At 38.8% G+C, this 72,089-nt stretch overlaps 3 non-coding genes across 3 annotated transcripts; 1 reads left to right on the top strand and 2 right to left on the bottom strand.

The window, feature by feature from the left end:
* Positions 1-10,582: 10,582 nt before the first annotated feature.
* LOC130950807 (small nucleolar RNA R71) lies at positions 10,583-10,686 on the bottom strand. Its single transcript, XR_009073744.1, has one exon. It is a non-coding gene; the product is annotated as a small nucleolar RNA R71 (small nucleolar RNA).
* A 35,237-nt stretch (positions 10,687-45,923) lies between these two features.
* Positions 45,924-46,031, top strand: LOC130953308 (small nucleolar RNA R71). Its single transcript, XR_009075483.1, has one exon. It is a non-coding gene; the product is annotated as a small nucleolar RNA R71 (small nucleolar RNA).
* A 23,114-nt stretch (positions 46,032-69,145) lies between these two features.
* Positions 69,146-69,253, bottom strand: LOC130955669 (small nucleolar RNA R71). The gene has a single exon (XR_009076840.1). It is a non-coding gene; the product is annotated as a small nucleolar RNA R71 (small nucleolar RNA).
* Between the last annotated feature and the right edge of the window lie 2,836 nt (positions 69,254-72,089).

Genomic DNA, 72,089 nt, shown 5'->3' with positions numbered 1-72,089 from the left:
TCCTGAAGCTCTACGTATCCATATGGTGATACACTTGTAATTACATATGGACCTCTCCACCGGGATTTTAATTTCCCAGGGAATAATTTGAGCCTAGAATTAAATAGCAGAACCTTCTGCCCCGGCTCAAAGACTCTGGATGACAATTTCTTATCATGCCATCTTTTTGCTTTTTCTTTGTAAATTTTTGCATTCTCGAAAGCATTGAGTCTAAATTCCTCTAGCTCATTTAACTGAAGCAATCGTTTTTCTCCAGCTAACTTGGCATCAAGGTTTAGGAATCTGGTTGCCCAGTAGGCCTTATGTTCCAGTTCCACTGGCAAGTGACATGCCTTTCCATACACAAGCTGGTATGGAGAGGTCCCTATAGGGGTCTTGAATGCTGTTCTGTATGCCCACAGAGCATCATCCAAGCTTCTTGCCCAATCCCTTCTACGGTTAATTACAGTCCGTTCCAGGATTCTTTTGAGTTCTCTATTTGAGACTTCAGCTTGCCCATTAGTCTGTGGATGATATGGAGTGGCCACCCTGTGGCTAACTCCATAACGAACCAAAGCAGAGTAAAGCTGTTTATTGCAAAAATGAGTGCCCCCATCACTAATTAATACTCTAGGGGTACCAAATCTGCTGAAGATGTATTTCTGGAGGAATTTTAACACTGTTTTAGTGTCATTAGTGGGGGTTGCAATAGCTTCCACCCATTTGGATACATAATCCACTGCCACCAGAATATAAGTGTTTAAGTATGATGGTGGGAAAGGTCCCATGAAGTCAATTCCCCATACATCAAACAACTTAACCTCCAAGATCCCTTGTTGAGGCATGGCATAACTGTGAGGTAGATTGCTAGATCTTTCGCAACTGTCACAATTAAGCACAAACACTCGGGAATCTTTATAGAGAGTAGGCCAGTAGAAGCCACTTTGGAGGATTGTTGTGGCTGTTCGCTCACTTCCAAAATGTCCTCCATACTGTGATCCATGGCAATGCCAAAGGATCTTCTGCGCTTCTTCTTTAGGCACACATCTACGGATTACTCCGTCTGCACATCTCTTAAAGAGATACGGCTCATCCCAAAGATAGTACTTTGCATCTGTGATCAATTTCTTTGTTTGTTGCCTACTGTACTCTTTGGGTATGAATCTTACTGCCTTGTAGTTTGCAATGTCTGCAAACCATGGTACTTCCTGGATGGCAAAGAGTTGCTCATCAGGAAAGGTTTCAGAGATCTCAGTGAGGGGGGACGCCCCTTCTACTGGTTCTATTCGGGACAGGTGGTCTGCTACCTGATTCTCTGTCCCTTTTCTGTCTCTTATTTCTATATCAAACTCTTGCAGAAGCAACACCCATCTTATAAGTCTGGGTTTTGAATCCTGCTTTGTGAGTAGATATTTAAGAGCAGCATGATCAGTATACACAATCACTTTTGATCCTACTAAGTAGGATCTAAACTTGTCAATGGCGTAAACCACTGCAAGTAGCTCTTTTTCCGTGGTTGTGTAGTTCTTCTGGGCGTCATTTAGAACACGACTGACATAGTAAATGACGTGCAGAAGCTTGTCATGCCTTTGTCCCAACACTGCACCAATGGCATAGTCACTGGCATCACACATTAGTTCAAATGGCAATGCCCAGTTTGGTGCAGAGATGATTGGTGCTGAGATAAATTTAGCTTTCAGAGTCTCAAATGCCTGCAGACACTCTTTATCAAAGATAAATGGCGTGTCAGCAGCTAGCAGGTTGCTTAGAGGTTTGGCGATTTTTGAAAAATCCTTTATAAACCTCCTATAGAATCCTGCATGCCCCAGAAAGCTTCTGATTGCCTTAACATTGGTTGGTGGTGGTAATTTTTCAATTACCTCTACCTTAGCTTGATCCACCTCTATTCCCTTGTTCGAGATTTTGTGCCCAAGGACAATTCCTTCAGTCACCATAAAGTGACACTTCTCCCAGTTTAAACCAGGTTAGTCTCTTGGCATCTCTTTAGAACAAGTGCTAGATGGTTAAGGCAGGAGCTGAATGAGTCTCCAAACACTGAAAAGTCATCCATGAAGACTTCCAGAAATTTTTCCACCATATCAGAGAAAATTGAGAGCATGCACCTCTGAAAGGTTGTAGGTGCATTGCACAGGCCAAATGGCATCCTTCTGTATGCAAATACTCCAGATGGACATGTGAATGCCGTTTTCTCTTGATCCTGGGGATCTACTGCAATTTGATTATAACCTGAATATCCATCCAGGAAGCAGTAGTATTCATGACCTGCTAGTCTTTCTTGCATCTGGTCTATGAATGGTAAAGGAAAGTGATCCTTTCTGGTGGCTGTATTGAGCCTTCTGTAATCAATACACATACGCCACCCTGTAACTGTTCTTGTAGGAACCAGTTCATTTTTTTCATTATGAACCACTGTCATGCCACCTTTCTTAGGGACGACTTGGACAGGGCTTACCCAGGGGCTATCAGAAATAGGATAAATAATCCCAGCCTCTAGTAACTTAGTGACCTCTTTCTGCACCACCTCCTTCATGGCTGGATTCAGCCACCTTTGTGGTTGGACCACTGGCTTGGCGTCACCATCCAATAGGATCTTGTGCATGCATCTGGCTGGGCTAATGCCCTTAAGATCACTGATGGACCACCCAAGAGCTGTCTTGTGTGTCCTTAGCACTTTAATTAGTGCTTCCTCTTCCTGTGGCTCTAAGGTAGAGCTTATGATTACAGGAAAGGTATCATCTTCTCCCAGAAATGCATATTTCAAGGATGGTGGTAATGGTTTGAGCTCAGGTTTGGGAGGTTTCTCCTCTTCCTGAGGGATTTTCAGAGGTTCTATTATTCTCTCTGACTCCTCCAGATCAGGCTGAACATCTTTAAAAATGTCCTCTAGCTCTGATTCGAGACTCTCAGCCATATTGACCTCTCTTACCAGAGAGCCAATAATATCAACACTCATGCAGTCATTTGGGGTGTCTGGATGTTGCCTGGCTTTGACAACATTCAACTTGAACTCCTCCTCATTGACTCTCAAGGTTACTTCCCCTTTTTGGACATCAATGAGGGTTCGGCCAGTTGCTAGGAAAGGTCTTCATAGAATGAGAGTTGCACTCTTGTGCTCCTCCATTTCCAGCACCACAAAGTCAGTAGGAAAGGCGAATGGCCCAACCTTGACAATCATGTCTTCAATCACGCCTGATGGGTATTTAATGGAGCCATCAGCAAGTTGAAGACATATCCTGGTTGGTTTGATTTCTTCAGTTAAACCAAGCTTTCTGATAGTAGATGCAGGTATTAGGTTGATACTTGCCCCAAGATCACATAAAGCTTGCTTGGTACAAGTACCCTCTAATGTGCATGGTATCATAAAGCTCCCAGGATCTTTAAGCTTCTCAGGTAAGCTTTTCAGAATGACTGCACTGCATTCTTCAGTGAGGTAAACTTTTTCAGTTTCCCTCCAATCCTTCTTATGACTTAAGATCTCTTTCATGAACTTAGCATAAGAGGGTATTTGCTCAAGTGCTTCTGCAAACGGAATCTTTATTTCAAGAGTCCTGAGATAGTCTGCAAAGCGGGCAAATTGCTTATCCTGTTCCGCTTGGCGGAGTTTTTGAGGATAAGGCATTTTGGCTTTGTATTCCTCAACCTTAGTTGCTGCAGGTTTATTACCTACAGAGGAGGGTTGGGAAGCCTTTTTAGAAGGGTTTTTATCAGCACTTGTATGTGACTGATTTCCCACTGGCGTTTGAGTGCCAGGGGTGGAAGCTGGAGTGGTGTTAGACGCCACCTCCTTATTTGTTACTGGCATCTGAACGCCAGAACTATGCTCCCTTTGGGCGTTCAACGTTGGATTCATGCTTGTTTCTGGCGTTGAACGCCAGGAATGAGCATGGTCTGGGCGTTCAGCGCCAGCATTATTCCTCTCTGGGCTCTGATTGTCCTCAGAGGGATTTTGAGTAGCCATTTGTTCATTTCTTGGCTTCCTGCTGCTTTGAAGTGAGGTATTTAATGTTTTCCCACTTCTTAATTGAACTGCTTGGCATTCTTCTGCTATTTGTTTTGACAGTTGCTTTTCTGTTTGCTTTAACTGTACTTCCATATTCCTGTTTGCCATTCTTGTTTCCTGTAGTATTTCCTTGAATTCGGCTAGCTGCTGAGTTAGAAAGTCTAATTGCTGATTGAATTCATTAGCCTGATCTACAGGATTGAGTTCAGCAGTTACTGTTTTAGCTTCTTCTTTCATGGAAGATTCACTGCTTAGGTACAGATGCTGATTTCTAGCAACTGTATCAATAAGCTCTTGAGCTTCTTCAATTATTTTTCTCATATGTATAGATCTGCCAGCTGAGTGGTCTAGAGAAATCTGAGCTTTTTCTGTAAGCCCATAGTAGAAGATGTCTAATTGCACCCACTTTGAAAACATTTCAGAGGGGCATTTTCTTAGCATCTCTCTGTATCTCTCCCAGGCATCATAAAGGGATTCATTATCTCCTTGTTTGAAGCCTTGGATGCTTAGCCTTAGCCGTGTCATCCGTTTTGGAGGGAAATAGTGATTCAGGAATTTTTCTGACAGTTGTTTCCATGTTTTTATGCTGTTCTTAGGTTGGTTATTTAACCACCTCTTAGCTTGATCTTTTACAGCAAATGGAAACAGTAATAATCTGTAGACATCCTGATCTACTTTCTTATCATGTACTGTGTCAGCAATTTGTAAAAATTGTGCCAGAAACTCTGTAGGTTCTTCATGTGGAAGACCGGAATACTGGTAGCTTTGCTGCACCATGATAATGAGCTGAGGATTCAACTCAAAGCTACTAACTCCAATAGAGGGTATACAGATACTACTCCCATATGAAGCAGTAGTGGGGCTAGCATATGACCCCAAAGTCCTCTTGGACTGTTCATTTCTGCTTATGTCCATGTTGGAGTAAAGGGGTAATGTGGATTTAAATTTTTAGTTTATAAATAAATAAAAATAAAAAAAATTTGAAATAAAATAAAAACCAAAATAAAAATAAGATAAAATAAGAAAATTAAAATAAAAAAAAATTAATAAGAATTTGAAAATATTTTATGAAGATTTTTGAAAAAGATAAATTTATTTATCTATTTATTTATTTATTATTTTTTTTAAACTTAAAAAGATAAGAATTGAAAAACTTTAAAATTGAAATCTGAATTTTTATAAAAAAAATTTTCGAAAAAAATAGTTCAAAATTAGTTAGAAAAGATATTTTTTTTTTGAATTTTGAATTTTATGATGAAAGAGAAAAACACATAAAAGACACAAGACTTAAAATTTTTAGATCTAATGCTCCTTATTTTCGAAAATTTTGGAGGAAAAACACCAAGAAACACTAAACTTAAAAATTTAAGATCAAGACACAAGAAAAAAACTCAAGAACACCTTGAAGATTCACAAGAACACCAAGAACAAAAGGAAGAACACCAAACTTAAAATTTTTAGAAAACTTTAATAAAATTTTCGAAAATTATGAAAAGATTAACAAGATAACACCAAACTTAAAGTTTGGCACAAGATTAAATCAAGAAAAATTATTTTTGAAAAAGGATTTAAAAAGAAGGTGCCCAATTGCTAAGAACATAAACCCACGCTATAACCAACTGAGCTAAACATGTAACGTATTTTAAAGATGTATTATTTTTATGGATAAAAGTATAATTTTTGAAAGTTAATGTTTTGAAAAAGCACAAGAAAAACAAGAAAAGACACAAAACAAGAAAAACTCAAGATCAAACAAGAAAAATAAACAAGAACAACTTGAAGATCAATGAAGAACAAAGAGCACAAGTTCGAAAATTCAAAGAAAAGTATAAAAGATGCAATTGACACCAAACTTAGAACAAGACACTAGACTCACGAAAAATTAACAATTAATAAAGAAAAATAATATAAAATTTTTTTTTTTGAAAAGAAATTTTTTTGAAAAGAAACTATCCTATCAGAATTTAATGACTCTATAACAATAAAAATAAATTATTCCTAATCTAAGAAATAGAATAAACCTTTAGTTGTTCAAACTCGAATAATCCCCGGCAACGGCGCCAAAAACTTGGTGCACGAATTTGTGATCCGCACAACTAACCAGCAAGTGCACTGGGTCGTCCAAGTAATACCTTACGTGAGTAAGGGTCGATCCCACGGAGATTATTGGTTTGAATCAAGCTATGTTTATCTTATTATTCTTAGTCAGGATATTATTAAAATTATCAGTTGGAATTATTAGATTGGAAAAATAAAAGAGAATAAAAGCGTTACTTGTTGTGCAGTAATGAGAAATATGTTGGAGTTTTGGAGATGCTTTGTCCTCTGAACTTCAACTCTTCCTTGAAATCCTTTTCCACACGCAAAGTCCCTTCCATGGCAAGCTCTATGTAGGGTGTCACCGTTGTCAATGGCTACTTCCCATCCTCTCAGTGAAAACATTCCTATGCTCTGTCACAGCACGGCTAATCATCTGTCGGTTCTCAATCAGGTTGGAATAGAATCCATTGATTCTTTTGCGTTTGTCACTAATGCCCAGCCTTCAGGAGTTTGAAGCTCGTCACAGTCATTCAATCCCAGAATCCTACTCAGAATACCACAGACAAGGTTTAGACTTTCCGGATTCTCATGAATGCCGCCATCAATCCGGCTTATACCACGAAGATTCTGAGTAATGAATCTAAGAGATACTCATTCAATCTGATGTAGAACGGAGGTGGTTGTCAGGCACACGTTCATGGATGATGAGTTTCACGGATCATCACCTTCTCCATAATTAAGTGCGAATGAACATCTTAGATAAGAACAAGCGTGTTTGAATGGAAAATAAAGGAATTGTATTAATTCATCGAGACGCTGCAGAGCTCCTCACCCCCAACAATGGAGTTTAGAGACTCATGCCGTCAAAAAGTATGTAATTCAGATCTGAAAAATGTCATGAGATACAAAATAATTCTCTAAAAGTTGTTTAAATAGTAAACTAGTAACCTAGGTTTACAGAATATGAGTAAACTAAGATAATTGGTGCAGAAATCCACTTCTGGGGCCCACTTGGTGTGTGCTGGGGCTGAGACTAAAGCTATCCACGAGCTGAGGCTTTTCTTGGAGTTGAACTCCAAGTTATAACGTGTTTTGGGCGTTCAACTCCGGATCATGACGTGTTTCTGGCGTTTAACTCCAGACAGCAGCATGTACTTAGCGTTCAACGCCAAGTTACGTCGTCTATCTTTGCGCAAAGTATAGACTATTATATATTGCTGGAAAGCCCTGGATGTCTACTTTCCAACGCCGTTGAGAGCGCGCCAATGGGACTCCTGTAGCTCCAGAAAATTCATTTCGATTGCAGGGAGGTCATGATCCAACAACATCAGCAGTCCTTTTTCAGCCTAACTCAGATTTTTGCTCAGCTCCCTCAATTTCAGTCAGAAAATACCTGAAATCACAGAAAAACACACAAACACATAGTAAAGTCCAGAAATATGATTTTTGCCTAAAAACTAATAATATTCTACTAAAAACTAATTAAAACATGCTAAAATCTACATGAAATTACCCCCAAAAAGCGTATAAAATATCCGCTCATTAATTACCGGGGATTATTTGAGTTGTGAAAAGTATTGATCATAATTTCGTGCATCACAAACGCAAAAGAATCAAGGGATTCTATTCTAACATGATCGAGAACCGACAGATGATTAGCCATGCTGTGACAGAGCATTTGGACCTTTTTCACTAAGAGGATGGGATGTAGCCATTGACAACGGTGATGCCCTACATACAGCTTGCCATGGAAAGGAATAAGAAGGATTGAAGGAAGGCAGTAGGAAAGTAGAGATCCAACAGGGACAAGCATCTCCAGACACTTATCTGAAATTCACACCATTGAATTACATGAGTAACTCTATCTTTATTTTCTGCTTATTTATTTATTATTCGAAAACTCCATAACATTTACTATCCGCCTAACTGAGATTTACAAGATAACTATAGCTTGCTTCATACCAACAATCTCTGTGGGATCCACCCTTACTCACGTAAGGTATTACTTGGACGACCCTGTGCACTTGCTGGTTAGTTGTGCGAAGTTGTGACTAAGTGTGATTCACATTTGAGAGGGCTACCAAGTTATTGGGGCCATTGTTGATGATCACAATTTCGTGCACCAAGTTTTTGGCGCCGTTGCCGGGGATTGTTCGAGTGTGGACAACTGACGGTTCATCTTGTTGCTCAGATTAGGTAATTTTCTTTTTATTTTCTTTTCAAAAAGTTTTCAAAAATATTTTTCAAAATTTTTCCCTTTGTTTTCGAAAATTATTCCAAAATTTTTAAGAATGAATTCTAGAGTTTCATAGTAACATGTTGAAGCCTGACTGGCTACAAAGCCATATCCAAATCCTTTTGGATTGAGGCTTCCACTTGTCAACATAACGGGTATGTATATGGAGTTGGATGAAATATCAGCTGTTGCATGCCTGATTTATATCTTCTAAAGCTGGCTGGCTATTAAGCCATGCCCAACCCTTGGATTGGAGCTTTAAGACTAACATTGAAAGATTCCTGGAATTCTTATTAAAAATTTTGAATCTCTTAATTTCTTTTCCTATATGTTTTTTCGAAAAAAAAAATAAAAGGAAATACAAAAAATTCATAAAATCATAAAAACCAAAAATATTTTGTGTTCTTGTTTGAGTCTTGGGTCATGTTTTAAGTTTGGTGTCAATTGCATGCTTTAAAAATATTTCTTGCATTTTTCGAAAATTCATGCATTCATAGTGTTCTTCATGATCTTGAAGTTGTTCTTGGTAAGTCTTCTTGTTTGATCTTGATGTTTTCTTGTTTTGTGTCTTTTATTGTTTTTCATGTGCATCTTTGCATTCATATTGTCTAAGCATTAAAGATTTCTAAGTTTGGTGTCTTGCATGTTTTCTTTGCATCAAAATTTTTTTCAAAAATATGTTCTTGATGTTCATCATGATCTTCAAGGTGTTCTTGGTGTTCATCTTGACATTCATAGTGTTCTTGCATGCATCATTGGTTTTGATCCAAAATTTTCATGTTTTGGGTCATATTTGTGTTTTTCTCTCTCATCATTAAAAATTAAAAAAAAATATCTTTTCCTTATTTCTCTCAAAAATTCAAAATTTTGGGTTGACTTGGTCAAAAAATTTTAAAATAAGTTGTTTTCTTGTTAGTCAAGTCAAAATTTCAATTTTAAAAATCTTATATTTTCAAAACTTTTTCAAAACTCAAATCTTTTTCATTTTTTATATATATTTTTGAAAATTTCTTTTAAATTGATTTTCAAAATCTTTTTTTTTATCTTTATTTCATAATTTTCGAAATTATGCTAACAATTAATATGATTGATTCAAAAATTTGAAGTTTGTTACTTTCTTGTTAAGAAAGGTTCAATCTTTAAATTCTAGAATCATATCTTTTAGTTTCTTGTTAGTTAAGTAATTAATTTTAATTTTAAAAATTAAATCTTTTTCAACCATATCTTTTTTATCATATCTTTTTATCATATCTTTTATATATCATATCTTTTTCAAAATTTTATCTTCTTCAAAAAAATTTGATTTCAAAATATCTTATCTTATCTTCTTATCTTCTTATCTTTTCAAATTTGATTTTCAAATCTTTTTCAACTAACTATTTGACTTTTTGTTTGTTTCTTATCTTTTTCAAAACAACTTAACTACTTCTCCCTCTCTAATTTTCGAAAATATCTCCCCCTTTTTCAAAATTATTCTTAAATTAATTAATTGTTTGAATTTTTAATTTTAATTTTATTTCTTATCTTAATTCTCGAAAATTATTAACTCCTTTTCAAAAATTATTTTCGAAATTTTTTCCCTCTCCTCTTCTTCTATTTATTTATTTATTTACTAACACTTCTCTTCACCTCTCTTCATCTCAAATCACTACCCCTATCCTCACCCTTGTGTTTGGATTCTCCTTTCTTTATTCCCTTCTTCTTCTACTAATAATAAGGAACCTCTTTACTGTGACATAGAGGATTCCTCTTCTTTTTCTGTTCTTTTCTCTTTCATATGAGCAGGAACAAGGAAAAAGACATTCTTGTTGAAGCTGACCCAGAACCTAAAAGGACTCTGAAGAGAAAACAAAGAGAACCTAAATTATAACAATCCAGCGACAACCTTGCTGAAATTTTCGAACAAGAAAAGAAGATGTCCTAACAACAATAATGCAAGAAGGATGCTTGGTGATTATACCACACCTACGTCCAAGTTTGATGGAAGAAGCATCTCAATTCCTACCATAGGAGCAAACAATTTGGAGCTGAAACCTCAACTAGTTGCTCTAATGCAACAAAACTGTAAGTTTCATGGACTTCCATCAAAAGATCCCTATCAGTTTTTAACTGAGTTCTTGCAGATCTGTGAGACTGTAAAGACGAATGGAGTAGATCCTGAAGTCTACAGGCTCATGCTTTTTCCTTTTGCTGTAAGAGACAGAGCTAGAGCATGGTTGGACTCTCAACCTAAAGATAGCCTGGACTCCTGGGATAAGCTGGTCACAGCCTTCTTGGCTAAGTTCTTTCCTCCTTAAAAGCTGAGCAAGCTTAGAGTGGATGTTCAGACCTTCAAACAAAAAGATGGTGAATCCCTCTATGAAGCTTGGGAAAGATACAAACAGATGACCAAAAGATGTCCTTCTGACATGTTTTCAGAATGGACCATGATAGATATATTATATTATGGTCTGTCTGAGTTCTCTAAGATGTCACTGAACCATTCTGCAGGTGGATCCATTCACCTAAAGAAAACGCCTGCAGAAGTGATGCTTCGATTTTAGGAAATTGCACGATCGGCAAAAATTCCTTCCGGCAAGTGCACCGGTTATCGTCAAGTAAAAACTCACAATAGAGTGAGGTCGAATCCCACAGGGATTGGTTGAGTGAGCAATTCGGATTAGAAGTGAGTTCTAGTTGAGCGGAATCAAGATTTAGATGAGAATTGCGGAATGTAAAATTGGCGGGAAACGTAAATGGCAAGAAATTGAAATTGCGGAATCTTAAATTGCATGAATTAAAGAGCGAGAAGCTAAATTGCTGAAATTAAAAAGGGATCGGGGTGATTGCATGAATTTAATTGCAGAATGTAAAGAGAAAGTGGTAGATCAGAAATGGGGAATTCATTGGGTTTCAGGAGATATTGAGATCTCCGAATCAAAACATTTTTATCCCTTCCTCAACCAATGCGTTCATTGAATTTTGCTTGGCAATCTTATATGATTGGATCCCAATCCCTTGGCTCACCAATTCTCTCTAAAAACAAACAAATTCCCAATCCCTTGGTTTAAATGTTCATAAGAAGAGATGACGCTCGATCACTGATTATACCACACAGTTTCATGAACCACAATTTGGTAGGATTACATGTCACAATATCCATCCAAACCCCAATCCAATTCACTGTGAGAAAGCTTCTCTAGCATGAATCCTCCATTCCTTTCCCAAGGTTCCGAAGGATTCCAATTATGGATAGTTTCTTTCCCAAGACAACTAACCAATGGAATTAGATCGAGAAGCTTTCTAACAAAATTCAAGAGAAAAGATTGAAGAAGAAGATAAAAACTATTATTGATTCATTGAATTACAATAGAGCTCCCTAACCCAATGAAAGGGGGTTTAGTGAGTCATAGCTCTGAATTCAATTACAAAAAGTATGAAAACTAGAAAAATGATCCAAAAGTTGCTCCAACTAACTTAAATTCTATCCTATTTATACACTTTCTAAATTGAGCTTCTGTTGTGTTTCTTGGGATTTGAGGCCTTTCCCTGATTTCCTTTTGCTTTGGGTTTATGATCCATAATCCTGATAAGGCTGCTGATCCAACTCTGTAACATTCATTGAGCCAACTTAGTGATAATTAAGTAATGACACATGACTCAACAAATTGGAATTCCAGACTCATCAATTCTTCAGGCCCAATCCCATAAACCATGATATTCAATTGGGTTTCATACCAGAGTATGTTTAAGTTAATGTTTGTGCTCAAATGCTAACTTAAACTGCAATATCTTTGGCCCAGAAACCTTTTCAAATAGTGGCGTTTAAGTTGCAGTTTAAGCTTAAACTGCAACTTAAACGTTGGACACTCCTGGAGGTGGTATAATTCAAGCACGTTTAAGCTTCAGTTTAAGGTTAAACTGAAGCTTAAACGTGGAAATGGAAGAAAGCAACCCTGGAGGGTAAAGTAGTCGAACACGTTTAAGCTTCAGTTTAAGGTTAAACTGAAGCTTAAACGTGGAAATGAAGAAAGCAACCCTGGAGGAGAATTTTGGTCGAACACATTTAAGCTTCAGTTTAAGGTTAAACTGAAGCTTAAACGTGGAAAAAACGTGGAAATGAAGAAAGCAACCCTGGAGGAGAATGGTCGAACACGTTTAAGCTCCAGTTTAAGCTTAAACTGGAGCTTAAACGTGGAAATGAGGAAAGCAACCCTGGAGTGTGGTTTTTGGTCGAACACGTTTAAGCTTCAGTTTAAGGTTAAACTGAAGCTTAAACGTGGAAATGGCTCCCTGGTGCATTTCTCATTTCTGGCATTTAACTTCCAGTTTAAGGTTAAACTGGAGGTTAAACGCCACTTTCAGCTTTCCTCAGCTTTCATGATTTTGGCGTTTAAGCTCCAGTTTAAGCTTAAACTGGAGCTTAAACGCCACTGATAGTTCCCAGCATTATATGGCTTGGCAATTTAAGTTCCAGTTTAAGCTTAAACTGGAACTTAAACTCCACATGTGATATTCAAGCTTCCTCTATTGATTTTGTTGCTTCCTTGCCTAGCCTCTTCTTCCCTGAAATCATCCAAACAACTGCATCAAAGTCTTGCAAAATTTCATGAGAAATCTTCCATTCATAGCATTCAAGTAATATAACTAAAAACTCATGGAATTTGCATCAAAATCATACTGTTTGGATGGTTCATTGCTTTGTTATTCATTTAACCATTCTTGGTTACTTTAAGCTCAAGAAAATGCATAAAGCAACTAAAACTAATAGAAAAATGCTAGTGAAACTAGCCTAAGATGCCTTGGCATCAAGAAGCTCAAGAACTTATTGACATGGTTGCAAATAACCAGTTCATGTACACTTCTGAGAGGAATTCCGTGAATAATGGGACGCCTCAAAGGAAGAGAGTTTTTGAAATTGATGCTCTGAATGCCATATTGGATCAGAACAAAATGTTGACTCAGCAAGTCAACATGATTTCTCAAAATCTGAATGGATGGCAAAATGCATCCAACAGTACTAAAGAGGCATCTTCTGAAGAAGAAGCTTATGATCCTGAAAACCCTGCAATTGCAGAGGTAAATTACATGGGTAAACCTTATGAAAACACCTATAATTCATCATGGAGAAATCATCCGAATTTCTCATGGAAGGATCAACAAAAGCCTCAACAAGGCTTTAATAATGGTGGAAGAAATAGGCTCAGCAATATCAAGCCTTATCCATCATCTTCTCAGCAATAGACAGAGAATTATGAGCAGAATACCTCTAACTTAGCATATTTAGTCTCTGATCTGTCTAAGGCCACTTTAAGTTTCATGAATGAAACAAGGTCCTCCATCAGAAATCTGGAGGCACAAGTGGGCCAGCTGAGTAAGAAAATCATTGAAACCCCTCCTAGTACTCTCCCAAGCAATACGGAAGAGAATCCAAAAAGAGAGTGCAAGGCCATTGATATAATCAACATGGCCGAACCTAGAGAGGAAGGAGAGGACGTGAATCCCAATGAGGAAGACCTTATAGGACGTCTCTCAAGCAAGAAGGAGTTCCCTATTGAGGACCCACGGGAATCTGAGGCCCATATAGAGACCATAGAAATTCCATTAAACCTCCTTCTGCCATTTTTGAGCTCTGAAAACTATTCTTCCTCTGAAGAGGATGAAGATGTAACTGGAGAGCAAGTTGCTTAATATCTAGGAGCTATCATAAAACTGAATAACAAGTTATTTGGTAATAAGACTTGGGAAGGTGAACCTCTCTTGCTCATTAGTGAACTAGATACCTGGGTTCAGCAAACTTTACCTCAAAAGAGACAAGATCCTGGCAAATTCGTAATACCCTGTACCATAGGCACCATGACTTTTGAGAAAGCTCTGTGTGTCCTAGGGTCAGGCATAAATCTTATGCCACTTTCTGCAATGGAGAAACTGGGGATCATTGAGGTACAGCCTGCCATATTCTCATTACAAATGGCAGACAAGTCAGTAAGACAAGCTTATGGATTGGTAGAGGACGTGTTGGTAAAGGTTGAAGGCCTTTACATCCCTGCTAATTTCATAATCTTAGACACTAGGAAGGAGGAGGATGAATGCATCATCCTTGGAAGACCTTTCCTAGCCACAGCAGGAGCTGTGATAGATGTTAACAGAGGAGAATTAGTCCTTCAATTGAATGGGGACTACCTTGTGTTTAAGGCTCAAGGATCTTCTTCTTTAATAATGGATAGAAAGCATGAAAAGCTTCTCTCAGTATAGAGTCAAACAGAGCACCCACAGTCAAATTCTAAGTTTGGTGTTGGGAGGCCACAACCAAACTCTAAGTTTGGTGTTGAATCCCCACAACCAAACTCTAAGTTTGGTGTTGGGACTATACAATATTGACCTGATCACCTGTGAGTAGGGGTGTAATCGGTTCGGTTTGGTTCGGTTTTGGACCGAAAACCAACCGAACCGACCTGATCGGTTTTACAATAATACCAACCATTCGGTTGGCTGCTGTTTGAACAACCGAACCGAACCGAACCGAACCAACAGCGGTTTGGTTCGGTCGGTTTTTTCGGTTTTTTTACACCTAATAATCAGCATTTAAATTACCATAAAATGAAGTTTAAAATCATCAATAAACTAGAATAACAAAAGTATATTACATCCAAATTCAATACAAATTCAACTTAATTAAACATAAAATAAAGACAATTAAAAATTTCTAGCAAAACAACATAAATAAACATACTTTAAACCGAAATAATCACTTTAAAACAAATAAAAACCAATCTAAATCCACACCAGACTCGTCATCATCCTTTCCAGTTGGTGCAATTTCTACAAAAAAAAAAAAACAAAAAAATCAATATAGATTATAAACATAAACATAATATAGATTATAAATTATAAATATATAAATCAGCATCCAAACTCATCAACTTCACTAAAAGTATTGTTTCCAGCAACAAATTCAACATTAATACTTGTTTAAAAATATTGTTTTCAACATTTAAAGCTTATATATGTGTAGCTTTGAGAGTAATAGTTAAAATTTATAAATTAGAACAGTGTGTGTGAGAGAGAATTATGTGCAGAGTAGAGAATTATTAATTATAATGCAGTAGTTGAAGCACTGCATAAAAGATAAACTTGTGGCTAACCAAAATATCCCAAAAGATAAATTTGTGGCTAACCAAAATATCCCAAATCCATAACTTATAGAAAAAAGAACACCAAAAATTAAATTACGAAGATACTTAGACAGAAAAAGGTATCCAGCTCCCTCAGGTTCATAGTTATTAGTTAATTACAATTCATTATTCATCTACAATATATTTATCTATCTATCAATCTATCAATATATGCACAGAGAGAGTAAGCAAGTAAATGATAAGAAGAACCAAAGCAGAATTCATTTCATTAACAGCTCATAAGCAGAACCAAAGCAGCTCATAAGCAGCTCATAAACAGAATCATAATTAATTCATTTTTAAAGCCAATCAACAGAATTTAAATGACTATAAACAATCAGAGACAGCAACATAAAATTAATGAAATGAGGGACATGTATGTTCTATATATAAATTGAAAATTTCTCAATGATGATGATGATGATGATGATGACCTTTAATTCCAATGTGAGTTGTAACTTTTCCCAATATTTTTAGATTTACAATTACATACACACATTCATTCAAAACAAGAGCAAAAAGATACCAAGATAAATTACATAATATTCAAAGTCATCCAACAAGATTAGCAAGTAGCAAGCCAGGACCTTTAAATGTATATTCTGGATTCAAACAGCTACACTTACATGATTATATATACTGAACAATAAAGGACTTATGGAAAACTGATCTTTTGATTGAAATTGGATACATTTTTCAAATTGAAGATTGCTGGGACATCTTAAACCATGATCTTGTGTTCTGAGTATAAATAATAATAATAATACTCAAACAATTAACTAGTTCCATTATAATGTGATTGCCTGATTAGACACAAAGGCTATATTATTATTGGAGGTACAAAATGAAAGGGCAGCATAATTCAGGTTAAATCAAGTACAAATATTACTAAAAATCCTACTAAAGTTATATATTCTGTTGAAAAAATATTGCAGACTATGAAAATGTGGGTCTTAATTAAGCTTGTTTTCACCATTTGGAAATTGGAATTAAAGATTTTTTAAGGCAATAATATATTTTAACGTCCCCAGGTTAGGACATGAAAATTGATCGAAAAAGATTCTTCTCTGTGTTTCATTGGTGAGTTTATTGACAATATATACATTAATTACTGTAAAAAAATTATAACGAAGGAGAAATTCTAACCTCCGAAGAAGATATTGTTCAGTTGCTTTTTGCAGGAGAGGGCTCGGCGAATGGACTGCTGCTCGGCGACCAGAGTGCTGCTCTGCTTAGGGTTTGTTGCCACGGCTTATGACTGGACGGCGGCTTCGAGCGATGGTGGAGGGCGCGAACTGGATGATGCTTCTGGGCTTCTGGCTACACGATGGCGCTGCTCTTTGCTATGCATGCGAGTCTGCGTCGGAGATGAATTGATGACTTGCGACAACTTTGAGCGACGATGGAGGGCTTCCTTGATGGTGGATGATGCTCTCTGGATCTCTGGCTCTCTCAACCTCTCATTCTCTCAGTCATGGCCGCATGGAGGAGGAAGAATAGAAGATGGGTTGGGAAGTGGGTGTCTGTGTGAATGAGGGCTGCGCGAGTGAAAGGGGAAGAGGGTGAACGGGTTTCAGATTTAGGCTTTTATACCTAGGTTAAACTAAGGGTAAACTAGTAAAAACAATCACTAAAGAGCATCTGCCTCGGTTCGGTTCGGTTCGGTTCGGTTTTACTAAACCAACCGAAAACCGAACCGAACCGATCGGTTTAATTCGAAAAAAACCAAAAAAACCGGTTTTTTCGGTTTTTCATTCGGTTGTTGTAATTTTCGGTTTGGTTTTGCGGTATTTTTCGGTCCGGTTCGGTAACTTACACCCCTACCTGTGAGGCTCCATGAGAGTCCACTATCAAGCTATTGACATTAAAGAAGCGCTTATTGGGAGGCAACCCAATTTTTATTTATCTTATTTTATTTTATTTTCATTGTTCTTTTATGTTTTATTAGGTTCATGATCATGTGGAGTCATGAAAAAAAATATTAAAATTAAAAATAGAAACAAAAATAGCAGAAGAAAAATCACACCCTGGAGGAAGGACTTACTGGCGTTTAAACGCCAGTAAGGAGCATCTGGCTGGCGTTCAACGCCAGAACAGAGCATGGATTTGGCGTTAAACGCCAGAAACAAGCAACATCCTGGCGTTCAAACGCCAAGAATGCACCCTGAGGAGAGCTGGCGCTGAACGCCAGAAACAAGCATGGAATTGGCGTTCAACGCCAGAAACATACTACACATGGGCGTTGAATGCCCAGAACATGCATCACTTCGGCGTTTAAATGCCAGAATTACATGCAAAGGCATTTTACATGCCTAATTGGTGCAAGGATGTAAATCCTTGACACCTTAGGATCTGTGGACCCCACAGGATCCCCACCTACCATATTCTTCCCTCTTCTCAACATTCATCCTCTCTTTCCAATAAACACTCTTCCCCAAAACCCTTCACCAATCACCTCAATCTCTCTTCCCAATTACCCCCTTCACCACTTACATCCATCCACTCTTCCCCATAAACCCCACCTACCTTCAAAATTCAAATTTCTTTCCCACCCTAAATGGCCGAACCTACTCCCTCTCCTCTCCCTATATAAACCCCTCCATTCTCCTTAATTTTCACACAACACAACCCCCTCTTCTGCACCTTGGACGAATACACCTCCCCTACTCTCCTCCATATTTTCTCTTTTTCTTCTTCTTTTCTTTCTTCTCTTGCTCAAGGGTGAGCAATATTTTAAGCTTGGTGTGGTAAAAGCATAAGCTTTTTGTTTTTCCATTACCATTGATGGCACCTAAGGCCGGAGAAACCTTTAAAAAAGGGAAAGGGAAGACAAAAGCTTCCACCTTCGAGTCATGGGAGATGGAAAGATTTATCTCCAAAGCCCATCAAGACCACTTCTATGATGTTGTGGCCAAGAAGAAGGTGATCCCCGAGGTCCCTTTCAAGCTCAAGAAAAATGAGTATCCGGAGATCCGACATGAGATCCAAAGAAGAGGTTAGGAAGTTCTAACCAACCCCATCCAACAAGTTGGAATCTTAATGGTTTAAGAGTTCTATGCCAATGCATGGATCACTAGAAACCATGATCAAAGTAAGAACCCGAACCCAAAGAATTATCTTACAATGGTTCGGGGGAAATACTTAGATTTTAGTCCGGAAAATGTGAGGTTGGCGTTCAACTTGCCCATGATGCAAGGAGATGCATGCCCCTACACTAGAAGGGTCAACTTTAATCAAAGGTTGGACCAAGTCCTTGTGTTGATTTTCGGGGATTTTATCATCGTTTCTCACATTTATCCAATGAAATAGCATGGTTTTTATTATTCTCTTTTATTTGTGCTTAAGTGAAAAAATATGCTTTTTAGGCCCTTAAATTGGTGATTCTAAATCACCTTAATTCCAGTCGATGCCTTGATGTGTTTGTTGAATGATCTCAGGTTCATGAGGCAAGTATTGAATGGAAGAAGTGAAGAGAAAAGCATGCATAGTGGAGAGTCCATGAAGAAACAAGGATTTAGGATGCTAAGATCGATGTGCACGCGCAGCAGACGCACACGCGTGGAAATTGAAGTCGCATGGCGACGCGAACGTGTGACAGACGCGTACACGTGGATAAAAAATGCCATCGACGCGTACGTGTGACCCACTTAAAGTGAATCCGCTGGGGGCGATTTCTGGGCTTCCCAGGCCCAGATCCAACTCATTTCTGAGCATATTACATGCAAAATTCAAAGGGGGATCAACATACATTAGCAAATAGTTTAGTTTTGATGATGCTTTAGTTAGTTTTTAGAGAGAGAAGATCTCTCTTTTCTCTAGATTAGGATTCTTAGTTTTAGATCTAGATCTACTTCCTCTTTTGTTTCAATTTTCCTTTTCTTTCATCTTTAATTGTTCCCTTGTAGTTGTAACATTCTACTTCTCTTGTAATCCCTTTGTATTGTTAGTTGCAGTTATGAATTCTTTTATAGATCTCCTTTCCCTTTCAATGCAATTTATGATTTCTTTGTTGTTTCATAATTGTTTTGGTTTTCTATTGTTGATCTCTTGCCTTTGTATTTATAGCCTCCTTTAATTCTTGCAATTTATGATGTTTACTTTTATTGCCTTTTATGTGTTTGATGAAATGTTTCTTTTAGCTATGAGTTAGATTTCTCTCCTCTTGGCTTTTGTTGAGTAATTAGTAACTCTTGAGTTATCAAACTCTCTTGTTGATTGATAATTGGAAGTTGCTAATCAATTTGAATGTCACTAAAGCTAGTCTTTTATTATGATTTGACTAAGACTTGTGATCTCAAGTTGATTATCTCTACTTGACTTTCCTTCATAGTTAGAGGTTAACTAAGTGGAGCAATGGACAATTTTTGTCACAATTGATGATGATAATGAGGATAGGACTTCTAGTTCTCATACCTTGCCAAGAGCTTTCTTAGTTGTTATTTTATTTCCTTTTGCCATTTACATTTCTTGCCTCTTTATTCAAAACTCCAAAATATACAACCCATAACCAATAACATGAATACTTTCCTGCAATTCCTTGAGAGACGACCTGAGGTTTAAATACTTCGGTTTAGAATTATACTTGCAACAAGAATTTATTTGTGAAATTCTTTACTGACACACAATTTCCGTTCATCAGTTATGTGGGTGAGTGTATTGAGATGGTGTATAAGGAGGTGATGGTTCATATGGTTGGTGGCAAGGTATATAAACATCTTGATTCCATGGAGGTGGATGGTTTAGTACTTGAAGGTTTGGTGGTTGAGTGTTGTGTAAAGGGTACCATTCATATTTTTGGGTTTGGTATGGACATAGGTGAGGGTTTGGCTCCTTATACCATGGGGGAGGTGGTTGCCATGAGTGTTGCTTATACGCATATGGTTCCTCCCTCAATTGATTCTCCCACTCCATGATGCAATCCCAATTTGAATTCATCATACCCTAAAATACAATCACAACCAAGCTCCAAGCAGCAAGGGTGATAACTCATAAAGAAAGTAGAAAACAAAAGCAAAAGACATCAATAAACAAGAAAAACAAGAACCTAAATATTAAAAAAATAACCAAATAACCAGAAAGTAAGATATATACACTATTGACACATTCATAACAACAAAATATATAACACCAATTTTATTCCATAGCAACGACGCAAAAAACTTGAAGGAGAGGATTACGACAGTTAAGAAATTTAGCAAAACAGTTCCTTTGTCGGTAGCATAGTCCAAACGGACAAGTAACCCTCCCTATCAAAGTTTAATTTTCCAAATACAAATATAATCGAGAGTAATTAAACCTTGGGTCGTCTCCCTAGGAATGCAATTAAGATGTCACACTTTCGGTTGTGAGGAAAAGGAGGTTTTGGAGTATAGAACGAAAGATTAAAAGAACTAAGAAATAAAAGAACTAAAAAATGATTAAAAAAGGGAATTAATGTAATTAAAAGGGAAATAAGGTCAACACTAGTGAAAATTCTATAAATGCATAAAAGAGCCTTGACTTGGGGATGAGAATTAAGGAATTCTATCATCGTCATAACCGCAACTATGGCAACGATGATGAGTCAATCTCGCTTCGTCAACCCCTTACATCGAGGAGTAAGTCAAGCAAGCATAATTGACCTTAATCTATAAGTCCTAGCTAACTTACTAATTAACTTGGTAAAAAGCTTACGTCAATGGAAACAAGAGTCAACTAACTACCCAAGAGTCGCCACTAATTGTCAGACATTATGGCTCTAGTATCCTACGAACTTATTTCCCAAGCCAAGGTGTGAAAATCTACTCAAAATCTCCAAGTGGAATTTTCACAAACACTTGGTGGGAAAAAAAGCAAAACATAGGAAATTGCAAAAAAAAAACTATAACAAAAATATTCACAATATTAACAATGGAAACTCAATCAAGCATATATAAATCATAAAAGACCAAATTCATAGACAAAAGACTCAAGAAATCAAAATTTCATATATTAACAAAGTAGCTTGAACAAAAGAAAAATATAGTAAGAGTATTGAAATTAAAGAGCAAATTAAAGAGTACTTACAATGAGATAAGCAAAATCCAAGATCAAACTTTAAACTATAAAATGCTATAATGAAATTGAAGTAAACCCTACGAGAGAATTTTCTACTCTACACTACTCCTACTCTTAATAATGCTTTCTACCCTAAAAGAGAGCTCCCTGAGCTAATCTAAACTAATAAAACCTAATGCCTTGGTATGTGATGTTGTCCCATTTATATAGCACTCAATTTCAGCTTTATCACATCCAAAATTGGGCCAAGAGGCCCCCAAAATCGCGAGCCACATGCTTTATTAATGAAGTCACGCGCAGGGACCTGTGCATACGCACAGACCTATGTACGCATTCTTGCTGGTTTTTGCACTTGTGCATATGCACAGAAGGTTGTGTGTACGCACACTTGGCCACGTGCTTTTCCTTAATTTTCTTCATGTGTTCACCCTTCTTGAATGCTTCCTTCCACTTTTGCCTAGCCATTCTTGCCTCTAGGACCTGAAATCATTCACACAACATACCACGGCATCAAATTGCATAAAAGTGGAGTTAAAATAATCAATTTAAGCACAAAATGCATGTTTTTCGCATTTAGGTTCAATTTAGGGAGAAATCACAAAAGTATGCTATTTTGGTGATTAAGTGTGAATTTATATGATGAAATCTATCTAATTCAATCCAAAATGTATCATCAAATATGGACTCATCGGTCACTCTAGTGCAACAGAATTGCCAGTTTCATGGACTCCGGCAGGAGGACCCTAACAAGTTCATATCTGATTTCCTATAGATCTGTGATACTGTCAAGACTAATGGAGTTAACGCAAAGGTTTAAAATCTCATGCTCTTTCTCTTTGTTGTAAGAGATAGAGCAAGGCTATGGCTGGCCTTTCAGCCTAAGGAGAGCCTGGATACATGGGAGAAAGTGGCCAATGGATTTTTGACCAAGCTCTCTCTACCTCAGAAGCTGAGTAAGCTTAGAGTGAAAGTCCAGACTGTCAGACAAAAAGAGGGAGAATCCCTCTATGAAGCCTGGGAGAGGTACAAACAGCTGATCAGGAGATGCCCTCCTAACATGATCTCAGAGTGGACCATGTTGGAGATCTTCTATGATGGCCTCTCCAAGATGTCCAAGATGTCACTGGATCAGTTTGTCGGTGGCTCATTCCACATGAAGAAGATGCCTGAGAAGGCACAGGACCTTATAGAGATGGTTGCCAACAACCAATATATGTACACTTCTAAGAGAAACCCAGTGAACGCTGGGATTAATCAGAAGAGATGAGTCATGAAGGTGGACACTTTGGACGCCATTTTGGCTCAAAACAAGCTTATGCCCCCAACAGATCAACATGATCTCCCAGCACTTGAGTGGGGTGTAGAGCTCAGTTGCCAATTCTCAAGAGACGATGATGAGCGTATATTTTATACGCTTTTTGGCATCATTTTCATATAGTTTTTGTTATGTTTTGTTTATGTTTTATTATATTTTCATAGGTTTTAGTGCAAAATTCACAATTTTGGATTCTACTTTGAGTTTGTGTATTTTATGATGATTTCAGGTATTTTCTGGCTGAAATTGAGGAGTTTTCGTAAAGTCTGATTCAAAGACAAAGAAAGGACCGTAGATGCTATCAGATTCTGATCTCCATGCACTTGAAAGAGCATTTTTGGAGCTACAGAAGTCCAAATGGTGGCTCTCAACGGCCATAGAAAGCTAACATCCAGGGCTTTCCAGAAATATATAATAGTCTATACTTTGCTTTGGAAATGAAGGCCCAAAAGTGGCATTCAACGCCAGCCACCAACCCCATTCCTGGTGTCCAACGCCCAGAAGGGAGCAACTGGCGTCCAATGCCCAAAAGGAGTCCAAAGCTGGCGTTCAATGCCCAATAAGGGTACTAGCTCTTGGAGTCACCCTTATCTCAGCCCAAACACTCTCCAAGTGGGCCTTAGAAGTGGATTTTCACACTATTAACCTAGTTTATCCTATTTCTGTAATCCTTAGTTATTAGATTAGTATATATAGGAGAAGATCACTGACGAACGGATTCTTGCGCGGTCTAGAATTTTTGCAAATAAATCCTCGTTGAAAGTATAGCTTCTAAACCAACAAGAATCCTTTCGTACAAAAACTTGTTTGTTACTAAAGCAAACCCAATAAAAATTAATAACCGAAGTATTTAAACCTAAGGTCATCTCTCAAGGAATTGTAGGGAGGTGTGTTATTATTGGTTATGAGAAAAGTATCTTTTTGGGTTTTTGAAAGGTTTGAACAAGGAATCTAAATGACAAGGAAGTAAACTAATTATCATGAAAACCCTTGCAAGGTATAAGAATTGGACGTCCTATCCTAGTTATCCTTATCAATTGTGATGAGAATTGGCGTTTGCTCCCACTTGGTCAACCTCTAACCATGAATGTATGTTAAGTGGATAAATCAATTTGATTCCTCAAGTCCTAGTCAATTCCTAAGAAAAGACTATAGTTAGGGGAATTCAAATCAATCAGCAAAGATTCCAATTTTCAATCCACAAGGAGTTTGATAACTCAAGTATCTCCATTTACTCAACACAAGCTAAGAATGTAAAAAGCTAAATTAAAATCATATATATGAAATACCTCAAATTGTATTAAATAAAGAAATCAAATCTAACATGGAGTTCATAAACAAATAAATGAGAAACTAAATTAAAAGAACATTGAACCTGGAATTGAGAAGAAGAAAAAATCCTAATCCTAAAACCTAAGAAAGAGGAGAGAGCCTCTCTCTCTAGAATCTACATCTAAAACCTAAAATTGTGTGTATAAAAATTGAATGATTGAATGAATGGATTCCCCCACTTTGTAGCCTCTGATCTGTGTTTTCTGGGCCAAAAACTAGGTCAAAAATAGCTCAGAAATCGCCCTGATACATACAGGTCACGGCTCATGCGCGCGTACGCGTCATGTGTGCGTACGCGCCGATGGAAATTTCGTAGATGTGCGTGTGTGCATGTGCGTCCCTGAATGCCAGATAAACTATAGCAAATTATATATTGTTGCAAAGCCCCGAACGTTAGCTTTCCAACGCAACTAAAACCGTCTCATTTGGACTTCTGTAGCTCAAGTTATGATCGATTGAGTGTGGAGAGGTCAGGGCTGACAGCTTTGCAGTTCCTTCAGCTTCGTGTATTCCTTCCACTTTTGCATGCTTCCTTTCCATCCTCTAAGCCATTCCTGCCCTGTAATCTCTGAAAATACTTAACACACATATCAAGGCATCGAATGGTAATAAGAGAGGATTAAACATAATGAATTAAAGGCCAAAGAAGCATGCTTTCAATCATAGCACAAAATCAGGAAGGAAAATGTAAAACATACAATTTACATGAATAAGTGTGAGAATAGTGGATGAAATCCACTCAATTAAGCACAAGATGTACCACAAAATAGTGGTGCATCAATCACCCATATTTAGGATATTCTACCCCGACTCTTGCCTATTCTACACGTTTTACATTACTTTTTTGTAAGCAATGAGTCACTAACCTCTTAGGTTAAGGTTAGGAGCTCTGCTGATTCTTATGAATTAATAATATCACTATTTTACTTCAATTTATGCTTGATTCTATTTTAAGATGTATCTTCGTTCTTCATCCTAATGAATTCGGAGTGTAACTTGACCATCATACCTATTCACATGGGTTCTTGCGAGTCATTGACGGGATAGTATTGAACCACAAGCTTGGTTATACATCTCTTAGACGGCTAATCCACTGCTTCGTTGGGTACTTGGAGACATCAGTGCAGCTGAGGTGCTGGGCGATTAGGGCCTTTGTGGTATAGGCTAGAACCAAAGGAGCAACGTTCTCTAATCTAGAAGATCTGACCTTGTCTGTGGCGTTTTGAGTAGGATCACCAAGGGAAAGGATTACTAGAGCTTCACCCCCGTTCAGATTGGATGACCGTTGACCCGGCATTTGATCTGAAGTAGAGGAGATTAATGACCACTGACCCAGCGTTAATTATTTATAGCTTGCTGACAAGAAGAACTATTGCATGGTTTGGAATCAATCAAAATATAAGCATCAATTCGTTGGTAGCATAGTCCAAACCAACAATGAATTCTCTTAATTAAATGTTTAGAATTTCTAATTAAAATCGAGAGTAGTTCAACCTCGGGTCGTTCTTCCCTAGGATGCAATTGAAGTGTTACTTCCTTGGTTGTTAAGGCAAAATGGAGTTTTCAAGTAAGAAATGAAAGATTAAAAGAACTTAAAAAATAAAAGAACTAAGAGATGATCAAAAATTGTAATTAATGCAATCAAAGAGAAAGCAAGATCAAAACTAATGAAAATGCTATAAATGCAACAAAAGAGCCTTGACTTGGGAATGAGGGTCCAAGGAATCCTATTATCGCCATAACCACAACTATGGTAAATATGATGAGTCAATCTCTCCTAGTCAACCCCAACCATCGAGGAGTAAGTCAAGCAAGCATAATTGACCTTAATCCACACGTCCTAAATAACTTACCAAACTAGTTGATAAAAAGCTAGCGTCAATAGAAACAAGAGTCAACTAACTCCCCAAGAATTAACACTAAATGTCGGATATTATGACTCTAGTATCTTAGGAACTCAAACCACAAGTCAAGGTGTGAAAATCTACTCAAAATCTAAGGTTGGCATTTTCACAAACACCTTGTGTGCATAAAACCCAAACATGGAAATTTTCAAGGAAAATTAAAGAACTATAACCAACTATCAACAAGACCAAATATAAACAAGCAATCAAGCATAAAGAAAGCATGAAACGTTAAATTCATTGATCAAAACTTCAAGAAACACAAAATTGCAAATATAAACAAGTAACTTGAACCAAAAGGAAACGAAAGTAAAAACAATGTAATGAAAGAGGAAATTAAGAGTACTTACAATTAAAGATTATCAAAATCCAAAATTAAGCTTGCTATAAAATGCTACATGAGAATGAAAAATGAAACTACATAAACCCTAGGAGAGCTCTCTATTCTACACTACTCCTACTCCTAATACTATATGAAACTCTAGAAAATTAATCTAAGTCCTAATGTCTTCAAATGTGTTGAATTCCTTTCATATAGCATCCAAATTCAGCCTTCAAGCCTTCCAAAATGGGCCAAAAGAACTCCAAATTTGCGCAGCACATTGTTCATTAATGAAATCACGTGCAGGGACCTGTGCAGACTCACAGATGTGTGCGTCCACACACTCGGCTGAAAACTAACCTGTGCGTACGCACAGGTGCTTGAGCGCACACACACATGGAAATTCTCACTTGTACGTACACACGAAAGGCTGTGCACACGCACACTTCGCTGTGTGTGCTTTTCCTTGTTTTCTTCATGTTTTCTCCTTTGCACATGCTTTCTTCCACTTTTGGCTATCAATTCTTGCCTTTAAGGCCTGAAATCACTCACAAACTATATCACGGTATCGAATGAAATAAAAGTGGAATTAAATCGCTCTATCAAAGCACAAAATTGCATGTTTTCACATTTAGGATCAAATTAGGGATCAAACACAAAAGTATGCTATTTGGGTGCTAAAGTGTGAGTTCATATGCTAGAATCCATTCAAATCATGGCAAAATATATCGAAAAATATGGACTCATCAATTCCCCCACACTTAAACAATATCATGTCCTCATGCTAAACCAACAAGGAAAATGATCAAAAGGGGGCAACTAACTTATTGAATACAACTATCTATATGCATCCAAGTATATATATGCTATATATCTAGCTATCTATAATGTCCTATTAATTTGGTGAAACAAGCAAGCAATCCAATTCCAAGCAAGTATAAACATGATAGGGCTAAGCAAAGAATTAATTCAATGCAAATAAGGTCTAGAGAATTGATTCACTTATCAAAATTAAGCAACTTACATGAATGCATGTTAAAGAGAAGTGGAAGCATAGAGTTGAGTAACTGAACCCTCACTAGGTGTGTATACACTCTAATCACTCGGTGTTTAGGGTCAATTCACTCAAATCTCCTTCCAATCATGCTTTCAAGGATTTGCTTTTCATCTAACAATCAACAACAAGTGATGCATGGATGCAATTATCATGAGGACTTCATATAGTTGTAATGGGGTTAGGGTAAGGTGGGATAGATATGGCCAAGTGGACTAATGCAATTGTATCCTCGATTAGTTTAAGTCTTTACATCAACCTATATTGACCAAATCAAAACAAAGAAGTTCAATCCTAACCTTCCATCATTTCTTGTTTACTAACACTCATGTATGCTTTTCTCAAACATCACATATGCAATTCCTTTATTTGTTTCTTTACTCTTCAGGGTGACTTTGTGCCCTTTTTATGATGAAGAGTTTTTTTTATTAGAATTGCATATGGTTTAAGTAGTTCATACATAAATGTTTCCATTTTCCAAAATTTTCAATAAAATACACAATTTAAACATTGTCACTCACTACCAATATTTTCCAAAATTCCCCTACACTTAAACGTAACACACTCCTTCAACCTAAGCTAATCAAGGACACAATCCAAGGTACTTCATGGTTTTCCACTTAGGGTTGTGATGTGCTAAAATCAAGAACAATTGGGTAATTAAGGCTCAAGGGGGGTTAACAATGGTGAATGCCAAGGGTAGGCTATATGGGAAAAGTAAGCTTTTAAACAAAGATGGCCTCAATCATGCTCAATGCGATTCAAAACATCAACCATTGGAAAAAAAACAAGCAAAACCAAGATTACAATCATAGAAGAGATATAACACACAATGAAGAAAATTAGTGGTTAAAATGTGTAACCACTCTTTAAAGCTCAAAAACTCACAAGGTATTTTGTTCCTTACTCTTCTATGTTCCATAAAAATTGTTCAAGCAAGTTTGAAAATGGTGCACGAAATTGCAATCACACTTGCAATTCCGCACAACTAACCAGCAAGTGCACTGGGTCGTCCAAGTAATACCTTACGTGAGTAAGGGTCGATCCCACGGAGATTGTCGGCTTGAAGCAAGCTATGGTTACCTTATAACTCTTAGTCAGGAGATTAATAATGAAAAGGGTTTTTGTTTGCAATATAATAAAAGAACATGAAATAAAAAGTACTTGTGATTCAATAATGGAGAATAGGTTGGAGTTTTGGAGATGTTATGTCTCTGAATCTCTGCTTTCTTACTGTCTTCTTCTTCACACATGCAAGATTCTTTCCATGGCAAACTGTATGTAGGGTGTCACCGTTGTCAATGGCTACTTCCCATCGACTTAGTGAAAATGGTCTATGTGCATTGTCACCGCACGTCTAATCATCTGTCGGTTCTCGATCATGTTGGAATAGAATCCAGTGATCCTTTTGCATCTGTCACTACGCCCAACACTCGCGAGTTTGAAGCTTGTCACAATCATCCCTTCCCAGATCCTACTCGGAATACCACAGACAAGGTTTAGACTTTCCGGATCTCAGGAATGGCTGCCAATAATTCTAGCTTATACCAAAAAAACTCTGGATGCAAGAATTCGAACACTCTGTTGTTAGGAAAGGTACTCAAATTCGTGAACCAGGAACGCAAAAGATACACATTCAATCGAAGATAGAATGGAGGTGGTTATCAGGCACGTGTTCATAGGTTGAGAATGGTGATGAGTGTCACAGATCATCACATTCGTCACGTTTAAGTGTGAATGAATATCTTAGAATGGAAACAAGCGTGATTGAATAGAAAACAGTGGTAGTTGTATTAATCCATCGAGACACAGCAGAGCTCCTCACCCCCAACAATGGAGTTTAGAGACTTATGCCGTAGAGATACAACGTAAAATGTGAAAATGTCATGAGGTACAAAATAAATCTCTAAAAGTAGTTTATACTCAATTAGTAACCTAGGTTTACAGAAAATGAGTAAACTAAGATAGGTGGTGCAGAAATCTACTTCTGGGGCTCACTTAGTGTGTGCTGGGGCTGAGCATTGGAGCTTTCACGTGCATAGGCTATTCTTGGAGTTAAACGCCAGCTTTGGTGCCATTTTACGTCATCAAAACTCTCGCAAAGTATAGACTATTATATATTGCTGGAAAGCCCTGGATGTTTACCTTCCAACGCAATTAAGAGCGCACCATTTGGCGTTCTGTAACTCTAGAAAATCTACTTCGAGTGCAGGGAGGTCAGAATCCAACAGCATCCGTAGTCCTTTTTCAGCCTCTGAATCAGATTTTTGCTCAGGTCCCTCAATTTCAGCCAGAAAATTCCTGAAATCATAGAAAAACACACAAACTCATAGTAAAGTCCAGAAATATAATTTTTGCACAAAAACTAATGAAAATATACTGAAAAGTGGCTAAATCCTACTAAAAACTATATGAAAATACCCCCAAAAAGCGTATAAAATATCTGCTCATCATAACACCAAACTTAAACTGTTGCTTGTCCTCAATCAACTAGATGAATGAAATAGGCAAAAAAAAGAAAATCAAGAGGCAATAGCATCTCAGAGTGTACATGAAGCTCAAATTCTAATCAGATGAGCGGGACTAGTAGCTTTTTGCTTCTGAATAGTTTTGGCATCTCCATTTATCCTATGAAGTTCTGAATGACTGGCATCTATAGGCACTCAGAATTCAAATAGTGTTATTGATTCTCCTAGTTCAGCATGTTGATTCTTAAACACAGCTACTTGATGAGTCTTGGCCGTGGCCCTAAGCATTATGTTTTCCAGTATTACCAGCAGATACATAAATGCCACAAACACATAACTGAGTGAACCTTTTCAGATTGTGACTCAGCTTTGCTAAAGTTCCCAGTTAGAGGTGTCCAGAGTTCTTAAGCACACTCCTTTTTGCGTTGGATCACGACTTTAACCACTCAGTCTCAAGTTTTTCACTTGGACCTGCAAGCCACAAGCACATGGTTAGGGGCAGCTTGATTCAGCCGCTTAGGCCAGGATTTTATGCCTGTAGGCCCTCCTATCTATTGATGCTCAAAGTCTTGGATCCTCTTCACCCTTGTCTTTTGGTTTAAAGGGCTATTGGCTTTTTCTGTTTGCTTTCTTCTTTTTTTTCTTTTTTTTTGATTTGTTCTTCACTGCTTTCTCTTGCTTCAAGAATCAATTCTATGATTTTTCAGATTATCAACAACATTTCTCTTTTTTTTATTCTTTAAAGAGCAATAATTTTTTTCATTTTAAAATAAAGGTTGATGCATGATTATGGATGTGAAAAGGAGATTTTGGGTAGCTAAGATGAATGTTAAAATTATATAGAGTATATGTATGTTAAGTGAGAGCTTAGGTTAATTAAAGATTCAATGTATAAGCTCACTTAGCCATATGTGTACCCTCACCCTTACCTTAGCCCCATTACAACCATGAAAAGACCTCATGATGTTTGCATTGGCATTTTAAAATTGTTGATTGATTAGGTGAAAAACAAAATTTTTGAAAGCATGTTTAGAGAAGGATAGAGTGATTATCCCATATATTGGAGATGATTAGAGTGCACACGCATCAACAGTAAGGGTTCAATGCTCAGTCCTGTATTCCCTGCTTTCACGAGCTATCTTCTTACAAATTTATCTGCTTTTATAATATGAATTGAATTAGTGAAATCTACCCCATGTTTTGTCTTAGAGAACTTATCTATTTTTAATCATGTAGACAAAATCATATAGTTGCATTCATATGTATATAGGTTTCATTGCATGAGTCTTACATGTTCCTATTCATTCATATTTATCTCCTTCAACTTAGCATGAGGATATGCTAATGTTTAAGTGTGGGGAGGTTGATAAACCACTATTTTATAATTCATATTGTGTTTAATTGTGTGGTTTTATCAAGTCTTCACCCGCTTATTCATATGATTTGCATGTATTTACAATTCCTTCCTAAAAATATTCTATGATTGATAACTTGCTTCCTAAAGACCTTTTAGTTGTATATTTTTATCTTCCTTCGTACCATTCGATGCCGTGATCTATGTGTTAAGTGTTTCAGGCTTCACAGGGTAAGGATGGTGTAAGGAATGAAGAGGAAGCGTGCAAAAATGGAAGGAACACAAGGAATTGAGGAGATGACCAGCGAGAAGTCACGTGGTCGCATGGCTCACGCAACCGCGCGAAATGGAAGAAATCAGAGTGACGCGCTCGCGTGCCTGACGCGACTGCGCGGATTGGAAGCTACACGAACGATGCGAATGCGTGGACGACATGCACGCGTGGTACAAGAAACGTTGAGTGACGGGAACGCGTGGACGACGCGGCCGCGTGACGTGCACGATCTGCAAAATTACAGAAGTCGCTGGCACAGAGTCTGGGCCGCATTTCAACCCAGTTTTTGGCCTAGAAATACAGATTAGAGCCAGGGAACATGCAGAGACAAGAACAACAATTCATTCCGCATAATTTCAAGTTTTTAGATCTAAATTTACTCCTCGCCTAGGTTTCTCACTTGAACATTCATAAATTAGGATTTTGAAGAATTTTGGCTTTAGCTTTTGAGAAGAGTCTACCTCCGGTACTAGTCAATATAGCTTGTTATTTTACTTTTCATTTACTCTTCCATATTCCTAATTTATCTAGAGTTTACATTGGATTATTTTTCATAGTTTATTAATACAAGACTATTTTTACTTTTAATTAATCTCTTTTATTATTATTTATTATGTCTTCTCCTATTTCTTCTATTGATTTTGTGAAGTCTACAATTATGATGATGGAGTAATTCCCCAACTTGATTGGGAGATGATTAAAAGGAGAACCTTGAGTTAGAATACTCAAGAGTTCAATTGTAATTGGTTCATTGTTGGTTGGCTTGTTAGTCACTAACTCTAATCCTTCCCAAGGGAGAGGATTAGGACTTGTGAATAGAAGTTGACTTTTAATTTGACTTTCCTTCATTCGTTGAGGGTTAACTAAATGTAAACAATGACTAATTATTAATTGCTCTTGATAAAATTCTAACAAGGATAAAACTTCCAATTAATCTTCTCCCGGTCAAGATTTTATTTAAATCATATAAATTCTCTAATTTAATTTTCTGGTCATCGAATTTAAAACCCCTTTTGAAAACCTCTGATTGATAAAATAGTACATCTTCCTGCAACTCGTTGGGAGACGACCTAGGACTCATACTCCCAGTATTTTATTTCTAAAATTTGTGACAACCCTTTTCTAAATTGATGAGTGGATTTTTGCCGGTTAAGAACTGTACTCACAACGCCATTTCTCTAATTAATTCTTAATCTGCCAATTTTCGCTCACGTCAATTTTTAGCACCGTTGCCGGGGAGTTACAATAGTGTGCTAATTTATTGATTGGAATTTATTTAATTGCATTTTTCTTTTTTATTTTTGTTACTATGAGCTGCACATTTTTTTCATTAAATGACGCGTTCACTTCCTGATCCAAGCTTGCCAGTATTTGACCCTGAGATTCAAAGAACTATTTCACGTATAAGGCAAGCTCGGCGTCGGCTATGCCTCTCCGAGGACGAATCTGAAACGTCATCTAAGGGAGAAACAAGCTCCCCCTCTACTGATCCAGTTGATTCACGTGCAGGTGACATGGCAGCACCTAGGAGAGTCACTATCCAGGAGGCTGCAGCCCCTGATTTTACACTACAACCATTCTAGGCACGCCACCCAGCAGTGGCTGTGGATTTTGAAATAAAGACTGCACTACTCAACTTGATGCCCAAGTTTCATGGCTTACCTGCTCAAGAGCCTATCAAGCACCTTAGGGATTTCCAGACAGCTTGTTCTACTATTAAGCGTGATGGTACTGACGAAACTTCTATTCTGCTAAAGGCTTTCCCATTCTCTCTTGAGGGGAAGGCAAAAGAGTGGTATTACACTCAACCCGGAGCAACTGTTTCTAACTGGGATACGCTTTGAAGAGAATTTTTGGAGAAATTATTTCCGGATGAGGTTGCCAATAAACTGAGAAAAGACATTTCCATGATCGTTTAGGACGAATCTGAGACTCTCCACGAATATTGGGAGCGCTTCAATAATCTTCTGGAAGCATGTCCCCACCATATGATTGACAAGGTAGTGTTGCTCGGCTACTTTACATAGGGCATGAAATCTCAAGATAAGACCACAATGGAAGGTGATAGCAATGGGTCTATGAAGTAGTACAAGACTACGAAAGAGGCATGGCAATTGATCAGCGACTTAGCTGAATATACTAGGAATCACAGGCAGAAACAAAGTTGGTCAAAAGCTGTTGTAGAGTTATCCTCTAGCAAGGAGACTGCTGCTATAACTCAGAGCTTATGTGAAATGACCAACTTACTGAAGCAGATGCAACTAAGTCAATAACAAGGTCAGCAAGTTCAGCCTTCTCCACCACAGCACGGCCAACAGTTGGTTCCACAAAGAGTATACGGGATCTATGCCGATTACAGTCACTATACTGATGAGTGTTCACAACTCCAACCGGAAGATCACACTGTGGCACTGATGAGCGGATAATTTATACACTTTTTGGCACTGTTTTTAGTATGTTTTTAGTACATTTTAGTTAGTTTTTAGTATGTTTTTATGAGTTTTTATTTAAAATTCACTTTTTTGGGCTTTACTATGAGTTTGTGTATTTTTCTGTGATTTCAGGTAATTTCTGGCTGAAATTGAGGGACCTGAGCAAAAATCTGATTTAGAGGCTGAAAAAGGGCTGCAGATGCTATTGGATTCTGACCTCCCTGCACTCGAAGTGGATTTTCTGGAGCTACAAAAGCCCAAGTGGCGCGCTCTCAATTGCGTTGGAAATTAGACATCCTGGGCTTTCCAGCAATGTATAATAGTCCATACTTTGCCCGAGATTTGATGGCCCAAACTGGCGTTGCAAATCAGCTTTAGAATTCCCGGCGTTTAACGCCGGAACTGGCACAAAAGTTGGAGTTAAACGCCCAAACTGGCACAAAAGCTGGCGTTTAACTCCAGGAAAAGTCTCTACACATGAAAGCTTCAATGCTCAGCCCAAGCACACACCAAGTGGACCCCGGAAGTTGACTTTTACGTCATTTACTCATTTCTGTATATCCTAGGTTACTAGTTCACTATAAATAGGATCTTTTGACATTGTATCTTGACCTCATGACACTTTACACGTTTCATATTGTACCTTCTACGGCATGAGTCTCTAAACCCCATGGTTGGGGGTGAGGAGCTCTGCTGTGTCTTGATGGATTAATGCAATTACTACTATTTTTCATTCAAACACGCTTGTTTCCATTCTAAGATATCACTTGCTCCTCAACTTGATGAATGTGATGATCCGTGACACTGATCATCATTCTCACCTATGAACGTGTGCCTGACAACCACCTCCGTTCTACTTTAGATTGAGTGGATATCTCTTGGATTCTTTAGCCAGAATCTTCGTGGTATAAGCTAGAATATATTGGCGTCCATTCTTGAGGATCCGGAAGGTCTAAACCTTGTCTGTGGTATTCTGAGTAGGATTCAGGGATTGAATGACTGTGACAAGCTTCAAACAATAACTGGATTCTATTCCGACATGATCGAGAACCGACAGATGAATAGCCGTGCTGTGACAGAGCGCGTTGAACATTTTCACTGAGAGGATGGGAGGTAGCCATTGACAACGGTGAAACCCTACATACAGCTTGCCATGGAAGGAGCCTTGCGTGTATGAAGAAGAAGACAGTAGGAAAGCAGAGATTCAGAAGATAGAGCATCTCCAAAACCTCAACTTGTTCTCCATTACTGCAAAACAAGTATTTATTTCATGTTCTTCTACTTTTCACAATTAAACCTGAGAATTATTGATCTCCTGACTAAGAGTTACAAGATAACCATAGCTTGCTTCATGCCGACAATCTCCGTGAGATCGACCCTTACTCACGTAAGGTATTACTTGGACGACCCAGTGCACTTGCTGGTTAGTTGTACGGAATTGCAAAAGTGTGATTGCAATTTCGTGCACCAGGCAGCCACCCACAACTTCTATGACCGCCCCAATCAAGGGTACAATCAAGGAGGCAGCTACAACCATGGATGGTAGGATAACCCCAACCAAGGTTGGAGGGATAATTCCAACCAGGGTTGGATGGACAATCATAACAGAGGAGGCAGAATTAACAATGGAAATTAGAGGTGGATTAACAATAACAACTTCAGGCAGTAGAATCAGAATCAGACCTACAGAGCACCTCATCTAAGGCAGCCTCAAGCATCTCAGCAGACCCCTCAGATCACTTACCCCTCTTCATCTCCTAATGATGAGTTGCTACAATCTATTGATCGAAGATAGCAGGCCATGGAAAACAACCTTACTTCTACTCTAAATGTTCTGAACTCTACCTTACAAGCCCTTGTCTCACAGATTGGATCACTGAATAATTCTAACAACCAGTCCTCAAGCTCTAGTGGACTCCCCTCTCAATCTAGATGAAGCTATGAAGCATCCTCCGGAAGATCACTCAATATTCCAATGTGACATCATTGATGAAATTATAGCTGCAACTCACCAAAAAGAAATGGAAGAGAGTCACATGGAGCAAGATCCAAGTGTGGGGACACCCTCTGAACATACTGAAGATTCATCACCATTTTCACCAGCCCCAGAGAATCCAGAACCAAACCATGAGCAGAAAATGGAATTAAAGCCCCTTCCTCCACACCTCAAGTATGCATACCTTGAGGACAAGCATATGTTTCCAGTTATATTGCAAGGGAGCTCACTTCCCAACAAGAAGAACAACTGCTTAGTGTATTGAGGACACATAAGAAAGCAATTGGATGGAGCTTGGTGGATATAGTAGGCATCAGCCCTCAAGTTTGTGAACATAGAATATTCTTAGAAGAAGGAGCAAAGCATGTCCGTCAACCTCAGAGAAGATTGAATCCCACCATCTTAGAAGTTGTCAAGAAGGAAGTTACCAGACTACTTGAAGCAGATATCATTTACCCCATTTCAGATAGCGAATGGGTCAGCCCAGTACAAGTGGTGCCCAAGAAGTCTGGAGTCACAACAATTAGGAATGAGAAAGGAGAACTTCTGACAACCAGAGTGCAGAACGCATGGAGAGTTTGCATTGACTACAGGCGTCTCAAGCAAGCCACTCGCAAGGATCATTATCCCTTGCCATTCATTGACCATATGCTTGATCGCCTGTCAGGTAAATCTCACTACTGCTTTCTAGATGGTTATACAGGTTATTTTCAAATCCATATAGCTCCTGAAGATAAAAAGACTACTTTTACATGTCCTTTTGGGACTTATGCTTATAAAAGAATGCCCTTTGACTTGTGCAATGCACTAGCTACTTTCCAAAGGTGTATGATGAGTCTTTTCTCTGATCTCATTGAGACTTGTATGGAAGTTTTTATGGATGACTTTAGCGTTTATGGTGATTCATTTAACCTTTGCTTGGATAGTTTATCTAAAGTATTGGATAGGTGTGTTAGTTCAAACCTTGTTTTAAATTTTGAAAAGTGTCATTTTATGGTAAAACAAGGTATTGTTCTAGGACATGTTGTTTCTGATACTAGTATCTCTGTAGACCCAGCAAAGGTGGATGTTATTTCTAGTTTACCTTACCCCTCCTCTGTGAGGGAAGTCCGTTTGTTCCTTGGCCATGCAGGTTTTTACAGGAGATTCATTAAAGACTTTAGTAAGGTAGCCCTACCCTTATCCAGACTACTGCAGAAAGACATTGAGTTCGAGTTCAGTGAGGATTGCAAACAAGCGATTGATAAGCTAAAGACCGCCTTGACTCAAGCTCCGATTGTGAGGGGACCAGACTGGAGTCAACCATTTGAAATCATGTGTGACGCCTCCAATCATGCAGTAGGAGCAGCACTGGCTCAACATGAAGGTAACGACCCTTTTGTAATTGCTTATGCATCTAAGACTTTAGATACTGCTCAATCTAATTACACTACTACTGAAAAAGAGCTTCTAGCTATTGTTTTTGCTCTGGATAAATTCCGAGCCTATTTACTTGGTACTAAGGTAGTAGTGTACTCAGATCATGTATCTCTAAAATATTTATTAGCTAAAAAGGAGTCTAAACCAAGGCTAATACGTTAGATGCTACTGCTACAAGAATTTGATCTAGAAATTAAAGATAGGAGTGGTAACCAGAATTTAGTGGCTGACCACTTGAGTCGCCTTGAGCATATTAAAGATTACTCCATTCCTATCAATAATAATTTCCCATTTGATAGCTTACAGGCAGTATCTGATGTAGCCCCTTGGTATGCACCTGTAGCTAATTATCTAGTTAGCCATACTTTTCCTCCTGATTTCACTAAGCATCAGAGAGACAAGATGAAAAGCGAGTCCAAATACTATGTATGGGATGACCCATATCTATGGAGGTGTAGTGCTGACCAGGTAATTAGATGGTATGTACCTCAATCAGAATTCCAGTCCATTTTAGAGGCCTGCCACTCATCTGAGAGTGGAGGACATTTTGGCCCTCAACAAACTGCTAGAAAAGTTTTAGACTATGGATTCTGGTGGCCTACTCTTTTTAAAGATGCTGCTGATCTTTGTAAATCTTGTTCTCCATGCCAAAGGTTTGGTAATATATCCCAGAGGGATGAAATGCCTCAACAAATTATGCTTTTCTATGAAATTTTTTATGTTTGGGGCATTGACTTCATGGGTCCATTTCCAAATTCTAATGGCGACCTTTATATAATGTTAGCTGTAGATTATGTTTCTAAATGGGTGGAAGCAATTCCTACCCGTATTGATGATGCTAACACCGTTGTTTCCTTTGTTAGAAATCATATTATTTGTCGCTTTGGATCACCACGAACAATCGTGAGCGATCAAGGCACTCACTTTTGTAACAAGAGACTAATAGGTTTATTGAAGAGGCACGGGATCATTCATAAAGTATCAACTGCCTATCACCCCCAGACTAATGGGCAAGCAGATGTGTCTAACAGAGAGATAAAGCGCATACTGCAAAAGGTAGTCAAGCCTTATAGGAAGGACTGGAGCACCAGACTCCAAGACGCGCTTTGGGCATATCGGACAGCATACAAGACACCGATTGGGATGAGTCCTTTCCGCTTGGTTTATGGAAAGGCCTGTCATCTTCTAGTTGAGTTAGAACACAAGGCCTTCTGGGCGGTAAAGGAATGCAACATGGACTATGAGAGAGCCGGAGCTGAACGGAAGTTGCAATTGCAAGAATTAGAGAGCCTTCGCCTTGAAGCCTATGAAAACTCCAGGCTGTATAAAGAGAAAGTGAAGGCTGTGCATGACAAGAGCATTAAGAGAAGAGAATTCCAACCAGGGGACTTAGTCCTACTTTACAACTCCAGAATGCAACTCATGCCAGGCAAGCTGAGATCCAGATGGGATGGTCCGTATCGAGAAGAGAAGGTGGAACCATACGGAGTCTTTCACTTGAGCCATCCTTCAAGCTCTGAACTTATCAAGGTCAATGGACATCGCTTGAAGTTATTCCATGGTGAAAAGATGGCAAAAAACCAGGAACTAGAGATCTTCCTCTTGGAAGATCCACCCACAGCAGAAGACTGAGCTAGTGGAGCGTCCAACTTAAGGATGTTAAAGCAAAATGTTGGGTGGGAGACAACCCACCATGGTATGATCGTTCCTTCTCCTCTCCTTATCTTCCCTCATCAATAACTCTTCTCAGTACTAATGCCTATCTTTTGCATCTCATCCGCATACTGCATATTGCATATTTTTACTTAAAAAAATGGTTTACGGCACGCGACGCGCCAGCGTCGCTGACGCGCTCGCATCGTTGTGCCTTCGCATCATTAAAGAAAAGATACAGAGAGTTGCGCAGGTATGTGGCTGGAGGCGTACCCCTGGCACCATTTGGTCCACGCGTCCACGTGAATGACGCAATCGCATCATTCGTAACAAGGCCTCCCCACGCGTCCGCGTCAACCACGCGAACGCGTGGCTCTGCAATTCAACGTAAAAGGGTGTATGGTAGTGAGTTGCGCTGGAGCTGGGCTGCACTTGTGCTAGTCGCACAAGCCCTGCCACGCGAACATGTGCCCCACGCGTCCGCGTCATTTTCTCAATCTGGCCATCTACGCGATCGCGTCACCCTAAATTTTGGCAAAACATAATTTGAACAGAGAGTTGTGCGAGCGCGAAGCTGCCCTCGCGCCACTAGCACAAATCATGTCACGCGTCCGCGTGACAGACGCGTCCGCGTCATTTCATTTAAGGGCTTTCCACGCGACCGCGTGCCTGGTCGGCGAAATTGTGAACTATACTTTTTCACAACTCTCATAATCCCTGGTAATGGCTCCAAAAACTTGGTGCGCTCAATACCATGGCATTACACAACTTCGCACAACTAACCAGCAAGTGCACTGGGTCGTCCAAGTAATAAACCTTACGTGAGTAAGGGTCGATCCCACGGAGATTGTTAGTATTGAAGCAAGCTATGGTCATCTTGTAAATCTTAGTCAGGCAAACTCAAATGTATATGATGATGATGAACGAAAATAACATAAAAGATAAAGATAGTGATACTTATGTATATCATTGGTGTAAGAGCTTCAGACAAGTGTATGAAGATGCCTTCCCTTCCGTCTCTCTGCTTTCCTACAGCCTTCATCCAATCCTTCTTACTCCTTTCCATGGCAAGCTCGTGTAGGGTCTCACTGTTGTCAGCAGCTACCTCCCATCCTCTCAGCGAAAGCGATTGCATATGTCCTGTCACGGCATAGCGGAATTCATCTGTCGGTTCTCAATCAGGCGCGGAATAGAATCCAGTGATTCTTTTGCGTTATCACTAACGCCCCCGCCCTCAGGGTTTGAAGCACGTCACAGTCATTCAGTCATTGAATCTTACTCAGAACACCACAGACAAGGTTAGACCTTCCGGATTCTCTTGAATGCTGCCATCAGGTCCTGCCTATACCACGAAGACTCCGAAGAATCCAAGAGATATTCACTAAGCCTCGAATGCTTGTAGAACAAGAATGGTTGTCAGTCACCTTGTTCATAGGTGAGAGTGGTGATGGGCGTCAATCATCACCATCATCATGTTGAAGAACAAGTGATATCTTGGTAAAAGAACAAGCGGAATTGAATGGAAGAACAATAGTAATTGCATTAATACTCGAGGTACAGCAGAGCTTCACACCCTTAATCTATGGTGTGTAGAAACTCCACCGTTGAAAATACATAAGCATAAGGTCCAGGCATGGCCGAATGGCCAGCCTCCCAAAGATCTAAGATAGCATAAAAGTGAAGATAGCTACCAAAGTCTACTAATACAATAGTAAAAGGTCCTATTAATAGTAAACTAGTAACCTAAGGTGTACAGAAATGAGTAAATGACATAAAAATCCACTTCCGGGCCCACTTGGTGTGTGCTTGGGCTGAGCAATCAAGGAAATTCGTGTAGAGACCTTTCCTGGAGTTAAACGCCAGCTCCCATGCCAGTTTGGGCGTTTAACTCCAACTTTTATTCCTGTTCCGGCGTTTAACGCTGGAATTCCTGAGGCCGGATTGCTTCGCGGGTTTGGGCCATCAAATCTTGGACAAAGTATGGACTATTATATATTGCTGGAAAGCCCTGGATGTCTACTTTCCACACCGTTGAGAGCGCGCCAATTGGGCTTCTGTAGCTCCAGAAAATCCACTTCGAGTGCAGGGAGGTCAGAATCCAACAGCATCTGCAGTCCTTTTTGGTCTCTGAATCAGATTTTTGCTCAGGTCCCTCAATTTCAGCCAGAAAATACCTGAAATCACAGAAAAACACACAAACTCATAGTAAAGTCCAGAAAAGTGAATTTTAAATAAAAACTAATAAAAATGTACTAAAATCTAACTAAAAGATATCAAAACATACTAAAAACAATGCCAAAAAGTATACAAATTATCCGCTCATCACAACACCAAACTTAAATTGTTGCTTGTCCTCAAGCAACTGAAAATCAAATAAGATCAAAAGAAGAGAATATGCAATGAATTCCAAAAACATCTGTGAAGATCAGTATTAATTAGATGAGCGGGGCTTTTAACCTTCTGTCTCTGAACAGTTTTGGCATCTCAATCTATCCCTTGAAATTCAGAATGGTTGGCTTCTTTAGGAACTCAGAGTCCAGATAGTGTTAATGATTCTCCTAGTAAAGTATGATGATTCTTGAACATAGCTATTTATTGAGTCTTGGCTGTGGCCCAAAGCACTCTGTCTTCCAGTATTACCACCGGATACATACATGCCACAGACACATAATTGGGTGAACCTTTTCAGATTGTGACTCAGCTTTGCTAAAGTCCCCAATTAGAGGTGTCCAGGGTTCTTAAGCACACTCTTATTTGCCTTGGATCACAACTTTATTTCTTTTCTTTTTCTTTCTTTTCTTTTTTTTTTTTCGATTTTTTTTTTTTCGGTTTTTTTCTCTTTTTTTTTTTTTTTTTTTTGAATAGCTTTTTCTTGCTTCAAGAATCATTTTATTGATTTTTCAGATCCTCAGTAACATGTCTCCTTTTTCATCATTCTTTCAAGAGCCAACATTCATGAACCACAAATTCAAGATACATATGCACTGTTTACACATACATTCAGAGAACAAAAATATTGCCACCACATCAAAATAATTAAACTATTATAAAATTCAAAATTCATGCAATTCTTCCTTTTTCAATTAAGCACATTTTTATTCAAGAAAGGTGATGGATTCATAGGACATTCATAACTTTAAGGCATAGACACTAAGACACTAATGATCATAAGACACAAACATGGATAACATAAAGCATAAAAATTCGAAAAACAGAAGGATAGAGAACAAGGAAATTAAGGAACGGGTCCACCTTAGTGATGGCGGCTCTTCCTTGCTTTTGAAGGTCCTATGGAGTGCTTGAGCTCCTCAATGTCTCTTCCTTGCCTTTGTTGCTCCTCCCTCATGATTCTTTGATCTTCTCTAATCTCATGAAGGATGATGGAGTGTTCTTGGTGCTCCACCCTTAGTTGTCCCATGTTGGAACTCAACTCTCCTAGGGAGGTATTCAGTTGCTCCCAATAGTTTTGTGGAGGAAAACTCATTCCTTGAGGAATCTCAGGGATCTCATGATGAGTAGGGTCCCTTGTGTATTCCATCCTTTTCTTGGTGATGGGCTTGTCCTCATCAATGGGGATATCTCCTTCTATGTCAACTCCAACTGAATAACAGAGGTGACAAATGAGGTGAGGAAAGGCTAATCTTGCCAAAGTGGAGGTCTTGTCCGCCACCTTGTAGAGTTCTTGGGCTATAACCTCATGAACTTCTATTTCTTCTCTAATCATGATGCTATGGATCATGATGGCCCGGTCTATGGTAACTTCAGACCGGTTGCTAGTGGGAATGATTGAGCGTTGTATGAACTCTAACCATCCTCTAGCCACGGGCTTGAGGTCATGCCTTCTCAATTGGACCGGCTTTCCTCTTGAGTCTTGCCTCCATTGTGCGCCCTCTTCACATATGACTGTGAGGGCTTGGTCCAACCTTTGATCAAAGTTGACCCTTCTAGTGTAAGGATGCTCATCTCCTTGCATCATAGGCAAGTTGAACGCCACCCTCACACTCTCCGGACTAAAATCCAAGTATTTCCCCCGAACCATAGTAAGATAATTCTTTGGATTCGGGTTCACACTTTGGTCATGGTTCTTTGTGATCCATGCATTGGCATAGAACTCTTGAACCATCAAGATTCCAACTTGTTGAATGGGGTTGGTGAGAACTTCCCAACCTCTTCTTTGGATCTCATGGCGGATCTCCGGATATTCACCCTTTTTGAGTAAAAAGGGGACTTCGGGGATCACCTTCTTCAAGGCCACAACTTCATAGAAGTGGTCTTGATGCACCTTTGAGAGGAATCTATCCATCTCCCATGACTCGGAGGTGGAAGCTTTTGCTTTCCCTTTCCTCTTTTTAGAGGTTTCTCCGGCCTTTGGTGCCATAATGGTTATGGAAAAACGAAAAAGCAACGCTTTTACCACACCAAACTTAAAATGTTTGCTCGTCCTCGAGCAAAAGAAGAAAGAAAGGAGTAGAAGAAGAAGAAATGAGGAAGAGGGGGAGGGTAGTGTGTTCGGCCAAAGGGGGAAGAAGTGGTCTTTAGGTTGTGTGAAAATGAAGGGTTGAAGAAGGGTATTTATAGGAGAGAGGGGGGTAAAGGTTCGGCCATTTGAGGGTGGGTTTGGGAGGGAAAGTGGTTTGAATTTGAAGGGTGAGGTTGGTGGGGTTTTATGAAGGATGGATGTGAGTGGTGAAGAGAAAGATGGGATTTGATAGGTGAGGGGTTTTTGGGGAAGAGGTATTGAGGTGATTGGTGAATGGGGGAAGAAGAGAGAGAGTGATGGTAGGGTCCTGTGGGGTCCACAGATCCTGTAGTGTCAAGGAAAAGTCATCCTTGCACCAAATGGCATCAAAATCCACGTTTTGACCCATTTCTGGCGTTAAACGCCGGGCTGGTGCCCATTCCTGGCGTTTAACGCCAGGTTGTTGCCCTTTACTGGCGTTTAACGCCAGTCTGGTGCCCTTTTCTGGCGTTAAACGCCCAGAAAGGTGCCAGACTGGGCGTTAAACGCCCAACTGCTAGGCTGACTGGCGTTTGAACGCCAGCAGCATCTTCCTCCAGGGTGTGCTGTTTTTCTTCCTGTTTTTCATTTTGTTTTTGCTTTTTTCATTGTTTTTGTGACTTCTTATGATCATCAACCTACAAAAAAGATAAAATAACAAAAGAAAATAATTAATTATAAAACATTGGGTTACCTCCCAACAAGCGCTTCTTTAGTGTCATTAGCTTGACAGAGGACTCCCATGGAGCCTCAGAAACACTCAGAACCTTGTTGAAACCTCCCAACACCAAACTTAGAGTTTGAATGTGGGGTTTCAACACCAAACTTAGAGTTTGGTTGTGGCCTCCCAACACCAAACTTAGAGTTTGACTGTGGGGGCTCTGTTTGGCTCTGTTTTGAGAGAAGCTCTTCATGCTTCCTCTCCATGATGATAGAGGGATATCCTTGGGCCTTAAACACCATGGATTCTTCATTCACTTGAATGATCAACTCTCCTCTATCAACATCAATCACAGCCTTTGCTGTGGCTAGGAATGGTCTGCCAAGGATGATGGATTCATCCATGCACTTCCCAGTCTCTAGGACTATGAAATCAGTAGGAATGTAATGGTTTTCAACCTTAACCAGAACATCCTCTACAAGTCCATGGGCTTGTTTTCTTGAGTTGTCTGCCATTTCTAGTGAGATTTTTGCAGCTTGCACCTCAAAGATCCCTAATTTCTCCATTACAGAGAGGGGCATGAGGTTTACACTTGACCCTAAGTCACACAAGGCCTTCTTGAAGGTCATGGTGCCTATGGTACAAGGTATAGAAAACTTCCCAGGATCCTGCCTCTTTTGAGGCAGTTTCTGCCTAGACAAGTCATCCAGTTCTTTGGTGAGCAAAGGAGGTTCATCCTCCCAAGTCTCATTTCCAAATAACTTGTCATTTAGCTTCATGATTGCTCCAAGGTATTTAGCAACTTGCTCCTCAGTGACATACTCATCCTCTTCAGAGGAAGAATACTCATCAGAGCTCATGAAAGGCAGTAGCAAGTCCAAGGGAATCTCTATGGTCTCAGTCTGAGCCTCAGATTCCCAAGGTTCCTCATTGGGGAACTCATTAGAGGCCAGTGGACGTCCAGTGAGGCCTTCCTCAGTGGCGTTCACTGCCTCTTCTTCCTCCCAGAATTCGGCCATGTTTATGGCTTTGCACTCTCCTTTTGGATTTTCTTCAGTGTTACTTGGGAGAGTGCTTGGAGGAAGTTCAGTAATTTTCTTGCTCAGCTGACCCACTTGTCCTTCCAAATTCCTAATGGAAGATCTAGTTTCAGTCATGAAACTTTGAGTGGTTTTGATCAGATCAGAGACCATGGTTGCTAAGTCAGAATTATTCTGCTTAGAGCTCTCTGTCTGTTGCTGAGAAGATGATGGAAAAGGCTTGCCATTGTTAAACCTGTTTCTTCCACCATTGTTATTGAAACCTTGTTGAGGTCTCTCGTGATTCTTCCATGAAAGATTTGGGTGATTTCTCCATGAAGAATTATAGGTGTTACCATAGGGTTCTCCTAGGTAATTTACCTCTTCCATGGAAGGGTTCTCAGGATCATAAGCTTCTTCCTCAGATGAAGCTTCCTTAGTACTGTTTGGTGCATTTTGCATTCCAGACAGACTTTGAGAAATCAAATTGACTTGTTGAGTCAATATTTTATTCTGGGCCAAAATGGCATTCAGAGTGTCAATATCAAGAACTCCTTTCTTCTGACTAGTCCCATTGTTCACAGGATTTCTTTCAGAAGTGTACATGAATTGGTTATTTGCAACCATTTCAATCAGTTCTTGAGCTTCAGTAGGCGTCTTCTTCAGATGAAGAGATCCTCCTGCAGAGCTATCCAAGGACATCTTAGATAGTTCAGAGAGACCATCATAGAAAATACCTATGATGCTCCATTCAGAAAGCATGTCAGAAGGACATTTTCTGATTTATTGTTTGTATCTTTCCCAAGCTTCATAGAGGGATTCTCCATCCTTCTGTCTGAAGGTTTGGACTTCCACTCTAAGCTTACTCCATCTTTGTGGTGGAAAGAACTTTGCCAAGAAGGCATTGACTAGCTTTTCCCATGAGTCCAGGCTTTCTTTAGGTTGAGAGTCCAACCATATTCTAGCTCTGTCTCTTACAGCAAAAGGGAATAGCATCAGTCTATAGACTTCAGGGTCAACCCCATTAGTCTTGACTGTGTCACAGATTTGCAAGAATTCAGCTAAAAACTGATGAGGATCTTCCATTGGAAGTCCATGGAACTTGCAATTCTGTTGCATTAGAGAAACTAATTGAGGCTTAAGCTCAAAGTTGTTTGCTCCAATGGTAGGGATAGAGATGCTTCTCCCATAAAAATCAGGAGTAGGTGCAGTAAAGTCACCCAGCACCTTCCTTGCATTGTTTGCATTGTTGTTGTTTTCTGCTGCCATGTTTTCTTCCTTGAAGAATTCGGTCAGGTCCTCTAAAGAGAGTTGTGCTTTGGCTTCTCTTAGCTTTCTCTTCAAAGTCCTTTCAGGTTCAGGATCAGCTTCAACAAGAATGCCTTTGTCCTTGCTCCTGCTCATATGAAAGAGAAGGGAACAAGAAAATGTGGAATCCTCTATGTCACAGTATAGAGATTCCTTTAAGTGTCAGAGGAAAAGAGAAATAGAAAGAAGAAGGAGAAGATAAATTCGAACTTTAGTTAGATAAGGTTCGAATTGTGCATTGAGAAGGAGTGGCACTCCATAAATAGAAGGATGTGGGAAGGAGGGAAGTTTATTTTCGAAAATCAAGTGAAAAATTTTGAAATTATTTTGAAAAACATTAATTAATTTTCGAAAATAAAAGTGGAAAAGAAATTAAGTGATTTTTGAAAAAGAATTTGAAATTAGAAATTAAAAAGATTTGATTGAAAACTGTTTTGAAAAAGATGTGGTTAAAAAGATTTAATTGAAAGGTTATGAGTTTAAAAAAAGATGTGATTGAGAAGATATGATTTGAAAACATTTTTAAAAGATATGATTTGAAAACCATTTGAAAAGATATGATTTTAAAAAAGAATGACTTGCCTAACAAGAAAAGATATGATTTGAAACATTCAAACCTTTCTCAACAGAAAAGGTAACAATCTTGTGATGTTCAATCAAATCATTAATTGTTAGTAAGTATCTTTTAAAAAGGAAAGAAATTGATTTTGAAAACATTTGATTGAAAAGATTTGATTTGAGAAAGATTTGATTTTGAAAAACTAAAAAAAAATTTGATTTTGAAAACAAAATCTTCCCCCTGCACCATCCTGGCGTTAAACGCCCAGAATGGTATACATTCTGGCGTTTAACGCCCAAAATGCACCCTTTTTGGGCGTTAAACGCCCAACCAGGTACCCTGGCTGGCGTTTAAACGCCAGTCTGCCTTCTTCACTGGGCATTTTTGAATGCTCAGCTTTTTCTGTATAATTCCTCTGCAGCATGTTTTGAATCTTCAATTCTTTGTATCATTGACTTGAAAGGACACAAATTAAAAATATTTTTGGATTTTTGATAATCAAAATGCAAAAGGAATCAATTAACAATGCATGCAAGACACCAAACTTAGCAGTTTGTGTACTACTGACACTAACAACATGAAAATGCATATGAGACACACAAAATACTTCAAGTCAATAGAATTCAAAGATCAAAACAAAGAAATATATGCATGAATTCGAAAATTATAACAAAAACATGCATTTGACACCAAACTTAAGATGAGACACTAAACTTATGCAAGAAACATCAAATATTTTTGGTCTTTTTGGTTTTGTAAATTTTTTTTGTATTTTTCGAAAATTAAGTGAAAAAAAGTATCAAAATTCTTAATGAGAATTCCAGGAATCAGTGCAATGCTAGTCTAAGACTCCGGTCCAGGAATTAGACATGGCTTCACAGCCAGCCAAGCTTTCAAAGAAAGCTTCGGTCCAAAACACTAGACATGACCAAGGTCAGCCAAGCCTTAGCAAATCACTGCTCCAACAGCAAGATTGATACGAAATCAACAAGCTCTTGTGGTGATAAGTTGAAACCTCGGTCCAATCAGATTAGACATGGCTTCTCAGCCAGCCAGATTTCAACAAATCATCATGAAACTCTAGAATTCACCTTCAAGAATTTCGAAAAAAAATACCTAATCTAAGCAACAAGATGAACCGTCAGTTGTCCAGCCTAAACAATCCCGGGCAATAACACCAAAAATTTGATGTTGTTGCCGGATCTTGGCTCTGATGTTACCAAAAGCTTGCTCAAAACATGAACAATCCCCGGCAACGGCGCCAAAAACTTGGTCGGCGAAATTGTGAACTATACTTTTTCACAACTCTCATAATCCCTGGTAATGGCTCCAAAAACTTGGTGCGCTCAATACCATGGCATTACACAACTTCGCACAACTAACCAGCAAGTGCACTGGGTCGTCCAAGTAATAAACCTTACGTGAGTAAGGGTCGATCCCACGGAGATTGTTAGTATTGAAGCAAGCTATGGTCATCTTGTAAATCTTAGTCAGGCAAACTCAAATGTATATGATGATGATGAACGAAAATAACATAAAAGATAAAGATAGTGATACTTATGTATATCATTGGTGTAAGAGCTTCAGACAAGTGTATGAAGATGCCTTCCCTTCCGTCTCTCTGCTTTCCTACAGCCTTCATCCAATCCTTCTTACTCCTTTCCATGGCAAGCTCGTGTAGGGTCTCACTGTTGTCAGCAGCTACCTCCCATCCTCTCAGTGAAAGCGATTGCATATGTCCTGTCACGGCATAGCGGAATTCATCTGTCGGTTCTCAATCAGGCGCGGAATAGAATCCAGTGATTCTTTTGCGTTATCACTAACGCCCCCGCCCTCAGGGTTTGAAGCACGTCACAGTCATTCAGTCATTGAATCTTACTCAGAACACCACAGACAAGGTTAGACCTTCCGGATTCTCTTGAATGCTGCCATCAGGTCCTGCCTATACCACGAAGACTCCGAAGAATCCAAGAGATATTCACTAAGCCTCGAATGCTTGTAGAACAAGAATGGTTGTCAGTCACCTTGTTCATAGGTGAGAGTGGTGATGGGCGTCAATCATCACCATCATCATGTTGAAGAACAAGTGATATCTTGGTAAAAGAACAAGCGGAATTGAATGGAAGAACAATAGTAATTGCATTAATACTCGAGGTACAGCAGAGCTTCACACCCTTAATCTATGGTGTGTAGAAACTCCACCGTTGAAAATACATAAGCATAAGGTCCAGGCATGGCCGAATGGCCAGCCTCCCAAAGATCTAAGATAGCATAAAAGTGAAGATAGCTACCAAAGTCTACTAATACAATAGTAAAAGGTCCTATTAATAGTAAACTAGTAACCTAAGGTGTACAGAAATGAGTAAATGACATAAAAATCCACTTCCGGGCCCACTTGGTGTGTGCTTGGGCTGAGCAATCAAGGAAATTCGTGTAGAGACCTTTCCTGGAGTTAAACGCCAGCTCCCATGCCAGTTTGGGCGTTTAACTCCAACTTTTATTCCTGTTCCGGCGTTTAACGCTGGAATTCCTGAGGCCGGATTGCTTCGCGGGTTTGGGCCATCAAATCTTGGACAAAGTATGAACTATTATATATTGCTGGAAAGCCCTGGATGTCTACTTTCCACACCGTTGAGAGCGCGCCAATTGGGCTTCTGTAGCTCCAGAAAATCCACTTCGAGTGCAGGGAGGTCAGAATCCAACAGCATCTGCAGTCCTTTTTGGTCTCTGAATCAGATTTTTGCTCAGGTCCCTCAATTTCAGCCAGAAAATACCTGAAATCACAGAAAAACACACAAACTCATAGTAAAGTCCAGAAAAGTGAATTTTAAATAAAAACTAATAAAAATGTACTAAAATCTAACTAAAAGATATCAAAACATACTAAAAACAATGCCAAAAAGTATACAAATTATCCGCTCATCAGTGCCCCACGCGTCCGCGTCGCTTGCGCCGCCCAACTCATTCAAATCTGCCAGATTATCTTTTCTTTTCTCATCCCATTCCTATTTTATTTGTCCCCTCCTTCTTTCTCTCTTCTACCCCCTCTTTCCTACCACCATTATCAAGGTTTTTTCTTCTCTTCTCCCCTCCCTACTTTTTCTTTACTCTTCTTATTTTCATGTTTTCTTTTTCTTTCTCTTCTACTATCTCTATCCATGTTTTCTTTTTCTTTTCTTCTTCCTTCTATTGGTGTTAGAAATTTATTTGGGTCATTATTCTTATATGTTGCTTGTAAATTGTTTAAGACTTGTTTAACAATTATATATTATTTTTATAGGGTTACTTGCATGTTCAAAATTAAATTTTCCATACCTTATTTAACATGCATGCTATGTGTGTGTGAAAACGCCCATATGGCATTTTGCACTATTTTTAGATTTCTTTCAATCTACTACTCTAAATGCCTGCTTTTCACAAAACCCATTTTATATTTTATTAATTAAATATAATTGTTATTACAAGCACATTGTTAGTTGGAAAGACTTGGTAATCTAACTTGGACATTGAATGCTTGATCTAGGCTACTCATGCCCTTGCCGGTATGCCAATAAATACCTGGCATTTAACTGTCATCACATGCACTTGCTTTATTTCCTTTATTGATTTGCCACATGTAGTCATGACCATGTGTTCACATCATTATCCCTTCCTGTGCATTGATTACCACATTTCCCATTCTTTTCCTTGCTATAACCCTTGAAATATTCATGTCTTTACTCGTTCCCTTTCAGGATGGCCACCAAGAAAGGCAAGGAGAAAGCTACCCCCAAATCCACAGCAAGAAAAGGAACAAAAAGAGCATTAGTGGCAGAGCCTTCTTCAACTGCAATTAAGCCCTCAATAAAAAGAATTAAAAGGATTATCAACGACGATGAAAAGGAAAAAGCATTCCCAGTAAAGGACACTGCACGATTTCTCAATCGTTACTGTGAGCAGATGTTCCCCATTCTAGCAGCTTAGAATTACAACAACGAACACCTTCTTATCCTTCCACCTCGTATTGCCAACTTTGTTGAGCCACAAATTGCACAAAGACATTAGGGATTCCTACAGAGATAGCCACGACAGGTTAATCTTTCTTGGGTTGTTGAGTTCTACTCCAACTTCTACCTGCCGACCCTGCAATCTGTTTATGTCCGTCAGAAGCAAGTCCCCATTATAGAAGAGGCCATTCAGCGAGCCCTGAATCTTCCCCCTGCTCTGGAAGGATTAGACGCATTTCAAGAAGCCGCACTCAAGCGCCAGGCATACAAATTTGACTGGGACGCTGTTCTCAGCGTTATCGCACAACCTGGCCGCAAATGGATCTTCGGATACCGTCGTTCCCGTCCTAAGGGAATCTTGGCTTCCGCACTTACCTTAGAGGCTCACGTATGGGTACAAATTATGTCCCATTACGTCTTTCCAAGCACTTATGAGTCCTCATTCACCGTAGACATGGCCGTTCTACTATGGTGCATCCTCACAGACCAGCCTCTAAATATACCGAGACACATCCGGAATGCTATGGGACACGTGCAAATCGTGGGCAACCTTCCTTTCCCCGCTTTGGTCTCAAATCTTATCTCAGCAGCCGGAGTCTCCTACAGAGCTGGGGACACCAAAGCCATACTTTCATGGGATGATCAGTACGTCCCTAACGGAAGATATCTCAGGCCACCACCTGCCACTACCAGCCAGTCCACAGAAGATGCTGTAGACATTCTACCATCTACTAGTCAGCTGCTGCATCAAATACTGAAGAGGTTGGACCAACAAGACCAGAAGGCAAAGCTCTGGGAGTGCCGCAACCACCGCCGATTCAAATACCTCACAGAGCTACTCACAGGCAACTACATACCTGACGAGGACCTAGGCACTCCGGACTCTACTTCCTTTACCAGCACAAGGAGCCATGACGGTCCCAACTGTGGAGATACTGCGACCAGCCCACCCTTATTCCTGACAGATGGCACCGAGGACGGTGCAAAGCCTTAAGTGTGGGGAGGTCGGTCAGTACCTGACTTCCGGAGGTAATTCTTTCTCCCTAACACCAACTTCTTTTTCTTTAGAATAGGATAGATTGCATATTAATAAGTTAATTGCATGCATGTTCTACCTGATTGAAAATATAATAAGTTTCTTTTAAGACCATATATTTTTTCAAAAATTTCACTAATTTAAATCAAAACACTTATGTTAAATTTGTTTGAAGTTGAAATTGGAATAGGATTTTTGAGCTAAAAGAACACACAACCCGTGAGACTTTGAACCTAAATACATGGTTACACTATTTAACCATAAACATTTTTATTTCTCGTGTGTTTTCTTCTCTATGATTGTAATCTGAATTTTGTTTTATCCTATATGTCCAATGTTAATGTGTTATGTGCATGCATATGATTGAGGCCATTATTTGTTTAGCTCACATATCCCAAATAAGCCAACCCTTTTAATTACCTTTGTTAACCACTTTGAGCCGTTGTTAATCCCATTTTTTCTATATTTTACCACATTACTAGCCTTATGCAGAAAAATAATAAAAAATCCCAATTGAATCTTTGGTTAGCTTAAGATAGAATGTGTGTTAACTAAGTATGGGAAAATTGTGGGAATAAAGGGTAATAGGAGAATATGTCATGATGAAATAAAGGGAAATTGGGTACATATTCATGTGAAACCATAAAAGAACATTACAAATCTATGTGCATTGATAAGCTATATTAAAAAAAAAACTTTCCTTTATGTTAGTAAATAAGGGGACAAAATCACCCTAATGATAAGTCAGAGTTTAATAATCAATGCACATGTGATAAAGTTAAAATAAAGGTTGATGCATGAATATGGAATGTGAAAAGGAGATTTTGGGTAGCTAAGATGAATGTTAAAATTATATAGAATAGATGTATTTTAGGTGAGAGCTTAGGTTAATTAAAGATTCAATGTATAAGCTCACTTAGCCATATGTGTACCCTCACCCTTACCTTCGCCCCATTACAACCATGAAAAGACCTCATGATGTTTGCATTGGCATTTTAAAATTGTTGATTGATTAGGTGAAAAACAAAATTTTTGAAAGCATGATTAGAGAAGGATAGAGTGATTACCCCATATACTGGAGATGATTAGAGTGCACACGCACCAATAGTAAGGGTTCAATGCTCAGTCCTGTATTCCCTGCTTTCACGAGCTATCTTCTTACAAATTTATCTGCTTTTACAATATGAATTGAATTAGTGAAATCTGCCCCATGTTTTGTCTTAGAGAACTTATCTATTTTTAATCATGTAGACAAAATCAAATAATTGCATTCATATGTGTATAGGTTGCATTGCATGAGTCTTACATGTTCCTATTCATTCATATTTATCTCCTTAAACTTAGCATGAGGACATGCTAATTTTTAAGTGTGTGGAGATTGATAAACCACTATTTTATGATTCCTATTGTGTTTAATTGTGTGGTTTTATCAAGTCTTCACCTGCTTATTCGTATGATTTGCATATATTTACAATTCCTTCCTAAAAATATTCTGTGATTGATAACTTGCTTCCTAAAGACCTTTTAGTTGTATATTTTTATCTTCCTTCGTAACATTCGATGCCGTGATCTGTGTGTTAAGTGTTTCAAGCTTCACAGGGCAAGGATGGCGTAAGGAATGAAGAGGACGCGTGCAAAAATGGAAGGAACATAAAGAATTAAGGAGATGACCAGCGAGAAGTCACGCGGTCGCATGGCTCACGTGACCGCGTGAAATAGAAGAAATCAGAGTGACGCGCTCGCATGCCTGACGCGACCGCGCGGATTGGAAGCTGCACGAACGACGCGAATGCGTGGACGATGCGCACGCGTGGTACGAGAAACGCTGAGTGACGCGAACGCGTGGACGACGCGGCCGCGTGACATGCGCGATCTGCAGAATTACAGAAGTCGCTGGCACAGATTCTGGGCCGTATTTCAACCCAATTTTCGGCCCAGAAATATAGATTAGAGCCAGGAAACATGTAGAGACAAGAACAACAATTCATTCCGCATAATTTCATGTTTTTAGATCTGAATTTACTCATCTCCTAGGTTTCTCACTTGAACATTCATAAATTAGGATTTTGAAGAATTTTGGCTTTAGCTTTTGAGAAGAGTCTACCTCCGGTACTAGTCAATATAGCTTGTTATTTCACTTTTCATTTACTCTTCCATATTCCTAATTTATCTAGAGTTGACATTAGATTATTTTTCATAGTTTATTAATACAAGACTATTTTTACTTTTAATTAATCTCTTTTATTATTATTTATTATGTCTTTTCATATTTCTTCTATTGATTTTGTGAAGTCTACAATTATGATGATGGAGTAATTCCCCAACTTGATTGGAAGATGATTAAAAGGAGAACCTTGAGTTCATTGTTGGTTGGCTTGTTAGTCACTAACTCTAATCCTTCCCAAGGGAGAGGATCAGGACGTATGAATAGAAGTTGACTTTTAATTTGACTTTCCTTCATTCGTTGAGGGTTAACTAAATGTAAACAATGACTAATTATTAATTGCTCTTGATAAAATTCTAACAAGGATAGAACTTTGATAAACCACTATTTCATGGTTCATCTTGTGCTCAATTGAGTGGTTTTTATCAACTCTTTACCCATTTATTCATACTAATCGCATGTTTTACGTTTTCCTTATGGAATTTGTGCTATAATTGAAAACATGCTTCTTTGATCTTATATTTGCTTATTATTAATCCTCTCTTATTACCATTAGATGCCTTGATATGTGTGTTAAGTGTTTTCAGATATTATAGGGCAGGAATGGCTTGGAGGATGGAAAGGAAGCATGCAAAAGTGGAAGGAATACAAAAAGTTGAAGAAGTTGTTAAGCTGTCCAGCCTGACCGCTTTGCACTCAAACGGCTATAACTTTAGCTACAGAGGTCCAAACGACGCAGTTTCAGTTGCGTTAAAAAGCTAACATCTGGGGCTTCGATTTGATATATAATATGCCATAGTTGCCCTGACGGTAAGCGATGCGAATGTGTGATCCACGCGGACGCGTCGCATCTGCGAACTTTAATCCGCGCGGCCGCGTCGGCGGCGCCTTGCGTCACTTGGCCGCGCCCTGTACGGACCAAAAAGCGCTGGAAGTGACTTCTGGGCTGTTTCTGACCCAATTTTCGGCCCAGAGAACACAGATTAGAGGCTATAAAGTGGGAAAATGCATCCATTCATAATAATGCTATTCATAATTCTCATTTTATTATTTTAGATGTAGTTTTCAGAGAGAGAGGTTCTCTCCTCTCTTAGGATTAGGATTTAAGACTTCTCTTAGTTTTAGAAGTGACTCTAAATCCCATGTTCAATGTTCTTTGTATTTATTTATTTTCAATGTTCCATGTTTGGATTGATTTTCTTAATTAATGTTATTTGAGGTATTTCCGTTTATGATTGTTTTATTTATGAATGCTTTTTATTTAATTTAGCTAGTTTCCCTTTTGGCTTTGGTTAAATAATTGGTGACTCTAGAGTTATCAAACTCATTGTTGATTGAAAATTGGATTTCTTCATTTTATTAATTCATATTCCAATAACTCTAGCCTTTTCCCTTTTGAGGTATTTTTATTGTTATTGAACTTGGGATTTAGAGTCACTCTTAAAACTAAGAGAAGTCCTAAATCCTAATCCTAAGAGAGAGGAGAGAACCTCTCTCTCTGAAAACTACATCTAAAATAATAAAAAGGGAATTATGAATAGTATAGTTATGAATGGATGCCTTCCCCCACTTTATAGCCTCTAATCTGTGTTCCCTGGGCTGAAAACTGGGTCATAAATAGCCCAGAAGTCACTTCCAGCACTTTCTGGTCCGTACAGGTCGCGGAAAAGTGACGCGGCAGCATGGCTCACGCGGCCGCGCGGGTTGCGTTCCTGCCAGGTCATGCGTCCGCGTGACTCACACGTTCGCGTCACCTGGCGTCGGGGCAGCTATGGCAAATTATATATCAAATCGAAGCCCCGGACGTTAGCTTTCCAACGCAACTGGAACCGCATCGTTTGGACCTCTGTAGCTAAAGTTATAGTCGTTTGAGTGCGAAGAGGTCAGGCTGGACAACTTAGCAATTTCTCCAACTTATTGTATTCCTTTCACTTTTGCAGGCTTCCTTCCCATCCTCCAAACCATTCATGCCTTATAATATCTGAAAACACTTAACACACATATCAAAGCATCTAATGGTAATAAGAGAGGTTTAATAATAAGTAAATATAAGATCAAAGAAGCATGCTTTCAATCATAGCACAAAATCAGGAAGGAAAATGTAAAACATGCGAATTATATGAATAAGTGAGTAAAGAGTTGATAAAAACCACTCAATTGAACATAAGATAAACCATAAAATAGTGGTTTATCAACCTCCCCACACTTAAACAATAGCATGTCCTCATGCTAAGCTCAAGAGAAACTATAAAGAGATGAAGAGGAATGATAGAATGTATGAGATGCAACCTACGAATGCAACTAAATGCAAAAATGTTTCTACCTACTTGGTGAAAAAGTAAATAAATCTTTCAAGAATAAATATGAACTGGATTTTACTAATTCAAATCACAAAATACAATACAAATAAATTGCAAGAAGAAGATAGCTCATAAAAGCAGGGAACATAGAATTAAGCGCTGAACCCTTACTTGGTAGTGTATATCACTCTAACTCTCAAGTGTCTAGGGTCAATTCTCTCAATTCTCTACTAATCTTGCTTTCTCTAACTTGCTCTTCATCTAACAATCAACAAAAATTTAATGCACCAATACACAAATCAAGAGGTCTTTTAAGGGTTGTAATGGGGTTAGGGTCAAGGTAGGATTGTATTTGGCTAAGTGGACTAAAATTTGAATCCTTAATTAACATAAACTTCACACCTAACTTAAGCAATCCATTTAATTAAAATGCAAAATCTAACTTCCCATTAACTGTGCTTTCCACATGTTCATGCATCCTAACATTGAGTTTAGTACATATGCATTAATACCAACACTTACTTTGGGGCATTTTGTCCCCTTTTATTAATTGCTCTTTTCTTTTTCTTTTTCTCTTCTTTTTTTTTATTTTTCTCAATGCATATGATTAAAGTATTAAATGCAATAATATGTGCTCAACTATTATTTTGCACATTTTCACTAAAATATACAACACCCAATTATTCAAACCAAATAATTTCAAACCCAACTTCCCCACACTTAAATCATGAGCACTTTTACTAGTCTAAGCTAACCAAGGATTCAAATTAAAGACATTATTGTTTTCTGCTTAGAGTTAGTAATGAGCTACAGTAAAGAACAAATGGGTAGATTAGGCTCAAATTGGTTTGCAAAGGATAATGAAAGGTTAAGGCCATATGGGTATGTAAGCTTAGTGAAACAAAGGCCTCAATCATATCAGTGCATGCATACATTAAACAATGGAAATATAGAATTAAGCAAGATAAAGATCACAATTTTAGAGAGAAAAACACACACCAAAAATAAAATATTGGTTGATAAAATGCAACCAATCAAATAGGCTCAAAATCTCACTGGTTTTGTGTGTTCGGGCTCTAAAAAATGTTCCAAAATAATATTTCTTCAAACAAGTTTTTCAAAAAGTTTTATTCAAAGTAGTGAAATACTATAAAAATTTATTGAAAAAGAAAATATTACTTTAACCAAGTGGTAAAATATGCACAAAAAAATAAACATGCAATCAAACATGCAAATGCAACAATGAAAAATAAAAATTGGTGTTGATAAGGTACTAACTAACCCGTGGAGATCGGTATTGACCTTCCCCCACTTAAAGATTGCTCCGTCCTCGGTGCATGCTGAGATGTACAGGTGGATGGGGGTTGTAGTTCCTTAGCTAGTGCTCTTTTGTGTTCTTGTCCTTGCCAGTGGTTTGGGAGTAGCTTTCTCTCTTTACCCTTCTTGGTGGCCATCATGAAAAAGGGAAGAGAAAGTAAATAAAATTAAAGAGATAGAGCAAGGAAGAGGAATAAGTGAGTGATAGTCAATGCACGGTAAAGATCAATGAAGGTAACACATGGTCATGACGACATGTGAAAAGTTCATCAAAGGGAATAAAACAAGTGCAAGATAGGGTAAGTAGATGCAAGATTTTTATTGGCATGCCGGCAAGGGCATGAGTAGCATAGATCAAACATCACTTCGTAACAAACTATCACGTTTGTATTGACAATTAAATTTAATTAATAAAATAATAAAGGGAATTTGTGAAAAGCAGGCATTAAATAGTGGAATAGAATAATGTAGAAAAGTGCATGATGCCATATGCACTTTTTCACAAACACTTAGCATGCATGGTAAATAATCTAATGAAAATAATAAATTGAACATGCAAGCAACCCTTTAAAAAGTAATATATAATTGTCAAACAATTCACAAAAATATAGAAAATAATGACCCAAATAAATTTCTAACACCAATGAAAATAATAGAATGAATGAAAGTATGCAAATAAATTAAATAAAATAAGAGATAAGAAGAATGAGAAGTGAAAGAAAGGAAGAAGAGGTAAGTAAGAAAGAAGGGAGGAAAAATTAGGATTGGGGAAAAAAGATAAAATATTTTGGCCTATTAGGTTAAGGTGTGCGACGCTGGCGACGCGGTCGCGTGGGTGACGCGACCGCGTGGTGCGCAATAAGGTCAGCCGACGCGGACGCGTGGGTCACGCGATTGCGACAATTGATTTGTGCTAGTGGCGCGAGTGCAGCCTTGCATTCGCACAACTCTCTGTTTGAATTGCATTTTGCCAACAATCTGGGTGACGCGGTCGCGTGGGTGACGCGATCGCGTGGATGGCCTTTTTTGAAAGATGACGCGGCCGCGTGGGATGGCTTGGGCTTCTAGCACGAGTCCAGCCCAATTCCAGCACAACTTTCGGCCATGCACCTTTTTTGACGTCGATTTTCATGGCACGCGGCCGCGTGGGTGACGTGGTCGCGTGGGAGGCTAAAATTCCACATGACACGGTCGCGTAAGCGACGCAGTCGCGTAAGCGACGCGGTCGCGTGGGGTCAAATTATGCTCAAGGCGCGCCTCCAGCCACGCTCTCGCGTGACTTTCTGTTTGTTTTTTTTTCTTCCCATTGCACTGGTGACGCGGACGCGTCGCTTACGTGATTTTTTTCTTGAATCTGAAAAAAAATGCAGAATGCAGTGTTAATATGAATGTGATGCAAAACTCCAGGTTCAATATAATAAAATAAAATAAAACTCGAAAACAAATAAAACTAAATAAAAATGAAAAAGGAACGATCATACCACGGTGGGTTGTCTCCCACCTAGCACTTTAAGTTAAAGTCCTTAAGTTGGACATTTGACGAGCTCCTTGTTATGGTGGCTTATGCTTGTACTGATCCCGGAATCCCCACCAATGTTTGTACGTCCAATATCCTCCGGGATCCCAAACTTTGCTTGTGCACCCGTCTTCTTGTTGATCATCATGATTCCATCGGGTAGCAAATAATCTGAATCCTCGGGAGAACTGTCAAATAACTTTCTAGAATCCTCAGGGGAGTTACCAAATAACTTTCTAGACCCATTCAACTGAGCTCTACACCAACCTTTACGTTTAAACTTTGAGCACATAATCATGTTGAACCTTGCAGGACAATACTTACCACTAACCATCTTCCTCTTACTCTTGATGCCACAGAGAGCTCTGAGTTGACCATCCATCTCCAGTAGCCCATATTCAAGAGTGAAAGTAAAGGATAAGGATAGGAATTTTACCCACTTGAACGTTGTGTTGGACGGTAATGGTCTTGGGAGAAATATTTCTAATGAATTTACAAGCTCCACTCCCTTGTGCTCTTCTCTGACAACTTCCACCTCTTTGTAAGCTTCTTCAATCTCAACCTCTTCCTCTTGGTAGCTTTCTGCCAATTCAATCTCTTCTTCATTGCTTACCAAGGGCATGAGAGGTTGTGCCTCTTCTTCTTGAATCTCCATCTCTTGATTAACCTCTTCCAAGTCTTCTATCATGACATGCCTTGGAGGTTGTACACCTTCCTCAACAATAAATTCAAACTCCTTAGAAGAGGGTTCTGTAACTTGAGGTTCCCGTGGAGGTTCTGCATCTCCTAAATCTTCAACCACTTCTTCCTCTGCAATTATTATGGCTTTCTCCACTTGTTCCAATATAAAGTCTTGCTCCTTATTGTCCACTGGAGTCTCTATTGTCTCCCTCATGCTACGTTCTTCATTGGATTCTCCACATGGGTCCATGGGAGTCTGTTGGATGTCTGAATGTTTAGAAGATAATTGATTTATTGCTTGCTCCAGTTGATGAAGGGTTGCATGAAATTGATCTGCTGTTTCCTTGAAATAATCCCTTGACTCTTGTTCCTCCTTGACGATTACCTTTCCATGACAACTCCCTTCAATTACTCCTTCACCTTCAAGGGTCTCTTCTACCTTCACCTTTAGTGCCTCCTCTAGCTCCTTATGACGTATGGATTTGCAAAGACGATCCTCTCTCTTGTTCCATATCAATAGCATCATGGGGATCATCTTGCTCTTGGATTGATGGATGTGGGTGCTCTTCCATAGATTATGGTGATGGGATGGGTGGATCATTATGTGGTTGAAAAGGAAGTGCATTAGAGCTTGAAGGTTGATTGTTGAAGGTATTTGATGGTCTAATTCGGGCGACGAGAGCTTGTATAGTAGAGTTTAGATCGGTAAATGCTTTCTCCATGGAGGTTTGGGGTGGATAGGAGGGTTCATTTGTTAGGAGAAAGGGTTCATGGTAGGAAGGTGGTTCATCTTGATAAGGATATGGAGATGGTGAATATTGAGGTGGTGGTTCTAAGTATGGCTCGTAGGGTGGTTGGTGTGGTGGATAAGGATTAGGGTCATATGGAGGTGTTTGGTTGAAAGAGGCTTGTGAGTATGGTGGTCCAAAGTCATGTTGAGGATATCTATCATTTTGGTATGCATTGCAGAATGGTCTTCGTCCATGATATCTTGGAAGGTGTTGTTGCCTAAAGGGTTGATTAGATCCTCTTGGCTCCATCCATCCTTGATTGGTCTGACCTTGATGCATATTCCTGCTGTGGTTTCTATTTCTTTCAACAAAGTTAGAACCAAACTCAAAGCGAGAGGGGTGAGAATTTATAGTAGTTATCAGAAATAAGGGAAAAAGGGAGAAACAAATAAACAAGTAAAAGAAAAATATTTTTTTTTGAAAAATATTTATAATAACCAATAATAAGGCACACGTTTGCAATTCCCCGGCAACGGTGCCATTTTGACGTTAGGATTTTTGCTAGTAAAGAATTTATAAAAATATTCGCGTTGCAAGTATAGCTTCTAAACTAACAGAAATCCCTTCGTACAAAAGTTTTGGTTGTCACAAGTAACAAACCCCTTTAAAATTGATAACCGAGTATTTAAACCTCGGGTCGTCTTCTCAAGGAATTGCAGGGAAGTATGTTCTTATTATTGGTTATAGAAAAAGTGTGTTTTGGAGTTTTGGATTAAGGTAAAAGGTTAGTTGAATGACAAGTAAAATAAAATAATAATAACTGTAAAATAAACCTTTGGCAAGGTATAAGAACTGGAAGTCCTATCCTAGTTATCCTTATCAATTGTAATGAGAATTGGATTTTTCTCTCACCTTGTTAACCTTTAACTATGAAGGTAAGTTAAGTGGATGAATTAATTTGAATCCTCAAGTCTTAGTCTTTCCTTGGGAAATGCTAGAGTTATTGGAATATGAATTAATGAAATGAAGAAATCCAATTTTCAATCAACAATGAGTTTGATAACTCTAGAGTCACCAATTATTTAACCAAAGCCAAAAGGGAAACTATCTAAATTAAATAAAAAGCATTCATAAATAAAACAATCATAAACTGAAATACCTCAAATAACATTAATTAAGAAAATCAATCCAAACATGGAACATTGAAAATAAATAAATACAAAGAACATTGAACCTGGGATTTAGAGTCACTCTTAAAACTAAGAGAAGTCCTAAATCCTAATCCTAAGAGAGAGGAGAGAACCTCTCTCTCTGAAAACTACATTTAAAATAATAAAAAGAGAATTATGAATAGCATGGTTATGAATGGATGCCTTCCCCCCACTTTATAGCCTCTAATCTGTGTTCTCTGGGCTGAAAACTAGGTCGGAAACAGCCCAGAAGTCACTTCCAATGCTTTCTGGTCCGTACAGGTCGCAGAAAAGTGACGCGGCCGCATAGCTCATGCGGCCGCGCAGGTTGCGTTCCTGCCAGGTCATGCGTCCGCGTGACTCACGCGTTCGCGTCGCCTGGCGTCGGGTCAGCTATGGCAAATTATATATCAAATCGAAGCCCCGGACGTTAGCTTTCCAACGAAACTGGAACCGTGTCGTTTGGACCTCTGTAGCTGATGTTATAGCCGTTTGAGTGCGAAGAGGTCATGCAGGACAGCTTAGCAATTTCTCCAACTTATTATATTCCTTCCACTTTTGCATGCTTCCTTCCCATCCTCCAAGCCATTCCTGCCTTATAATATCTGAAAACACTTAACACACATATCAAAGCATCTAATGGTAATAAGAGAGGTTTAATAATAAGTAAATATAAGATCAAAGAAGCATGTTTTCAATCATAGCACAAAATCAGGAAGGAAAATGTAAAACATGCAAATTGTATGAATAAGTGAGTAAAGAGTTGATAAAAACCACTCAATTGAGCATAAGATAAACCATAAAATAGTGGTTTATCAACCTCCCTACACTCAAACATTAGCATGTCCTCATGCTAAGCTCAAGATAACTAAAAGAGTGAAGAGGAATGGTAGGATATATGAGATGCAACCTATGAATGCAACTAAATGCAAAATGTTTCTACCTACTTGGTTAAAAGTAAATAAATCTCCAAGATTAAATATGAACTGGATTTAACTAATTCAAATCATAAAAATGAAGTATAAATAGACTCGTAGAAGAAAATAGCTCATGAAAGCCGAGAACAAAGAATCAAGCATCGAACCCTCACTAGTAGTGTATATCACTCTAATCACTCAAGTGTTTTAGGTTCGATTCTCTCGATTCTCTACGAACCTTGCTTTCTAAGGCTTGCTCTTCATCTAACAATCAACATAAATTTAATGCACAGATACACATATCAAGAGGTCTTTTAAGGGTTGTAATGGGGTTAGGGTTAAGGTAGGATTGTATTTGGCCAAGTGGACTAAAATCTGAATCCTTAATTAACTTAAACTTTCCCACCTAACTTAAACAATCCATGTAATCATAATACAACATCTAACCATCCATTAACCATGTTTTCCACATATTCATGCATTCTAATTTCAGGTATAACTCATATGCATTGCTTTCACCACTTACTTTGGGGCATTTTGTCCCCTTTCACTTATTTTGCTCTTATATATATATATATATATATATATATATATATATATTTTCTCAATGCATATGATTAAATTATTGGATGCATGAATTATGTCCCAAACATTTCTTTCACATTTTTTGAAAATTCTAACATACTCAATTTTCAAACCAAATGTTTCCAAACCCACTTTTCCCCACACTTAATTCATAAGCATTCTCACTAGTCTAAGCTAACCAATGATTCAAATTAAGGACATTATTGTTTTTCGCTTAGAGTTAATGATGTGCTAAAATAAAGAACAGAGGGGTAAAAAATATAGGCTCAAATTGGTTTGCAAGGGAAAATGAAGGGTTAAGGTCATATGGGTATGTAAGCTCAATGAAACAAAGGCCTCAATCATATAAGTGCATGCATACATTAAATAATGGAAATATAGAATTAAGCAAGACAAAGATCACAATTTTAGAGAGAAAATCACACACCAAAAATAAAATATTGGTTGATAAAATGCAACCAATTCAAATAAGCTCAAAATCTCACATGTTTTGTGTGTTCGAGCTCTAAACTATGTTCCAAAATAATATTTTTTCAAACAAGTATTTCAAAAAGTTTTATTCAAATTAGTGAAATACTATAAAAATTTCTTGAAAAAGAAAATATTACTTCAACCAAGTGATAAAATATGAACAAAAAACAAACATGCAATCAAACATGCAAATACAACAATGAAAAACAAAAATTGGTGTTGAGAAGGGACTAACTAACCCGTGGAGATCGGTATCGACCTCCCTACACTTAAATATTGCACCGTCCTCGGTGCATGCTGAGATGTGCAGGTGGATGGGGGTTGTAGTTCCTCAACTAGTGCTCTCTTGTGTTCCTTTCCTTACTGGTGGTTTGGGAGTAGCTTTCTCTTTACCTTTCTTGGTGGCCATCCTGAAAAAGGGAAGAGAAAGTAAATTAAATTTAAAGAGATAGAGCAAGGAAGAGGATTGTATGAGTGATAATCAATGCACGGTAAAGATGAATGAAGTGAACACATGGTCATGACAACATGTGAAAAGTTCATCAAAGGGAATAAAACAAGTGCATGATAGGGTAAGTAGATGCAAGATGTTTATTGGCATGCTGGCAATTGCATGAGTAGCATAGATCAAGCATCAAGTAATAAATGTGCCAAATTAAAGAGCATGTGTAATGATGACAATTGTGAATGATAATTCCAAATACATTAGGTGTGCAAGTTAAAATAGGGATGAAAATAATGTAATCCAAATGTATATGAGACCCGTAAGTGAATGTCAATTGTCAAATCTCTCCTCAGAGTAGCCACATGCTCAAATAAAAGAAAGTACTAGTCAAATAAAACTCCAACACCAACATATAAATACATGAAAAAGAATTGAAAAAGAAGCCAAAAGGAAAGAACAGATAAATGCATTAAATTAAAGGAATAAAAGAGTAAAGGGGGAGAAGAAGAGAAAGAAAGAAGGAAGAAGAAGAAAGAAATAAGGATTTGGAGAAAAGAAAGACATGATAATCAGTAAACCAGGGACGCTGTGCGGCGCAGGTGACACGGCTGCGTGAGGCATGCGGTCGCGCGACTTGTGCTTGTGTTTAATGACGCGATTGCGTCGATCACGCGGTCGTGTGACCCGTTTAGTGCTACTGGCGCGGGGGCAGCCTTGCACCCTCACAACTCTCTGTTCAAAATCTTATTTTGCCAAAATATGGGTGACGCGGTTGCGTGGGTGACGCGATCGCATGGATGGCCATTGTTGAAAAATGACGCGGCCGCGTGGGGCACGCGTTCGCGTAGTGATGAGCGGATAATTTGTATACTTTTTGGCATTGTTTTTAGTATGTTTTGATATCTTTTAGTTAGATTTTAGTACATTTTTATTAGTTTTTATTTAAAATTCACTTTTCTGGACTTTACTATGAGTTTGTGTGTTTTTCTGTGATTTCAGGTATTTTCTGGCTGAAATTGAGGGACCTGAGCAAAAATCTGATTCAGAGACCAAAAAGGACTGCAGATGCTGTTGGATTCTGACCTCCCTGCACTCGAAGTGGATTTTCTGGAGCTACAGAAGCCCAATTGGCGCGCTCTCAACGGTGTTGGAAAGTAGACATCCAGGGCTTTCCAGCAATATATAATAGTCCATACTTTGTCCAAGATTTGATGGCCCAAACCCGCGAAGCAATCCGGCCTCAGGAATTCCAGCGTTAAACGCCGGAACAGGAATAAAAGTTGGAGTTAAACGCCCAAACTGGCATGGGAGCTGGCGTTTAACTCCAGAAAAGGTCTCTACACGAATTTCCTTGATTGCTCAGCCCAAGCACACACCAAGTGGGCCCGGAAGTGAATTTTATGTCATTTACTCATTTCTGTACACCTTAGGTTACTAGTTTACTATTAATAGGACCTTTTACTATTGTATTAGTAGACTTTGGTAGCTATCTTCACTTTTATGCTATCTTAGATCTTTGGGAGGCTGGCCATTCGGCCATGCCTGGACCTTATGCTTATGTATTTTCAACGGTGGAGTTTCTACACACCATAGATTAAGGGTGTGAAGCTCTGCTGTACCTCGAGTATTAATGCAATTACTATTGTTCTTCCATTCAATTCCGCTTGTTCTTTTACCAAGATATCACTTGTTCTTCAACATGATGATGGTGATGATTGACGCCCATCACCACTCTCACCTATGAACAAGGTGACTGACAACCATTCTTGTTCTACAAGCATTCGAGGCTTAGTGAATATCTCTTGGATTCTTCGGAGTCTTCGTGGTATAGGCAGGACCTGATGGCAGCATTCAAGAGAATCCGGAAGGTCTAACCTTGTCTGTGGTGTTCTGAGTAAGATTCAATGACTGAATGACTGTGACGTGCTTCAAACCCTGAGGGCGGGGGCGTTAGTGATAACGCAAAAGAATCACTGGATTCTATTCCGCGCCTGATTGAGAACCGACAGATGAATTCCGCTATGCCGTGACAGGACATATGCAATCGCTTTCACTGAGAGGATGGGAGGTAGCTGCTGACAACAGTGAGACCCTACACGAGCTTGCCATGGAAAGGAGTAAGAAGGATTGGATGAAGGCTGTAGGAAAGCAGAGAGACGGAAGGGAAGGCATCTTCATACACTTGTCTGAAGCTCTTACACCAATGATATACATAAGTATCACTATCTTTATCTTTTATGTTATTTTCGTTCATCATCATCATATACATTTGAGTTTGCCTGACTAAGATTTACAAGATGACCATAGCTTGCTTCAATACTAACAATCTCCGTGGGATCGACCCTTACTCACGTAAGGTTTATTACTTGGACGACCCAGTGCACTTGCTGGTTAGTTGTGCGAAGTTGTGTAATGCCATGGTATTGAGCGCACCAAGTTTTTGGAGCCATTACCAGGGATTATGAGAGTTGTGAAAAAGTATAGTTCACAATTTCGCCGACCAAGTTTTTGGCGCCGTTGCCGGGGATTGTTCATGTTTTGAGCAAGCTTTTGGTAACATCAGAGCCAAGATCCGGCAACAACATCAAATTTTTGGTGTTATTGCCCGGGATTGTTTAGGCTGGACAACTGACGGTTCATCTTGTTGCTTAGATTAGGTATTTTTTTTCGAAATTCTTGAAGGTGAATTCTAGAGTTTCATGATGATTTGTTGAAATCTGGCTGGCTGAGAAGCCATGTCTAATCTGATTGGACCGAGGTTTCAACTTATCACCACAAGAGCTTGTTGATTTCGTATCAATCTTGCTGTTGGAGCAGTGATTTGCTAAGGCTTGGCTGACCTTGGTCATGTCTAGTGTTTTGGACCGAAGCTTTCTTTGAAAGCTTGGTTGGCTGTGAAGCCATGTCTAATTCCTGGACCGGAGTCTTAGACTAGCATTGCACTGATTCCTGGAATTCTCATTAAGAATTTTGATACTTTTTTTCACTTAATTTTCGAAAAATACAAAAAAATTTACAAAACCAAAAAGACCAAAATATTTGATGTTTCTTGCATAAGTTTAGTGTCTCATCTTAAGTTTGGTGTCAAATGCATGTTTTTGTTATAATTTTCGAATTCATGCATATATTTCTTTGTTTTGATCTTTGAATTCTATTGACTTGAAGTATTTTGTGTGTCTCATATGCATTTTCATGTTGTTAGTGTCAGTAGTACACAAACTGCTAAGTTTGGTGTCTTGCATGCATTGTTAATTGATTCCTTTTGCATTTTGATTATCAAAAATCCAAAAATATTTTTAATTTGTGTCCTTTCAAGTCAATGATACAAAGAATTGAAGATTCAAAACATGCTGCAGAGGAATTATACAGAAAAAGCTGAGCATTCAAAAATGCCCAGTGAAGAAGGCAGACTGGCGTTTAAACGCCAGCCAGGGTACCTGGTTGGGCGTTTAACGCCCAAAAAGGGTGCATTTTGGGCGTTAAACGCCAGAATGTATACCATTCTGGGCGTTTAACGCCAGGATGGTGCAGGGGGAAGATTTTGTTTTCAAAATCAAATTTTTTTTTAGTTTTTCAAATCAAATCTTTCTCAAATCAAATCTTTTCAATCAAATGTTTTCAAAATCAATTTCTTTCCTTTTAAAAGATACTTACTAACAATTAATGATTTGATTGAACATCACAAGATTGTTACCTTTTCTGTTGAGAAAGGTTTGAATGTTTCAAATCATATCTTTTCTTGTTAGGCAAGTCATTCTTTTTTAAAATCATATCTTTTCAAATGGTTTTCAAATCATATCTTTTAAAAATGTTTTCAAATCATATCTTCTCAATCACATCTTTTTTTAAACTCATAACCTTTCAATTAAATCTTTTTAACCACATCTTTTTCAAAACAGTTTTCAATCAAATCTTTTTAATTTCTAATTTCAAATTCTTTTTCAAAAATCACTTAATTTCTTTTCCACTTTTATTTTCGAAAATTAATTAATGTTTTTCAAAATAATTTCAAAATTTTTCACTTGATTTTCGAAAATAAACTTCCCTCCTTCCCACATCCTTCTATTTATGGAGTGCCACTCCTTCTCAATGCACAATTCGAACCTTATCTAACTAAAGTTCGAATTTATCTTCTCCTTCTTCTTTCTATTTCTCTTTTCCTCTGACACTTAAAGGAATCTCTATACTGTGACATAGAGGATTCCACATTTTCTTGTTCCCTTCTCTTTCATATGAGCAGGAGCAAGGACAAAGGCATTCTTGTTGAAGCTGATCCTGAACCTGAAAGGACTTTGAAGAGAAAGCTAAGAGAAGCCAAAGCACAACTCTCTTTAGAGGACCTGACCGAATTCTTCAAGGAAGAAAACATGGCAGCAGAAAACAACAACAATGCAAACAATGCAAGGAAGGTGCTGGGTGACTTTACTGCACCTACTCCTGATTTTTATGGGAGAAGCATCTCTATCCCTACCATTGGAGCAAACAACTTTGAGCTTAAGCCTCAATTAGTTTCTCTAATGCAACAGAATTGCAAGTTCCATGGACTTCCAATGGAAGATCCTCATCAGTTTTTAGCTGAATTCTTGCAAATCTGTGACACAGTCAAGACTAATGGGGTTGACCCTGAAGTCTATAGACTGATGCTATTCCCTTTTGCTGTAAGAGACAGAGCTAGAATATGGTTGGACTCTCAACCTAAAGAAAGCCTGGACTCATGGGAAAAGCTAGTCAATGCCTTCTTGGCAAAGTTCTTTCCACCACAAAGATGGAGTAAGCTTAGAGTGGAAGTCCAAACCTTCAGACAGAAGGATGGAGAATCCCTCTATGAAGCTTGGGAAAGATACAAACAATTAATCAGAAAATGTCCTTCTGACATGCTTTCTGAATGGAGCATCATAGGTATTTTCTATGATGGTCTCTCTGAACTATCTAAGATGTCCTTGGATAGCTCTGCAGGAGGATCTCTTCATCTGAAGAAGACGCCTACTGAAGCTCAAGAACTGATTGAAATGGTTGCAAATAACCAATTCATGTACACTTCTGAAAGAAATCCTGTGAACAATGGGACTAGTCAGAAGAAAGGAGTTCTTGATATTGACACTCTGAATGCCATTTTGGCCCAGAATAAAATATTGACTCAACAAGTCAATTTGATTTCTCAAAGTCTGTCTGGAATGCAAAATGCACCAAACAGTACTAAGGAAGCTTCATCTGAGGAAGAAGCTTATGATCCTGAGAACCCTTCCATGGAAGAGGTAAATTACCTAGGAGAACCCTATGGTAACACCTATAATTCTTCATGGAGAAATCACCCAAATCTTTCATGGAAGAATCACGAGAGACCTCAACAAGGTTTCAATAACAATGGTGGAAGAAACAGGTTTAACAATGGCAAGCCTTTTCCATCATCTTCTCAGCAACAGACAGAGAGCTCTAAGCAGAATAATTCTGACTTAGCAACCATGGTCTCTGATCTGATCAAAACCACTCAAAGTTTCATGACTGAAACTAGATCTTCCATTAGGAATTTGGAAGGACAAGTGGGTCAGCTGAGCAAGAAAATTACTGAACTTCCTCCAAGCACTCTCCCAAGTAACACTGAAGAAAATCCAAAAGGAGAGTGCAAAGCCATAAACATGGCCGAATTCTGGGAGGAAGAAGAGGCAGTGAACGCCACTGAGGAAGGCCTCACTGGACGTCCACTGGCCTCTAATGAGTTCCCCAATGAGGAACCTTGGGAATCTGAGGCTCAGACTGAGACCATAGAGATTCCCTTGGACTTGCTACTGCCTTTCATGAGCTCTGATGAGTATTCTTCCTCTGAAGAGGATGAGTATGTCACTGAGGAGCAAGTTGCTAAATACCTTGGAGCAATCATGAAGCTAAATGACAAGTTATTTGGAAATGAGACTTGGGAGGATGAACCTCCTTTGCTCACCAAAGAACTGGATGACTTGTCTAGGCAGAAACTGCCTCAAAAGAGGCAGGATCCTGGGAAGTTTTCTATACCTTGTACCATAGGCACCATGACCTTCAAGAAGGCCTTGTGTGACTTAGGGTCAAGTGTAAACCTCATGCCCCTCTCTGTAATGGAGAAATTAGGGATCTTTGAGGTGCAAGCTGCAAAAATCTCACTAGAAATGGCAGACAACTCAAGAAAACAAGCCCATGGACTTGTAGAGGATGTTCTGGTTAAGGTTGAAAACCATTACATTCCTACTGATTTCATAGTCCTAGAGACTGGGAAGTGCATGGATGAATCCATCATCCTTGGCAGACCATTCCTAGCCACAGCAAAGGCTGTGATTGATGTTGATAGAGGAGAGTTGATCATTCAAGTGAATGAAGAATCCATGGTGTTTAAGGCCCAAGGATATCCCTCTATCATCATGGAGAGGAAGCATGAAGAGCTTCTCTCAAAACAGAGCCAAACAGAGCCCCCACAGTCAAACTCTAAGTTTGGTGTTGGGAGGCCACAACCAAACTCTAAGTTTGGTGTTGAAACCCCACATTCAAACTCTAAGTTTGGTGTTGGGAGGTTTCAACAAGGTTCTGAGTGTTTCTGAGGCTCCATGGGAGTCCTCTGTCAAGCTAATGACACTAAAGAAGCGCTTGTTGGGAGGCAACCCAATGTTTTATAATTAATTATTTTCTTTTGTTATTTTATCTTTTTTGTAGGTTGATGATCATAAGAAGTCACAAAAACAATGAAAAAAGCAAAAACAAAATGAAAAACAGGAAGAAAAACAGCACACCTGGAGGAAGATGCTGCTGGCGTTCAAACGCCAGTCAGCCTAGCAGTTGGGCGTTTAACGCCCAGTCTGGCACCTTTCTGGGCGTTTAACGCCAGAAAAGGGCACCAGACTGGCGTTAAACGCCAGTAAAGGGCAACAACCTGGCGTTAAACGCCAGGAATGGGCACCAGCCCGCCGTTTAACGCCAGAAATGGGTCAAAACGTGGATTTTGATGCCATTTGGTGCAAGGATGACTTTTCCTTGACACTACAGGATCTGTGGACCCCACAGGACCCTACCATCACTCTCTCTCTTCTTCCCCCATTCACCAATCACCTCAATACCTCTTCCCCAAAAACCCCTCACCTATCAAATCCCATCTTTCTCTTCACCACTCACATCCATCCTTCATAAAACCCCACCAACCTCACCCTTCAAATTCAAACCACTTTCCCTCCCAAACCCACCCTCAAATGGCCGAACCTTTACCCCCCTCTCTCCTATAAATACCCTTCTTCAACCCTTCATTTTCACACAACCTAAAGACCACTTCTTCCCCCTTTGGCCGAACACACTACCCTCCCCCTCTTCCTCATTTCTTCTTCTTCTACTCCTTTCTTTCTTCTTTTGCTCGAGGACGAGCAAACATTTTAAGTTTGGTGTGGTAAAAGCGTTGCTTTTTCGTTTTTCCATAACCATTATGGCACCAAAGGCCGGAGAAACCTCTAAAAAGAGGAAAGGGAAAGCAAAAGCTTCCACCTCCGAGTCATGGGAGATGGATAGATTCCTCTCAAAGGTGCATCAAGACCACTTCTATGAAGTTGTGGCCTTGAAGAAGGTGATCCCCGAAGTCCCCTTTTTACTCAAAAAGGGTGAATATCCGGAGATCCGCCATGAGATCCAAAGAAGAGGTTGGGAAGTTCTCACCAACCCCATTCAACAAGTTGGAATCTTGATGGTTCAAGAGTTCTATGCCAATGC

Source organism: Arachis stenosperma, chromosome 1, assembly GCF_014773155.1.
Source record: "Arachis stenosperma cultivar V10309 chromosome 1, arast.V10309.gnm1.PFL2, whole genome shotgun sequence".
Classification (NCBI taxonomy): Eukaryota; Viridiplantae; Streptophyta; class Magnoliopsida; order Fabales; family Fabaceae; genus Arachis; species Arachis stenosperma.
The sequence above is the reverse complement of the archived record's forward strand: the minus strand, read 5'-3'. Positions and strand labels throughout refer to the sequence as shown.